This window comes from Mesocricetus auratus, unplaced genomic scaffold (genome assembly GCF_017639785.1).
Source record: "Mesocricetus auratus isolate SY011 unplaced genomic scaffold, BCM_Maur_2.0 Super-Scaffold_100033, whole genome shotgun sequence".
NCBI lineage: Eukaryota > Metazoa > Chordata > Mammalia > Rodentia > Cricetidae > Mesocricetus > Mesocricetus auratus.
In genome coordinates this window covers 1,966,630-2,022,178 of record NW_024429213.1, presented here as the reverse complement: position 1 = coordinate 2,022,178, position 55,549 = coordinate 1,966,630, and the positions used below count along the sequence as shown (strand labels likewise).

Here is a 55,549-nt window from a genome sequence, read left to right as displayed (position 1 = left end):
GGCGGATCTCTGTGAGTTCCAGACCAGCCTGGTCTACAGAGTGAGTTCCAGGACAGGTTCCAAAGCTACACAGAGAAACCCTGTCTCGAAAAACCAAAAATAATAATAATAATGAATTCCAAATCCTGCTTCAATTACTGTATATGCCTTACAGCTGTATATGCAACATACATTATATCCTTAATGTATCCCACTAGTAAAAGTGAAAAACTCAGTCACATTCATAGTTTCAGTTGCCACATGTTCTGGTCTTCAAATTCACATCTCCAGTGTAGATTCACTCTGAATTTCATAGTCTTCAACCCTTTTTCTTCTTTTACAAATATTTGTTTACACTAGACTTTGTTTTGTTTTATTTTGTTTTGACTCAGCATTTCTCTGTGTAACCGTCCTGGCTGTCCTGAAACTCACTTTGTAGAACAGGCTGGCTTGTAAAGCACAGAGATCCACCTGCATCTGCCCCCTAAGTGCTGGGATTAAAGGTGTGTATTTTTTAGGCCTCCTCACTGACACTCACATTCAGGGGGCGTTGATCAGTCCCATGCTGGATTCCCAGGCTGATGCCTGGGATTCAAGAGTTAACCTTTGTCTGGTCAGCTGTTTCTGGGGGTTAAACCAGCCAGTCTTAACACCTTTGGTCATCAGTCCTCCCTCTCTGTTACTGGCTTTCTTGAGTTCAGCTCAGTACTTAACCAAGGGAGTCTGCCTCTTCTTCGATTAGCCACTAAATGAAGTTTCTGTTTCCCAGACTCTCTGGCCATGGGATTGTAGGCTGGCACTCCCCAGATCTATGTCTAAAATCCATATATGAGAGAGAACATGCCATGTTTCTCTTTTTGTGACTGGGTTACCTCACTCAGGATGGTTTCTTCTAGTGTCATCCATTTGCCTGCAAATCTCAGGATTCCATTGTTTTTTTCTGCTGAATAGTATTCCATTGTGTAAATGTACCACATTTTCTCTATCCACTCTTCGGTTGAGGGACATCTAGGTTGCTTCCAAGTTCTGGCTATTACAAATACTGCTGCTATGAACATAGTGGAACAGACATCTTTGTTGTATGAATGGGCATCTTTTGGATATATGCCTAAGAGTGGAGTTGCTGGGTCTTGTGGTAGGTTTATTCTCATTTTCCTGAGGAATCTCCATACTGATTTCCAAAGTGGCTGAACCAGTTGGCACTCCCACCAGCAATGGAGGAGTGTCCCCCTTTCACCACATCCTCTCCAGCCCATCCCGAGTATACACACAGACTTTGGACTCCCATCCAACAATGTGAGGTGCACTCTCACCCTGAACTCTTGGGGAAGGGTCTAGGCCCTGCCCTATATGAAATGACAGACTATGGACACCCCCATGGAGGGCCTCACCCTCCCTGGGGAAATGAGGGGATAATGGGGGGGTTTGGGGGAGGGCATGGGAGGAGGGGAGGGAAAGGGAGAGGGACCTGGAACTGACTTGTGAAGCAACCTTGTTTCTTATCTAAATTTAAACTGAAAAATAAATTTTAAAAAAAGGTGTGTATTTTTGAAATTAGATCCCATGTAACCCAGCATAGTCTAGAACTCTATGTCACTGAGGATGGCCTTGAATTCCTGATCCTTCTGTCCATCTCCCAAGAGATTGTATGCAGTCACCTGACTGGTTTTGAGTCACGAAGTAGCTCAGACTGGAACTCAATGGTATAGCTAACCTAGTACTCCCGGCAATCCTCCCATCGTAGCCTCCAGAGTCTTGATACCAGTGTGAATCACCATGCCTTGTCTCAACTCTTCTCTAGAGCAACATCACTCCCTGGGTGTCTAATAGGCATCTTAAATGTAATGTAGGCAAAACCAAGCTCATCATCTTGCTCCATGTCTGCTTCTTGTGGAGTATTTCCTGTGCCTGTGGATGGCAATTCCATCCTTCCAGCTACACAGGCCAGAAACTTGATGGGTCAACAATGGCTTTATTTTTCATACCTCAAATCTGTTTGATCTCTTAGCAAATCTAGCATGTTTAAGATTGAAATCAGAGCCAGGCGTTGGTGGCGCACGCCTTTAATCCCAGCACTCGGGAGGCGGAGGCAGGCGGATCTCTGTGAGTTCGAGGCCAGCCTGGTCTACAAGAGCTATTTCCAGGACAGCCTCCAAAGCCACAGAGAAAGCCTGTCTCGAAAAAGCAAGAAAGAAAAGATTGAATGGGACCCAAGTGCTCTGCTTCTACTTCACTGGCTTTGGCTGCTCTTCTTGGATTCTTGACTGTTGACTTCCAGTGCTTTTCCTTCCCCAATTCCCGCTAGAAATGTTCTTTCCACACACCCAGACTGGTTTGTTTTTTTTTAAGATTTATTTATTATGTACACAGTGTTCTGTGTAGGCCAAAAGAGGGCACCAGGGGGCTGGAGAGATGGCTCAGCGGTTAAGAGCACTGACTGTTCTTCCAGAGGTCCTGAGTTCAATTCCCAGCAACCACATGGTGGCTCACAACCACCTTGAATGAGATCTGGTGCCCTCTACTTGCATGCTGAAGATTGTATACATAATAAATAAATAAAATATTTAAAAAAAGAGGGCACCAGATCTCATTACAGATGGTTGTGAGCCACCATGTGGTTGCTGGGAATTGAAATCAGGACCCCTGGAAGGGCAGTCAGTGCTCTTAACCTCTGAGCCATCTCTCCAGGCCTCCCAGACTATTTTTTAACGGGGCTGGGGTGTGACTCACTTGTTAGAGTACTTGCCTAGCATGTCAAAGGCCCTGGGTTCCCTCCCCAACACTGCAATAAAAGAAAATGTTTTCACTAGTGATTCCTGTGATTAAAATCCTGTTACAACTGGGTTTGGTAGCTCATACCTATAATCCCAGCATTTGGGAGGGGGGACTAGGAGGATTACTGAAAATTCCAGGTCAGCTCCAGCTATGTAAATGTGTTCCCAGGCCATCCTGACCTTCAGTAAGATGCTGTCCCCAAAAATTAAATCCTAGCCAGGCACAGTGACACATCTTTAATCCCAGCACTAGGGAGACAGAGGCAGGTGGAACTCTGTGAGTTCAAGGCCAGTCTGGTCAACTGAGAGAGTTCTAGGACAGCCAAGACAGTTACACGGAAAAACCTGTCTTGAAAAACCAAAAAAACATCCTGTTACAGCTCAAATTTTATTCGTGTCAGGTACATGTATATGTGCAAGCATGCAGATCTGTGTGTGCATGTATGGAAGCTGACATCTGTCACTTTCCACTTTATTTTTAAACTATTATGATTATTATTGGAGTGTCTGTGTGTGTTTGTGTGTATGTGTGTGACTTATGAAGTCAGCAGATAACTTTGTGAAATTGGTTCTCTCCCAATGTTATGTGAACTCCAAGGATCAAACTCAGATTATCAGCTTTGCACAGAAAGCACATTTACCTGATGAACCATCTCACCTGCTTCACCTTATTATTTTATTTTTTTTTGGTTTTTCAAGACAGGGTTTCTCTTTGTAGCCTTGGCTTGTCCTGGAACTCACTCTGTAGACCAGGCTGGCCTTGAACTCACAGAGATGCACCTGCCTCTGCCACCCAAGTGCTGGAATTAAAGGTGAGTGCCATCACCGCTAAGCCTTGGATTGTTTCTTGTTCTAAGAGCTAATCACACAGGTGTGGCTAATTTGTAAAAAGAAAATGAGCCTTATATACATTTTTCTCTATGGGCATTTAATGTCTTTAATTTTACTGAGCCAGGATAGTGTCACATACCTGTAATCCCAGTACATGGGAGGCTGAGTCAAAAAAAAAAACCCCACAGAACTCAAGGTCAGCCTGAGCTCACTGTGTACAGTGAGAACCAGCCTTGAAAAACAGTTTTGGCGGGGCAGGAGAGATGGTTCAGGGGTTAAAAGCACAGGCTATTCATCCAGAGGACCCAGGTTTGAGTCCCAGCACCCACATGGAGGCTCACAACCATGTGTAAGCCCTGTTTCAGGGGATCACATCTTCCCTTGTCTTGGGGCACTAGGCCAGCAGGTGATGCACATTCATACATGTGGGCCAAACATCCAAAAGCATAAAAAAGTTTAAAAAGTTTATTGGCAAACATTGTACTTTGATCACCAGGGCAAGGAGAGTGCTTTTTCCCATAATGAATATAGAATGCTTTTTGATTTGACATTTTTACTTGTTATTGACATACATTCATCGTATATAGTGTTGAGTTATATATAGACAGTTTCTTTCAAGCAACGTCATGTACGTTGACCATATTCTTCCTCCTCTTCCCCATGAAATCAGTATGGTAGATCATGGGACAAGAACAAAATGTTTAGTGTCAGCCTGACAGATAGTCACCTGGAACTTGCCGTTCCATGCCTTTTTATTGCTAGAGTCAGATGAAGTACTTCTTCATAGGTAAAGACATGGAAGGTATAGTAGATGCTAGTGTTTTCTATACTGCTTTATATATAATAAACAGCATATGTATACTGTTTCATGTGTACAGATATATACTGTTTTATATGTGTATGCATTATATAAATTCATATATATATGAATTTGTGGGGGGTCACATGTTTGTGGGTGTGCATGTGTGTTAACCTCGGGCCTTTACCAACTTTACCAATTGAGGTGTATGTTTTCCCAGCCCTATATGTAAACTTTAAGTCAGTGGTGACCCAAAGCAGGCCAGCTGTGTGACTGAGTTACAATGAACTGCAATGAAAGTGGTCTTTGCAGCCAAAATAGAAGGGGCTCGAGCACGGACGTCAGGATTTAGTTGAAGTGTAGTCTCTAGGGTTTAGGATGCAATTCACATATAGCTAGAATGAAAATTTCTCAAGGGCTGAGAGCTTGAAGTAGAACTTGGGAGAACAGAAGCATTTATTCTTGATCTATAAGTCAGAAGGACATGAATAGATGGAAGTCATCTACAGAAGAGGTAACATGCCCTAGGACAGCCTCCTAAACAATACAGAGAAACCCTGTCTCGAAAAACCAAAAAAAAAAAAAAAAAAAAAAAAAAGAGGTAACAGCAGGCTGGAGAGATGGCTCAGCAGTTAAGAGCAGTGGCTGCTCTTTCAGAGGTTCTGAGTTCAATTCCCAGCAACCACATGGTGGCTCACAACCATCCATAATGAGATCTGGTGCCCTCTTCTGACCTGCAGGGATACATACATACAGAACACTGTATACACAATAAATAAATATTTTAGAAAACACAGCGAAAAAAAGAGGTAATATGCCTTTTTTTTCCTTTTTTTTTTTCTCTTTTTTTTTTTTTGGTTTTGGTTTTTCGAGACAGGGTTTCTCTGTGGCTTTGGAGGCTGTCCTGGAACTCACTCTGTAGACCAGGCTGGCCTCGAACTCACAGAGATCCTCCTGCCTCTGCCTCCCGAGTGCTGGGATTAAAGGCGTGCGCCACCAACGCCCGCCCAACATACCAAATTTTTAAATCCCCAAAAGAATTCATTCCTGGGGGTGCTGTAATACCAGATTCATGCATGGAGTGGACAGCTATTCCATCTGTTAGGATTCAGGCATTATTCTGGCCTGCCCCCTCACCTGGCACGAGGCACTCAGGCATGGCTGCTATGTCACCATGTAGTCTGTTCAAAGGTGCAAAAGGCCCCTTTAAGGAACAAGCTCCTCCCATTCCTGTAGCTCCTCCCATTCTCATGCGCTGCTCCTCCCATTCCTATTGTTCCCACTGCTCCTCTGGAGAGGCAGACAGAAGTTTACACACGCAGGCGCGCACGCTCGCACACACGCAGGCACGCACGCTCGCACACACGCAGGCACGCACGCTCGCACACACGCAGGCACGCACGCATGCACACACGCACGCACGCATGCTCGCACACACGCACGCACGCTCGCACACACGCACGCTCGCACACCCCCTCTCTCCCTCTATGTCTCTCACCTCTGTTTCTCCCCTCTGTCTCTGTGTCTCTCTTTGTCTCTCTCTCCTGTGTCTCTGTGTCTCTCCCCTCTGTCTCTCTGTGTCTCTCTGTGTCTGTCTCTCTCCTCTGTCTCTCTGTGTCTCTCTCCTCTGTCTCTCTGTGTCTCTCTCCTCTGTCTCTCTGTGTCTCTCCCCTCTGTCTCTGTGTCTCTGTGAGTCTGTCTCTCTCTCTCCCCATCTCTGTGTCTCTCTGTGTCTGCCTCTCTCTGTCTCTCTCTCTCTCTCCCCCTCTCTGTGTCTCTCTGTGTCTGCCTCTCTCTCTCCCCGTCTCTGTGTCTCTCCCCGTCTCTGTGTCTCTCCTCTCTGTCTCTCTGTGTCTGTCTGTCTCTCTCTCCTCTGTCTCTCTGTGTCTCTCCCCTCTGTCTCTGTGTCTCTCTGAGTCTGTCTCTCTCTCTCTCTCACGGTCTCTCTCTTCTCTGTCTCTCTCTGTCTCTCTGTGTCTGCCTCTCTCTGTCTCTCTCTCTCCCCGTCTCTGTGTCTCTCCCCTCTGTCTCTCTGTCTGTCTCTCCCCCCCCCCCCGTCTCTGTGTCTCTCCCCTCTGTCTCTGTGTCTCTTTGTGTCTGCCTCTCTCTCTCCCCCCGTCTCTGTGTCTCTCCCCTCTGTCTCTCTGTCTGTCTCTCCCTCCCCCCCGTCTCTGTGTCTCTCCCCTCTGTCTCTGTGTCTCTTTGTGTCTGCCTCTCTCTCTCTCTCTCTAACCCCTCTGTCTCTCCTCTGTCTCTCTGTGTCTCTCCCCTCTGTCTCTGTCTCTGTCTCTCTCTCCTCTGTCTCTCTGTGTCTCTCCCCTCTGTCTCTCTGTGTCTGTCTGTCTGTCTGTCTGTCTCTCTCTCTCCTCTGTCTCTGTGTCTGTCTCTCTCTCCTCTGTCTCTCTGTGTCTCTCTGTGTCTGTCTCTCCCCCTCTGTGTCTCTCCCCTCTGTCTCTGTGTCTGCCTCTCTCTCTCTCTCCCCGTCTCTGTGTCTCTCCCCTCTGTCTCTGTGTCTGCCTCTCTCTCTCTCCCCGTCTCTGTGTCTCTCCCCTCTGTCTCTGTGTCTGTCTCTCTCTCCTCTGTCTCTCTGTGTCTCTCTCTCCTGTCTCTGTGTCTGTCTCTCTCTCTCCTGTCTCTGTGTCTGTCTCTCTCTCTCTCTCTCTCTCTCTCTCTCTCTCTCCTCTTTCTGTGTCTGTCTCTCTCTCCCCCCTCTGTGTTTCTTTCTCTCTCCCTTCCCTCCCCTTCCCCCCAGTAAAACTTCCCATGTGAGCTCTGTCTGCATGGGGTATATGGGGTATTTGTCCCTCACCCACAGTGGAGTTTCCCACCAAGGTCCCTCTTGCACGGCCCCTGCCCTGAGGCATGCTGGACCTTCAACCGCATCCCTTTTCCAACTAAAGCATCACTGGGTCTCGTTTTCACCTCCCTTGTGGGAACTGTGTCTTGTCCAGACTGTTGCTGACAGGCACTCCACATCCCGATATTTCACGGTGTTGTAATTTTTTAAAAGTGGCATGAGATGGCAGGAGGGTCTCTGTGAGTTCGAGACCAGCCTGGTCTACAAGAGCTAGTTCCAGGACAGCCTCCAAAGCCACACAGAAACCCTGTCCAAAAAAAAAAAAAAAAAAAGAAGCGGCATGAGAGAAAAAGGTGCCATGCTGTTTCACTTCACTGTCCAGGCTCTGTGAAACATCAGGCACTGCCCGGACCTGGCAAAATTCTGTTCGAGGTGGATCCAAATCGACTCCCTGGGCTTAAAGCACCTGATCCTTTCCCATCACCCAGACATATTTGATAGCGCTGTGGTCAACAGCTGGTAGTCCTGCACCAATAGGTGATTAGGAATGGTCAGTGGGTTTCCAAAAACACGTCCAATGAGAGCAAGGAGGTATAAACGATGACACAGTTCTCATGAGTGAGGCAGAGAAGTAAGACCCAAGGGTCTGCAATTCCTAGCGTCCCAGGAATTCAGAGAGGGTCCATTTCCAGACAGGCACAGGCTGCCCAGTGAGTCATCATCACGCACAGGGTGGGTGCCAAGGCTCTGAACCCAAAAGAGCAGCGGTTACCTGGTGCCTGGGCTTAATGAGGCCCTAAGAGGAAAACCATATTTCCTCACTCTTAGGAAATAGCCAGAGGTGGGGAAGGGGAAGTGGCTCACAGATCGTGTCAGTTTTGGATGGAGGGACCCAACGATCCAGAGGAGCCAGGCTGTCATAAGTGGACCAGGTTCTAGGATCCTGGCGTGCCTCAAACTGCCTGCGGGCAGGAGGAAGCGCCAGGAGAGCCTTGCCTGGTCAGGGGACCAATGTCGTCATTTTATTTTATTTTTTTAAATATTTGTTTATTTATTGTGTATACAGCCTTCTGCCTACAGGCAAGCAGAGGGTACAGGTCTCATTCAAGGTGGTTGTAAGCCACCATGTGGTTGCTGGGAATTGAACTCAGGACGTCTGGAAGAACAGTCAGTGCTCTTAACCGCTGAGCCATCTCTCCAGCCCCCAATGTCGTAATTTTAAAAAAAGCAAGCAACATGAGAGAAAAAACATAATGCCACAGAGCACACGTGGACGGTCTTTTTTAATTAGGGGAAAGGGAGCAGGAAAGGGAGGAAACCAGCCTCTGTGGACAGGAGCAGCAGAAAAGAAAAGAAAAGAAAGGCAGGGTGGAGAGGAGACAGGAGACAGATAGGCAGAGAAGCAGAGAGAGAGGGAGAGGGAGAAAGAGGGGGAACAGCAGAGAGAGGGAGAGAAAGAAAGAGAAGGTGGGCAGGGCCCATTTAAAAGGGAACATAGTGAACAGGCACAGGTGGTGCTCTTAGTGGCTGCAGCTGAGGGTGTATCCTGTCAGCACCCCAAGGGCAGGCCAGTACAGATGCCTGAATACTAACACCATGTCCTTGTTACAAGAAATTAATTTAATACATTTTCCTCAGATAAAGGTCATGTCAGATAGTAAACTGGTTAAGAATACATACAGAACTTCATCTTAGCCATCTATTATGACATCTTGTGCCCTTTTCTGGCCTGTGGGGATATATGCAGACAGAACACTGTACATAATAATTTAATAAATGTTAAAAATATAGTCTCTGTTGCAAAAATAATGCTTTGGTAAGGAGTGATAGCTATGCTTATCTGGGTATCAAGATAAGTGTGTAGGATACAGTTAGAAACTATATCTGGGTGGCGGCGGTGGCGCATGCCTTTAGTCCCAGCACTTGGGAGGCAGAGGCATGCGGTTGTCTGTGAGTTTGAGGCCAGCCTCCAAAACCATGGAGAAACCCTGTCTCGAAAAAAAAATTATAGTGAGTCCACAATTGGTAGTCAAGGGTTCTCTCCTAAAGCCTATGACCTCTCCGGTCACAGGTAGCTGGCTAGGTTTACAGTACCAGGCACAGAATTCCTCCCACTAAGTGGGCCTTACCCCCAATTAGATACTTATTAATTTAGTTATTCCCAAAATAGAAGTGTCGCTATTGTACCACTGGGGTTATTTTGCCAGGTTGGTCATTATGGTTCATAGACTCATAGCTGGGTAGGATTATTCATTATTTTCTTCTTTATTAGCCTGCATAGCACCTTCTGATACTGTGAAACCTAGTCATCCAAGAGAAAACTTCTAGGTCAGTGTTTCTCAACCTAAGGGTTTCGACCCCTCTGGGGGGGTCAAACAAACCTTTTACAGGGGTCTCATATCAGATACTCTGAATATCATATATTTATATTACTATTAATAACTGTAGCAAAATTATAGTTATGGTGTAGCAGCAAAAATAATTTTATGGTTGGGGGTCAGCATAACATGAGGAACTGTGTTAAAGGGTAGCAGCATTAGGAAGGTTCAAAACCACTGCTCTAGGTCAATTTCACTGCTCAGTTGTTCCAACTCTGTGTCCAAAGTATGTGGTGTCTTTAGTAACGGGGTCTTACTTTCAAATTCCCAAAGGGCAATGGCAATAGCTTACATTTTGGGGATTCTGTTGGACCCCCCAATGAAAAACTGGAAGAGATAGCCTCCAAAACAATACAGAGAAACCCTGTCTCGAAAAACCAAAAAAAAAAAAAAAAAAAAAAAAAAAAAAAAAAAAGAAAAACTGGAAGAGAGGTTTCCCTTGCCTGGCATTTGGGGGGTTTTGTTTGCTAATCTATGACTCTTGAAGAAGGGGGGATCATCACTTCTTATGGCCTACCTTCATTACAATATGTAAAGGTATGTATGTATATGGACATATCACACACGCACACACATATTAAGTAAGTTTATGAAACAGTATGTTTCCCTATGACTTTTTCAAGCCCCTTAGTATTAATGTCCACGTTTCTTCCCTGACTTTTTAGAGGACTTGTTTCTTACTAAACCTGTAACTCACCTATTAGCTAGTCTGGCTGACCAGTGAGCTTCAGGTATCCGGTTTCTACCTCCCAATACTGTAATTCTAGGCCTAAGCCCAGTTTTTAATATGTGTGCTCAAGATCTGATCAAACTCAAGTTTGAGCAGTTAGCACTTTCCCCACTGAGCTATCTACCCAGTCCCTTCTCATGAATCTTAAATGCTAAACATATCAATCTGGTTTACAAAACCCTGGCTGATCTGTCCCCAAGCTTCATCTTCTAATGCCCCTACTTCCACCTCTCCAACTCTGCAAACCATTTTGTTCTTCCTCACATGTGCTAATCAAGTCTTTTTGTTCCCAATGTTCCCTCTACACATCTTTCCTCTGTTCCTATGCAAGAGATAATTAAGGGAAAGACCTTGGGAGGAACGTTCTTGACTTCTGCAAGGATAGCATCTCTGTTGTGTTCCCAAACTCTGCACTGAATAGGTGCCCAGTAAATGTTTCAGATGAGCAAATGTAAGGTCATTGGCAATATTTGAAAGACTGAATCTTAGGTAATAGAAGCATTTTATGGTATCTTTGCTCACACACAACCATTCGGTGGAAAACTGCAACCTATCCTACGAAATTCAAATTCCTGTGGTCTATTTTTCTCCTTAGAACTTAGCAATTATCATATACAGTGGTGTATGCACAGAAAACATCCCTATTATCCAGCATTTTGATTTTAGTACTTAATTGATCTCATTTTTATTATTATTCTGAAGTGCCAAGGATCAAATCCAGGGTTTGCACATTCTACACAAGCATTTCACCACCAAGTACACCCCATATAGTCTATTATTTTTGGTGTAGTTTTACTGTGTTTTGATGCACAAATACCGGTGTTATACTTGTCCACATTTATATATACAGTTTGTAGCCTAGGGGTCCTGAGCTAAACCATATAGCTTAGGTGTGCCTAAGGACACAGTTCTTACAAACTATCACTATTGTTAAGGGATATATGATTATATATACAATAGTTACTTACATGATGTGTATACAATATATAGTCAGTTATACTGTTATATAATATACGCAGCACATTAAATATAAGATACAGCCGGGCGTTGGTGGCGCACGCCTTTAATCCCAGCACTTGGGAGGCAGAGGCAGGCAGATTTCTGTGAGTTCGAGGCCAGCCTGGCCTACCGAACGAGTTCCAGGACAGCCTCCAAAACAATACAAAGAAACCCTGTCTCGAAAAACCAAAAAAAATTAATATGAGATACATTAGATTCAAACAGATGTAAAGCATTTACATATTAACATTTGCAGCTGGGCATGGTGGTGCACGCCTGTAAGTAATCCCAGTACTTGGGGGGACCATGAGTCCAAGATCAGGCTGGGTTGTATAGCAAGTTCCAAGCCAGTCTAAATTGCATAAGGAGATCCTGTTAAAAACATGCACACACATATATGTTGGTACATGGTAATTTATGTAGTTACGGGCTACTTATTATAATGCACAGGTATATATGAGGCTATTGTTTGTTATTATTTGTTATGTTTACTGGTTGTTTCTCACGATAGAATGCTGTTCTATGAGGGCAAGGAAGTCCCAGCACCTGGCCCACATCTTGAGCTGCACAAACAAACGGAAAAAAAAAATGAATGAACGCTTTTGGCCACCAGAGTCTCAGCCTTCCCGTGCTTAGGTTGGATGTATCTTTTCATCTGGAGGCACTATCATGTTCCGTTCTCTTTCCCTACCCTCACAGAGTACACAGTCCTAGGAAATAAATCCAGGCTTACATTATCCCATCTTTTAGGGGCTGATGCCCACCACGTGCACCAGGCATTAGCGGGACAGGACTACCACTCCCAGCATGCATCGCGCATTGGGGTCGTACCACAACCTGTAGGGGATACATGGCCTGAAACCGGTGCCAGAGGCGCAGAGGCTGAGAGAAACGCCCCTTTGTTCAGGCACCTATGGTACACCCCAGACCCGGCCCTCTAAGGCCCCGCGCTTCCGAGCTCCGCGCAAACTCTAGTTCTTTTTGCACGACGGAGGTGGTTCGCTCTTCCGTTGCCCTGTGGCTTCAGCTTATCTCCAGAAGGAAGGCGAGGCTTCCGCCCAGCACTGGGGGTGAGCGGGAGCACATTGCCCCCAGGCCCCTGGACAGTATTTGGAAGAGGGTGCTTCTCCAATCCCAACTTCGAGGATTTCCCAGTGGGCATATTTGGAGGTTGTGGGGCCCGGGTGGCATTCAGAAGGTGTCTGCTTCTGAGGCGACCCTTAGGAGGCGGTGCTTGGGGACTCGGATGGCATTTAGGAGTCTGTTTTATGGGGTAGTTCTTACTCAGATTTACACCCCTTGGAAGCAGGGCATAGGGGGCGCTTGGGGGAGGTTCGGGATCTGTGTGAGTACTCTGTCGGTGGGCAGGATTTTCGGGCTTTCCAAGGAGAGAAGTTTGAAGTTACTAAAGTCCAGGCGGGAGTTGGGGAGGGCTTGTCTTAGGACTGGACCGGGTGACAGTGGGAACATTCAGCACCAACGTGGCATTGTGGTATCATTGGCCTTTGTGACCTCTGACTAGGTAAATGCACGGCTGGTTACCCCTGGGCTGAGACCCGGACACATCAGGGGCCCAGACGCCGGGAGAGGAGCCTCTCAGCTGAGGCTGGGGAAGACTCTGTCTGCCGGCTTCTTCCGAGCGGACATAGAGCCACCCGGCCACCGAGCGGTCCTTTGGTTGCCGCTTTATCATTTATGAGGGGTGGGGCTGTGGTGCGAACCCTCTTTCGCACCTGGTCCACTGGAAGTGTCAGCTTATGAATTACTCTCTAGGGGGCGGATCAGCGTGCGGAAGGGGCGTGTTGACGGGGTATCCCGAAGTCTGCCTCACAATCTAGAGTTTATTGATAATCCATACAATAATCTGTTAAGGTGAGTAGCGCCCCAAGGGTATTGTTTTTTTTTTAAAGCTTTTCGACCAGTGTTTTGCATAATTTATGAGGGGCGTGACCTATCCAGCTGCGGATCTGCAGTTAGCTTTCCCTCACAAGGTCCAGGATTTAAACCTGGCTTCTATGAGAGATGATGCTGCGGGTATTATTCATGCCTTATGTCTCAGTAATTCTAGATTACTAACCGAGACTCTGAATTGAAATCCCATCCATCTTTACCTTTGTGGATCTTTGGCAAGTCTTTTCAGGAGTCCAAGAAGCGGGTATTCGGGACAATAATAGTTTACACCCATTTAGTTAGTTTTATTAACCCATTTTATCTTCACAACTTCTCAGAAGTAGGTTTCATCCTACTTCATAGATGAGAAATCAGAGACACAGTGTGGACAGGTAAGTAATTTGTCCTAAAGTTGCACAGTGAGCGGCTGAACTAGGAATCAGATCTGATCTGTCTGGTTTCAGAGTTGGGTAATGCCCTTCCCAAGCCAATTTAATGGTACTATTTATTACTGATGGGCTCCGTGGTACTCATACCCTCCCTCCCTTCCTCTCTCCTCTCCCTCTGTGTCTCCTACTCCTCTCTTCAGGCTGTTACTGTGTTTCCCCCAAGTACTGTGGAATTACAAGGAGTAGTTGGAATGTTGAGTGAGGCAGAAGGATCTCTTAAATAAGGGTGCTTGAGACCAGTATGGACAACATAGCAAAACTCTGTCTCTCCTTTTCTTTTCCCCCCTTTCTCCTCTCCATTTTCCCTCCTCTCTGCCCTTTCCCCTCCTTGTCTCCCTCTTCTCTCTGGTCTCCCTCTCTTCCCTCTCCTTGTGTCTGTTTCTCTCTGTCTCTTTCTCCGGGGTCTGTTTCCCCAGACTTGCCTTAGCCTGCCAAGTACTATGGAATTACAGGAGTTGTGCTAGCACACCCTAGCAAGACCCTGTCTTTTTTTTTTTTTTTTTTTTTTTTTTTTTTTTTTGGTTTTTCGAGACAGGGTTTCTGTGTATTGTTTTGGAGGCTGTCTTGGAACTAGCTCTTGTAGACCAGGCTGGTCTTGAACTCACAGAGATCCACCTGCCTCTGCCTTCCGAGTGCTGGGATTAAAGGTGTGCGCCACCACCGCCCGGCGACCCTGTCCTTTTGAGAGAACAATGTGCCAGGCACTGTTTTTTTCATTGAAATTCAACCACAAGGTAAGTTCTTGTTCTTAATTCCCATTTTCTGGATCTGAAAACATTCAAGTTGATAATTTTTGTAATTGCTGGATATGTCCTCACACATAAGTAATTTTAGATTAATTGAAATATGCTTTCATATTTGCTTTGGTTACATATATTTGAAAATTGTTACAATGCCTATGGCAGCACTGCTCTAAAATCCTTTCCTTATCCATTTTCATAACACACATTCTATAAATCTGGGGTGGATGAATTTTTTGAGGTACGGATTGGTATGGTTTTTTGTTTGTTTTTTTTATGGTACTATGGCTTGAACCCAGGGTGTTGGGGAAGTGTTTCATCCATAGCTTACTTCTCCAACCCAAGGTGGATTGGTTCTATTACTGTCATTGCCTATCAAAGGCATATAGTGAGTCTGGATTTAGTTACTGTCATTGCCTATCAAAGGCATATAGTGAATCTGGATTTAGTTGGGACAAGATAATTCCCTAAATGGTCAGGGATGAGGAACCAGGACTGTGCTCCCCTCTGGCTTCGCAGGATTACCCCTTATGACATGTTCCTTGACTGTTGTCTCATAATCTCTGCTTGCTGGACAGGGCCTGCTTGGCTGGGAGGCTGCCCACAAGCTCCATGGGATTTGCTCTTTTTTGAGATAGCATTTCATGGTAAGCAGGATGTCTTCAAACTAATGATCCTCCTGCTTCCATCCCTCTTAGTGCCAGGATTACAGGCATGTGCCGCTACGTATGTACTGCCTGGGAGCAACCTTTCTTTTGCCCTCCTCACACCCACCCACCCTATACAGGGTCTCTCTATAGCCCTGGCTGTCCTGGAACTTGCTCTGTAGGCCAACTGACCTCAAAGTCAGAAATGCACCCGCCTCTGCCTCCCGATTGTTGTGATTAAAGGCGTGCACCACCATCCTGGGTGCAACGTTCTTCCCTTGACCTCTCTGTTTCCAAGTTGAGTTGTTGATGCAGCAGCATTCAGTATTCAGGAGCCAAGGGAGCGCATTTTCTCTGCAGTAGCCCCATTTATTGCTTACTGGGTATTAGATAAAGCAATAAGGCAGGCCTCCCTCTTTTGTTCCGTCCCACTGAGCTTCATGCATTATTCATGAGAAAGATGTAGCTTTGGTCTCCTTGATTCCCGGCAGCAGAAAGATCGTTCATTATTCATGAGTGTAGGCGATGATTGCCACGCTTTAACATCTACTTTCTAGTTACCTGGTCGTAGTAAACCCATCACCTTACTTCATAATTCACCATCAGGAAGAATGGCCTTGAGGTTCTTTCTTGGTTTCTTTTGACAGCTTAGCTTCAATAATTCTTTATTCATAGTCCTTGGGGCCTGGCCTCTCGCTCTACCTGTTTTTCTAGTTACTGCCTCCAGAGCCACTTGGTGGAGCTGTTCTCCTTCTAAAAGGAGAAGTCCGAAACTGGACCGGGAAACTACATGATTCATGAGTAGGCGTGGCCATCTTGCATCCGGGCTTCTTGGGGGTGGGGCTCAAGGTTTTGTTCCGGCCTCGGGCTTTGCCGCCGCCATCTTGTGTCGGCTGCTGAGGTGAAAGAGGCGTCGGGGAAGACTTCAACCACTGCAGTCGGGGGAGGAGAAGGCAGCGGTGATTCTAGCTGGCCCAGGCGGCAGGGAGGAGGAGGAGAAAGGAGGGTGGCGGCCGAGCTTGACTTCGGCTCCTTGAGGAGTTGGCGGCGGCGCGACCCGGGGAACCGGCATTGGTAATAGCTTTTCTCGGCACCTGGCTCGAAGCAAGGGCTCTGGGAGGTATGGGAGGGTCCCTGCTGGCTCTCTGCCAGCCCGCTGTCTGGGCGCGCTACGGTGTCGTGAGTATCAGGAACCACTAGAAACCGGGTGTGGGGGGTGTGGAAATCCTGAGGCGGAGTAGGTCATTTAAGTCTGGGACCACCCTATTCCCTTGGGCTCTGATATCTGACCTTGACATCAGACCCCCCCCCATCTCTGCTTCTGGAAATTTCTGCCTCAGTATCTATGACGAGATATCTCTATTCCGTCTTGAGCCTTGCGTTCCTGTCAAAACTCCCCACAGTCTCCCACAAAGGCTCAGAAATTCAACATTGCTCTTTGTAAAAGCCGTCCATACTTGTGTGCTATTGAAGACCTGCCCTGAAATCTCCCTCGAGGCTCCTCTTAGCCCTTCAGTATTTGCTCTCAGGGGCCAGACTTCAGGAAGGGTCCGCGTGGCCTTCATTTCCGAAAGAAGAGCCTTGTCTACCATTTTCATGCGGAATTTCCCCCTCCCCCCAGGATACTATCTGCCCTTAGAGCTGCCATCTGGATTAGACCCGGTGAAAAGCTATCTGCCTGCCTTCCTGTGGGAGACTTGTTCCTACATTTGAGGTCTCCCAAAACCACCTTGACATAGCATCCTCCTTTGTGGATACCTGGCATTCTTAGTCACAGACATTTTAGCATCAGCCCTTAGAGGTTCCTTTGATTTTTAGAATCTGCCCTTAGAGACTTTCCCTGTTTTTAGGGATCCCCTTTTTACACTCCCATTGTTCTTAGGCTGTCCCCTCAGTAGGCCTCATCTTTTTCCCCATCAGCCATACTTAACCTCCAGTATCTTTCCTCTAGAGACTCTCAGATGACTAGACACTAGGGAGGACCTGTTTAGACACAATCCTCCATTAGTAATCTGCCATCATCTACTCTCAGACCCTGTTGATTTTTAACCCCATCTGCCAGATTGTCTCCTCCTAGACCCAACTTCTCCTTCAAAAGCAGAACAGAGTTGTAGTGTCTCTCTCTCTCTCTCTTTCTCTCTCTTTCTCTCTCTCTCTCTCTCTCTCTCTCTCTCTCTCTCTCTCTCTCTCCCCCTCCCCTCTCTCCCCTCCCTCCCTCCCCCTCTCTTCTCTCTTCCCCCCCTCCCCCCCTGGTTTTTTTTTTCTTTGAGACAGGGTTTCTCTGGCTTTGGAGGCTGTCCTGGAACTAGCTCTTGTAGACCAGACTGGTCTTGAACTCACAGAGATCCGCCTGCCACTGCCTTCCAAGTGCTGGGATTAAAAGCGTGCGCCACCAACGCCTGGTTGTAGTTGCTTTTATTATAGATCCCTTAATCTAACAACATGCCTCAGAATCTACCCTCAGTGTTTTAAAGGTTCCTAGTGTCTTCAGAGTCTCAGCATTTATTTTTGCCTTCACTGAACCCCACTATCACTGTCATATACCCCTTTTTCCAACAGGCCAACTTAACCTCCACCTGAGTAGAAAGCTTCAATATCTATTTAATGAGCTGTGGAGTCTGAGAATTGGTTAGAGAAACCTAACTCCACTTGGAGATCTAGCCAGTATTTGCCTGATAATCCTTATTTTTAAAATTATTATTTTGATTTGTTTTTGTTTTTTCTTCAAGACAGTGTTTCTCTATTGCCTTGGAGCCTGTCCTGGAACTCACTCTATATAGACCAGGCTGGCTTCGAACTCACAGAGATCCACCTGCCTCTGCCTCCCGAGTGCTGGGATTAAAGGCGTGTGCCACCAACACCCCCAAAATTATTATTTTGAGACAGGGTCTTACTATGTAGCTTTGGCTGGCCTGAAATATATAGATATGTAGACCAGGCTGGCCTCAAACTTTAGAGCCCAGCCTGCCTCTGCCTCACTAGTGCTGGGATTAAAGGTATATACCACCATGTTCAGCACTTCGTAACCTTTTTAAGCCTTGAGCTATCTGAAGCTCATCTTCCCTTCTCCACCCTATCAGAGCAGCTATGGTGCCTGTTACAAACAACCACACAAGGCCTTTGTTGCTCTGTTAGAAATCCCTCTTCAGAAGTGTGCTCTCAGAGACCTTTCCTAGCCTCTTGGCCTTTAATCTCACAGCTTCCTGGCACTCTAGTGTCAGCATCAGAGACATTTCCCCATTATTTTTGTAAGGGTTTCTGTCACTAGAATCTGAGACTCACTCAACCCCAGCATCTTCCTGCAGTAGTCTCTGCTTTTGCATTCTCCTACCTCTTTCTAAAGACAAAATTTAAGTCTTCCTTAGACTTTGCCCAATGCCCCAAACACTTGTAAGGCCCAGCTATGGTCTCCTTTGAGTCTCTCTTCCTAGCTCCTTCAGAGTTCCTTGAGCTCAGTCATTTCCTGATGCCTTTCTCAGTTAACACCTCCCAGGAAGCCTGAGGGGCCCCAGCACCCTCCCTAGTACTGTAGCTTCTTTGAGTTAGTCAGCTGTGCCTCCTAAGTCAGAGTTCCCCTGCTCAGCCTTTCTCTGTTTTGGGAATAGACTATCCTCAGGCTTCAGCCATCAGTTTAGAGACCCCCAAGTAAGTTTCAAAATACTTTAATTTTAGCTTTGTCAAGCAAGTTATGGAAGATACATTTCAACAGAGAAGGCTGTTGAGGGAGAGAGGATGTAGATTTGAGGGTTTTTTGTTTTGTTTTTGGATGGGGAATCTTTAGCTCTTAACCAGGGGTCTCTGCTCCAGATTCCTCCAGCTTGCCTTGATACAGGGGTTCTTTCTCCAAAACCTGGCAATTGAAATCTCCCTTTTAATTTTCTTTTTTGAAACAGGGTCTCACTGTGCAGCTCAGGCTGTCCTCAAACTTTCTGTCTCTGCCTCATAAGCAGTGGCATTGCAGGCATGTACTGCCACACCTGGCTTCGAAGTCCATTTTTAAACAGTCATCCCAACCCTACTTAGACTCTTGTTGCCAGCACTATGGGTGGAGAGGTAAAAGGTCTGGTAAAGAGTTCTGTAGCCCTGGATCTTGTCTGATGTAGAGAGTGGAGAAAGAATATGCCCTGCACAAACCAACTAATGACAATGCAAGGGAGATAACTAAGTAATGGAGGCCCTGTGGATGCCTGGGGAGGAGCTTATGTCCTCAGGTCCCTGCATCAGGAGGACAGTTCCTATTCTTCCTGGTTTTGGAGGAAATGGGTTTAGAGGACATGACATCTCTTTGCCAAGTCGGTACCAGTAAATGGAAAGTAGGAGTCTTTGTCTACCTCCTAATTTACCAAGTCTCTTTCTACCCAAGTTGGATCTAAGAATTCCCAGCAATTTCAAAAGGCAGACTTTGGCCCTAGGCAGCCACCTATCTCCCCTCTTCTCCCTTTCTTTACCTCTCATTTCTCAGTACTCTGGGCTGGACCCAGAGCCAATACTGACATTACTCACCTAAGATAGTCACACAAACTGCTACCAGCTTCATGACACTGGGCAAGTGACTTCCAGGGCAAGTGAGTGGAGCTCTCTAAGCTTTCACTTTCTCTTTTTTTCTTTGTGTGTTTTTTTTTTTTTTTTGGTTTTTTCGAGACAGGGTTTCTCTGTGGCTTTGGAGGCTGTCCTGGAACTCGCTTGGCAGTCCAGGCTGGTCTCGAACTCACAGAGATCCCTCTGCCTCTGCCTCCCGAGTGCTGGGATTAAAGGCGTGCGCCACCAATGCCCGGCTAAGCTTTCACTTTCTATTTATGGTAGGAGCATAGGGTTATATAGTTGACAGGCATTGTTAGAATTAGACAAAGTCCTTTAGTCTTGTGTCTGATGGTGTTCATTGTGTTCATATTAGAATGTGACAATGCCAAGAGGAATCTTAGGTATGTTGGTGGTATTGAGGGTCAGAAAAGGCTTCAGAGTGACAGCAGTTGTGTGACCAGAAGATGGGGTATAAGCAAAGCAAATGATTCTGAGTTTGTCTTCTATTTATGAGCATCATAATTCACCTTCATTAGACTTTACTTCCAACAGCAGGCTATATTGTTGGGTTTTTTCCTCCCCTCTGGGATCTAGTGTGTCACGTGATCATGTGAGCTCAGGTTTTCTCATTTGTTCAACAGGGACCTTAAACCCTGCCTTGCAGGGACAGAACAATTGAGAGCATGAAACTTGCTAACTCTGAAAAGTGGCTTGGACTTCAGAGTCTTTGGATCTGGTCTGATCCCAGTTCCACCACTCAGAGTAGGAACTTTGGTCAGGTCACCAAACATCCCTGAATGAAGTTTTCCCTTACATGTGAGCTGGGGTAAATAGTAGTAGTGTAATTCCCACAGGGTTGCCCTGAGGACAGACAGCAACAAGGCTCATACAGTGCTTAGTGTAGCCTCTGACACAAAGAGGTCTCCTACTAAATCTCATTTATCATTACTACTAACCTGTTAAAGGACTTCACATGCAGAAGAGAATTTAAAAGTGTTCATTTTCTCTTTTTCTGCAGCCTGTTTTATTGGCCTGGGTTGTTTTCTACTGCTAAAACTGGGAGAAGGGCAGGGCTTTAAACTCTGCCCTGACACCGCCCCCCTGGGGGCCTGTGATCTGTATCTTTTTTCAACTCAGCTACACCATGGAGCCATTGTACAGAGTGAGGGAACAGCTCCACATGATACCTATAAGGGGGTCAAGATTTAAAAAACCTGAGTATTTACTAAGTCTGCATCTGTTCTCCGATCTTCCCAGAATGGTATTTCTTTTATTCCAAGGATTGTAGTCTTTCCCATATGTTGTGCTAGGGAGAGACAGTGACTTAGCAGTCAGCTGTGTGGATTTGTAGTTAAACTCCCTGGTTCAAATCTTGGGCCTGTCAGCAGTGAGAACCTGGGCAAGCCACTTCATCTCTCTGTGCCAGTTTCTTTTCTAAAGTAGATTTGCTAATACTTAAGTCTTCTTGCACTCTTACCAGTAATAAGCAGGAAAATAATTCAAGGCAGAACTACATGTTGAGACCTTGCATTTAAACAAACAAAAAATATAAGAAAAAATGTCCCCGTGTATCCTAGGCTCACCTCTGGCCTGCCTTTTTTCCTCTAGATGTCCAGCTCGCCGCTGTCCAAGAAACGTCGCGTGTCCGGGCCTGATCCAAAGCCGGGTTCTAACTGCTCCCCTACCCAGTCTGTGCTGTCCGAAGTGCCCTCAGTACCAACGAACGTGAGTCTCTTCCTCATGGAGACTGGCTTACATGATGGTGGCACGGGAGTCTTTTATACCACTTTCCATTTGCTCCACAGCCACTCATGCATGTTGTCTTGAACCTGTTCTTGCTCTCCATCCCCAGGGAATGGCGAAGAACGGCAGTGAAGCAGACATAGACGAAGGTCTTTACTCCCGGCAGCTGTAAGTTGGGCTGAAGACTGCCTGAAATGGGAAGGGGTACTAAAATAATTGCATCAGGTGGGCTGGACTGTGACCTGGAGTCTCTTCTAACTTGACAGGTATGTTTTGGGCCATGAGGCAATGAAAAGGCTCCAGACATCCAGCGTCCTTGTCTCAGGCTTGAGGGGCTTAGGTGTGGAAATCGCTAAGAACATCATCCTTGGTGGGGTCAAGGCTGTTACCCTACATGACCAAGGCACTGCCCAGTGGGCTGATCTCTCCTCTCAGGTACCTCTTCCCAACATTCTTTGCTCTGCATCAGCCTCTGTGTGCCATAGCCATCTCACTTCTTCTCTTTTTGTCATCCCCCTCTTGCAGTTTTACCTTCGAGAGGAGGACATTGGTAAAAATCGAGCTGAGGTATCTCAACCCCGGCTTGCTGAACTCAACAACTATGTGCCTGTCACTGCCTACACTGGCCCTCTTGTTGAAGACTTCCTTAGTGGCTTCCAGGTACTTGACCACTGCTCAACCTCCTGCTTGATTTTCTTGGAACTCATTTTTTTTTTGGTACTGTTCACTAATTAAAGAGCTGTCTGGGGTATCAGGCATCATTCTGGAGAGCAAAGAGGATGCAGGCAAGATGGGACCCTGGGCATGCCTTTTAGGGGAAAGTTGTGTATACAATATAGTAGTTATGAACAGACTGAAGGCAAACTGTCTTGCTAGGTCTAGCTCTTCTAGTATAACTTTAGGCAGGTCACATAGATCCTGGGCTTTACTCTTTCCATTTTCAGAATATGAATGGCAGCAGTACTGACTTCATGGGGTTCCTATGAGGGTTAAGCATGAAGAATAGCAACTTGGACATAGGGAAGGTAGCATAGGCATTTACTAGTTTAAAAAGTCTAGGCTGTGAGAACTGAAAGTCTGCCCTATGAGGCTAAAGTCCCCAAGGACCAAGGTACTACAGCAACAACAATCTGACACAGTTTTGGGAGCTCATTCTGGTGGGCAGAGATGGATGTTCCTGGAGAAGATGGAGAGTAGTTTCAAAAATGGTGGTGGAGTGGGCAGCATCTTGAGAACCACTAACAGATAGGTGTGGTATGAGTGAGCTCAGACTTTGGCTGGAGACAGTTTTGACCTGTCTGTGTCTCATGGCATGACAGGGTTGTAGGCAGTTAGCAAACAAGTGAGTCGGCTGTTCTGCAGTCTGTGCCCAGTACATTCTACCTTTCCCAACATGCTCCAGGCCTTTGTTTTCTCCTTTCTGTATTTTCTCTCACTGAATCTGATCCTCAAGTCTTTATGAGAGAGGCCTGGAGGATCAGGAGGACCTGGACAGTTCTGTCTTCAGAACTGCCTAAACCATCCCACCACTGCCGTTGTTCTTTCTCCCTTCCCCTTCCCCTTAGTTCTGGGCTCTGTTTCTCCACAGGTGGTGGTTCTTACCAATAGCCCCCTGGAAGACCAGCTGCGAGTGGGTGAATTTTGTCATAGCCGTGGCATCAAGCTAGTGGTGGCAGATACACGAGGCTTATTTGGGTGAGTGCTCCTTTGCCATGTCTCTCCCCACAACCTTTCCTAGGCCAAGACCCTCATCTCTCTTCTGCCACTCATGTTTTTTTATTCTGTGTGCTCACCTCTCCCTGTGAGATATTAGTGCTGTTATATCCTCACTGTGATATGCCAAGTTTCCTCAGCAAATATCTAGTGCACCTTGAAGGATGCCTGGGGACTTGTGTGGGCCTCAGGCATCAGTCCTCTTACCACTCTTTTCAGGCAACTTTTCTGTGACTTTGGAGAGGAAATGGTCCTTACAGATTCCAATGGGGAACAACCACTCAGTGCTATGGTTTCAATGGTCACCAAGGTAAGGAGGCCAGCCCCAGGGGTCCTGGCAGACAGATGGCAGTCCTCTTTCTCTGTCTACTTTTATACCTTGACTTGCCTCTGAGACTCACTCCTTTTTAATCAGGACAATCCCGGTGTGGTTACCTGCCTTGATGAGGCCCGACATGGCTTTGAGAGTGGTGACTTCGTCTCATTCTCGGAAGTACAGGGCATGATCCAACTCAATGGATGTCAGCCCATAGAGATCAAAGTGCTGGGTGAGCAGCTGGGGCTATGGGGGCATCTTAAGGGAACTGGCTAGGAGATTAAGGGGAAGAGTCCCAGAGTTCAGAGTGAAGGGAGCCATATTCTGGGTACCTGAAGTGGTTCAGGGAATCTGGGATCCCACTGGTGCTGATGGGCATCAGGGAGAAGGGCCAATTATGTTTGAATTGTTAATAGGAGCATGGGCTCCTGGGATCGGAGTTGAGGTGAAGGAGCCGCCTATATTTTGCACTGGGCAGATCAGAAGATCTGTTTATGTCTACGCAGGTTTGGGCAAGAACAGCCTACAAACTTGGGGCCAAAGGATACAGGGTCTCATGGGCTGTGAACTGGCTTTGGGGCAGGGAGGTGGTTTTTCATCTCCTAATGGGGCCTGGGGTTGAAAGATAGTACCCGTGATCTGCCCTAAGTCAAGCATGTTTTTTTTCCTTGTCTCTGAGTTTTGTCGACTTTTTAGAAGGTTATGTAAAACTGATTGCCTCCCTACTACCCACTCTAGGTCCTTACACCTTTAGTATCTGTGACACCTCCAATTTCTCTGACTACATCCGTGGAGGCATCGTCAGTCAGGTCAAAGTACCTAAAAAGATTAGCTTTGTGAGTATTGGGGACAGTGAGTGGTCCTTGGTGGATGGTTCTAGACTATTGGTTCTCGATTTTCTTAATGCTACAATCCTTTAATATAGTTCCTTATGTTGCAGTGACCCCCAAACATAGAATTGTTTCGTTGCTACTTGATACTGTAATTTTGCTAGTGTTATAAATTGCAATGTAGGTATTTTTGGAGCTAGAGGTTTACCAAGAGGGGGTCATGACCCACAGGTTGAGAACCACTGTTCTAGATCATTGTTAAATTCTCTGTCTTTTTCACTTTTAGAAATCCTTGCCAGCATCACTGGCAGAGCCTGACTTTGTGATGACTGACTTTGCCAAGTTTTCTCGCCCTGGCCAACTGCACATTGGCTTCCAAGCTCTGCACCAATTCTGTGCTCAGCATAACCGTCCACCACGACCACGAAATGAGGTTGGTATGTGGGCCAGCAGCCAGCCAGGATAGAAATCCCTGGTGTTAAAGGTCCACCATTCTTCTGCCTGTCCACTGTCCATGCCCTGACAGTAGCCTGAGAGAGCCTTACTTGTTTCCTTTGCCCTACCAGGAAGATGCAACGGAACTGGTGGCCCTAGCTCAGGCGGTGAATGCTCGGTCCCCATCTGCAGTGCAACAGGACAACTTGGATGAAGACCTTATACGGAAGCTATCTTATGTTGCTGCTGGGGACCTGGCACCCATAAATGCTTTCATTGGGGGCCTTGCTGCCCAGGAAGTCATGAAGGTGAGCTGGGTGGGGATTAACTTGCCTCCTTTACTTGCTATCCAAATGTGTCAGGGTTTGATTAACACTGATTACCTCTTTCCTTCTTCACTAGGCCTGCTCTGGGAAGTTTATGCCCATCATGCAGTGGTTGTACTTTGATGCTCTTGAATGTCTCCCAGAAGACAAAGAGGCTCTTACAGAGGATAAGTGCCTCCCGGTATGTGAATGGGCTGGTAGGAAGGCATTATTGGGGGTGTTTCTGTGGAAGCGTCTCTGACTCTCCTTACTTCATATTCCTCAGCGTCAGAACCGTTATGATGGGCAGGTAGCTGTATTTGGCTCAGACCTTCAAGAGAAACTGGGCAAGCAAAAGTACTTCCTGGTGAGTGATCTCATTGGACACCTAGCATGTTCACTTCCCTTGGTCTCTGGCCACCCTCTCTGGGGTTTTCTTCTATATTCTGAAGGGGAGGGTCTTTTTTACAACCCTGGAACTAAACATGTGGCACTAGACCTTTTTGCTCAATCTTATTGCCTCTAGCAGGCATGAGGAATAATGGGTGGCTTTGTATTTATTCACTTGCTTTACCCTGTATCTCTTCTTGGCTGTTTCTTAGGTGGGTGCAGGGGCCATTGGCTGTGAATTGCTCAAGAACTTTGCCATGATTGGGCTAGGCTGTGGAGAGGGTGGAGAGGTCGTTGTCACAGACATGGACACCATTGAGAAATCAAATCTGAACCGACAGTTTCTTTTCCGGCCTTGGGACGTCACGGTGAGATAGATGGGAGTAGGGGATGGAACTTTGACGTCTCACTTTCCTCCTGTCTTTTTCTTGTCCCTGGTATTTCTAGCAGAGATCTACTTGTCTTTCCTTTTGCCCTTGCCCTCTGTTTCTGTCATTCATTCAGCAAGCATTAAGTAGCCCTATCTTGTCATCTCTCTTCTGAGCAACCATCAAGTCAGTTTCTTTTTTATTTTATTTTATTTTCTGTCAGTACTGGGGATTGAGTCTAGAGCTTTACACATGCTAGGTAGCTAGCTAAAGACTACCACTGAGCTATAACTCCTGCCCTTTCATTTCTCTTACTTTTTCCTTGATTTTTTTTTAAGATTTATTTATTGCCAGGTGTGGTGTGGTACATCTTTAATCCTAGCACTCAGGAGGCAGAGGCTGGCAGATCTTTTGAGTTCTAGGATAGCTGGAACTATACAGTGAGACCCTATCGCAAAAAAAACAGCAACAGAAATTATTTTTTTATATGTATGTGTGAGTACCTGCATGCATGTATGTATGTCTACCATGTGTGTGCCTAGTACCTGAAGAGACTCGAAGAATGGATTGGATCCTTTAGAACTGTAATTCTGGGGTCATAAGAGGTTGTGTGAGCACTGGAAACCAAAACTGAGTCCTTTGGAAGACCAACAAGTGTTCTTAACCACCGAGTCATCACTCTAGCCCTTATTGATGTTGCTCTGGGACAGTGTGTTGGGGGTTCCCAAAAATATCCCCAAACTCAATGACTGCCTAGGAGAACTACTGGCTGATTTATTGCTGAAAAAGAACCCAGTATAATCAACAAGGGAAGAAAGGCTCATGGAATGAAATCAGCAGTGAGTATCTAAGAGTTATCTCCCAGTGGAGTTGCAGAAGATGAACTTCATTTCCCCAGTAACGAATATGACAATAGTCCTGAAAAGTTTCTAGCCAGGGAAGCCTGCTCATCTGTACCCAGGGCTTTTCCTATACCTAGGGCTTTTCCTTGGATCTGGTTGTGTATCAGAGTTCTTGACTCTAGAGGGAAAGAAAGTGTTTAACATAAACCACACTGTTTACACAAACAGTTCAGGCACACTGATCCATTATTATTAGGTGAGGGAGCAATGGGAACTTTCCCTAAAATCCAAGGTCCTAGACTCCAGACATCCTTCTGACGGATGGCATAGTCAGCCAGGTGAGTCTTCTGCAATTTGAAACTGAGGTGCCAGAAGTCTGTGTGACCTTCTATAAAGTATCACTAATCAGTGTTCCTGTTCATTAACTTATTTACTGAATAGTTACTTTAGGAGTTATTGCTCTAGATACTTGAGGTACAGTAAAGAATACAATAAGGCGGGTGGCTCATAACTTTCATCTCAGCACTTGAGAGGCAGATAGATCTCTTGAGTTCAAGGCCAACCTGGGTGACAAAATGAGTTCCAGGACAACCAGGTCTACACAGAAACCCTGTCTCAAAAAAAACAAAAAGAATAAAGATGCTAGTGGAGGAAGGTAAATAGTTAAGGACAGATATATAATTGATATTATATAGGTACAGCCGGGCCCACCCATGCACTCGGGAGGCAGGCAGATATCTTGGGTTAGAGGCCAGTTGGTCTACAAAATGAGTTCAATGACCGTGTCTACGTAGAACCTGTTTCAAGACCGTAACAAAACAATAAAGATATATAACAGTGAGATACGGAGTCAATGTTGGTACTTTGCAAAGTGTGAAGGAGCAAGTTGGGAGGTTAGTTTCCAGATTTCATTAGTTCCTGAAGGAAGGCCTCATTTCTGCAAAGCTGTGGTGGGTGTGGGAGACTAGAGTGTCTTCTAGTAGATGTGCCCAAGACCCAGATAACACCCCATAAAGCTATGTTCCACTTTTGAGAGGTTCTGGGAACCAGTTCAGTTTACTCTAAGTGGGAATGAGAGCCAGGGAAAAGTTCAAAGCAGAGGAGGGATGTGCCCTGGCTGGTTTGTAACACTTAACGCTTATTTATTATCTAACATCTGGTTATATTTGAGGAAATCTCCAACCTGCAGTGCTGCTTCCTAAAAGAACAATAGGTATCAGATAAGTAAACAAATAAGTGGCTACTCTGATGTCTACAATGCATGCTTGTCTTCTGCTTTCTTTTCTATCCCACTGCCATATCCTTCTCAGACCTGACCATGTGGCAGTGTTGTAGAATATCGTGCTAAACCAGGGAGCCTCCTAAACTCAGGCGGGTTCCTCTAACATTGGATGAATGTTCAGTGAATCCACTAATGACTGAGTCCCCCATTCCCCCCTCAACTCTCATCTCCTAACTTCACAGAAGTTAAAGTCTGACACAGCCGCTGCAGCTGTGCGCCAGATGAACCCTTACATCCAGGTGACAAGCCACCAGAATCGTGTAGGTCCTGACACGGAGCGCATCTATGATGATGATTTTTTCCAAAACTTGGACGGTGTGGCCAATGCTCTGGACAATGTAGATGCCCGTAAGTTTCAAGTCTGGTTCCTTCCTGTTCTTTCCCAGTGTGCCTTTCCTTGTCTCCTGGCTCTCTCATTATTGTCCCCCCCATCACACAGGCATGTACATGGATCGCCGCTGTGTGTACTATCGCAAGCCATTGCTGGAGTCTGGCACACTGGGCACAAAGGGCAACGTGCAGGTGGTGATCCCCTTCCTGACAGAATCGTATAGCTCTAGCCAGGATCCACCAGAGAAATCCATCCCCATCTGCACCCTGAAAAACTTTCCCAATGCCATCGAACACACTCTGCAGGTAAAGTGTGGTGCTTAGGGGGAAGGGAAGGATATCCACTAGGCCCTTGGCTTTTGGGTGTCACAGGCTTAAGACATGTTTTCTTACACCATTTTGCTTTCCACCAGGCAGTTTGCACTTTTTTCTTCTCTTTTTTGGGGGGGAGGGTTGATTTTGATGGTGGTAGTTTACACTTCTGAAATGACTAATTCTTCTTGTAATTCCTACTTTTGACTTTTTCCAGTATATAGACAGGGAAAACCCATTGCCTTTGCTAGGCATGGTGGTTCACCAGTACTTGAGAGACTAAGGCAAGAGGATTGCTGTGAGATCAAGGCTACCTTGAATTATAAAGAAAGACCTTATCTCAGAATACAAAAACAAAAGAATGATGAATACTGAAGTATCATTCCTTACCTAGGTTTAACAATGGCTTGCCATATTTTCTTAGATTGATGTGAGTGTGGTAGTAACCTTTTAATATCAGCACTGAGGTGACAGAGGCAGCTGGATTTTTTGACTTCTGTTCATTAGATGTCACATTCTAACAATTTAGAGGTAACTCAACAGTTAAGAACAGTGGCTGCTCTTCCAAAGGATTGAAGATCAGCTTCCAGCATCTACATGGTAGTTTGCAATAGTGTTAACTCCAGTTTCAAGGAGTCTGATGCCCTCGATGGGTATTAAATGCATGTGGTGCCTTAACATGCAGACAGAACACCCATACACACACATAAATTTAAAATTGGGGCTGTAGAGATGGCTTAGTGGTTACGAGCACTTGCTACTCTTACAGAGGAGCCAGGTTCAGTTTCCACTACCTACATGGCAGCTCTAACTCGTGAGTTCAAGGCCATCCTGTCTACAGAGCAAGTTCCAGGACAGTCAGGGCTGTTAAACACAGAGAAACCCTGTTTCAAAAAACAACAAAAGCACTATCTAACCAAAACATTTGCCTCTTTGTTTGAGACAGCGTCTTATGTATTCCAGACTTAGCCAATACACGTTTTTCATAGTATACGTGTACAGGTCTTGATGGGTTGTTTTCCCAGAACAATTTCACTGACTTGAATTGAGACACCAGAAATGAAGGAGTCGGGCCTGGCTGGCATTGGAGCACGCCTTTAGTCCCAGCACTCGGGAGGCAGAGGCAAGCGGATCTCTGTGAGTTTGAGACCAGCCTGGTCTACAGGAGCTAGTTCCAGGACAACCTCCAAAGCCACAGAGAAACTCTGCCTTGAAACAACCCCCCCCCTCCAAAAGAAATGGAGGAGGGGAAAGTTGGGAGCTTGTCTTTCCCAAATAGATGTGTATTTCCTACTTGGGTTATCTATGATGACTCTTGCTTGCCCATGGAAACCTGTTTTGTCCATCATTCCATAAAATCCATTTGTTCTGTCTGCAGTGGGCCCGGGATGAATTTGAAGGCCTTTTCAAGCAGCCAGCTGAAAATGTCAATCAGTACCTCACGTAAGTAACTTGCATACCCCATTCTCCTTCCTGCCACCCAGAAACATTCTATGCTTTTTTCAGTTGTCACCCTCTGCATTAAGTACACTTTTCAAAGGACTCTAAATGTTCAAGTCTCATGCTGTGGAGGAATCAAGAAGAGTTTTCTGTGGAGAATGTGGGATTGCCCTAGAGACTACTTCCGGGGTGGGGCATTGCATAATCTTGCCCCTTGGTCATTGACTTCCTAATAGAGACCCCAAATTTGTGGAACGAACCTTGCGGCTGGCGGGTACCCAGCCATTGGAGGTGCTGGAGGCTGTGCAGCGCAGCCTGGTGCTGCAACGACCACAGACTTGGGGCGACTGCGTTACCTGGGCCTGCCACCACTGGCACACCCAGTACTGTAACAACATCCGGCAACTGTTGCACAACTTTCCTCCTGACCAGGTAATGTTCACTCGTGTCCATTTGGCAGCATGCACTCACTGTCTTGCAAGCAGTTTGCTGCAGACTCTTCAAGTGATTCCTCCTAGTTATTAGTTCAGATGTGGCTAGTGTCCAAGGCAAGAGATGTCAGAAGAATAACATTTTTGTTCAAGGAATGTCCAATAAATGACCTCATTCCTTGGAGCAAGATAATTTCTCTTGCTGTTCCCCTTCCCTGTGGTGTAGGCTGAGTCTGACCTGAGTTTTATCAGGGCTATAGTGGACTTGTTCAAATCCCAGGTCTCTCTGAACTTGGCGAGTCACTTCTCTGTTCCTTTCTTTAGTTTGAAGGAGGAACAGTTGTGTTTCACTGGTATTTATTAATACTAAGTACATGCCTCGTGGTCCAGTCTGCTAAAGGGGTTTGTGAAGAAAGTATCTCAGAATTAGTGGTGGTTTTCTCAGCCAGGAGCTTGCAGTGTGGATCTTAGATGATTAACTCCAGCCCCTTCAAGGACCCAGCCAAGGATCGTGAGTTAGGGCGCATCCAGAGCCAGTCAGGATTATCAGAGAGGCCTTCATTTCAAGATCTGCTTCTTGAAACTCTCTTTGTTTTAGCTCACCAGCTCAGGGGCCCCATTCTGGTCTGGACCCAAACGCTGTCCACATCCACTTACTTTCGATGTTAACAATGTAAGTCTCCTTGTTGGGTTTTCCTGGGATCAGGTGGGAAGGAGGTGGTAACTTCCCATCCAAGGGCAAATGTGTTAACCCTACTGTACCCTGCCTTCCCCTAGACACTGCATCTGGATTATGTGATGGCTGCTGCCAACCTTTTTGCCCAGACCTATGGGTTGACTGGCTCTCAGGACCGAGCTGCTGTGGCCTCACTTCTGCAGTCTGTGCAAGTTCCAGAGTTCACCCCCAAGTCTGGTGTCAAGATCCATGTTTCTGACCAGGAGTTGCAGAGTGCCAGTGCCTCTGTTGGTGAGGGTGTTTGGCTGTTTGGTCAGAAGTACCTGTCCCTAGTTTCCCCATTAGTCCTCTTCTAGTAGCTCTGTGTCCTCACCTTCTTTTGCCCCTTCCCTCCCTCCCTCCCTCCCTCCCTCCCTCTCTCTCTCTCACTCCAGCAGCCAGGAAAACAAACTTTGTTCTTGCTTGGTGTGCATTTGCCATAGTTTTATTCTTTCCTCTGCCTCTCCTTGATCTCATCTAGGAGGTGGTATGATCCCCAGCAGGAGTCTCCTGATTCCTGCCTACTTTGTCTCCTTCCAGATGTCCCATCTCTCCCCATTCATGCATCCCTCCCATCCTGTTTCTCTGTATGTCTTAACCCTAATAATTGCCCATCATAATTTAGTCTCCCTGCCTTCCCTTTTGGATATTTGTAATGTGTTTATAGTTCTGTAGACCACCCTCACCTTCCACCCCCCCATATTGACTTTTCCTTTTCTCCATCTTCTTTCTGAAATACTGGCTTTCATGTTCTTCTCTGTGTATTTCCTTTAGTCTTTTCTTCTACCGCCTCCACAGGTTTCCTGACTTTCTTCTCATTTCCTCCTCCCTATCTCATCCTCCATCTTACCTGTTTTCATATATTCTCCACCTTCCCCTCAGATCCTTCCTATCCTTGCTTTGTATACTTCCCTATATTACCACCATGTCTTCTGTGTCTCTCTATATATAATATCTCCCCAGGCTGACCACCCCTTCTATCTGATCACTCTACCTCGCCTCCACTTTGTTCTACTGTCTTTGTTTCTGCTCCTAGTATCTCTCCAGATCTTGATAGCCTCTGCTCCTGCCCTTTTCAGGTTTTCTCTCTGTTCTTTGCCTTTCTCCTCTGCCCCTTCAGTCAGTCTAGGATCTCTCTCTCTCTCTCTCTCTCTCTCTCTCTCTCTCTCTCTCTCTCTCTCTCTGTCTCTCTGTCTCTGTCTCTCTCTCTCTCTGTCTCTGTCTCTGTCTCTCTCTCACTCTCTGTCTCTCTCTTTCTCCAGATTTTCTATCTAACTGAATTCCTACTCCCTGCATCTAAAGGGCTGGTTTTTTCTTTCTGTGCAGATGACAGCCGTCTTGAGGAGCTCAAAGCTACATTGCCCAGCCCAGACAAGTTACCGGGATTTAAGATGTACCCCATTGATTTTGAGAAGGTGCTTGGAAGGGGCCCTAAATAGGACAGTTGGGGTGAGCTAAGCATAGACGGGGTTGTAAAGAATGGGGATCTAGGAATATGGAACCAGTCCAAGCCTTTATGGTGATCAGATCATGGGCTGCCACATAACTTCTGATCTGGGAGAGACCAGCAGGTAAATTGCATTGGAAGATACTTGTATCCCAGGAGGCCAGGAAAACTTTTCATCTGATCTACTCCTCTTATTCAGGATGATGACAGCAACTTCCACATGGATTTCATTGTGGCTGCATCCAATCTTCGGGCTGAAAACTATGATATTTCTCCAGCGGACCGGCACAAGGTAAGGGAATTCTAAGCCTGATGTTCTACCATTTCCAGGCTTGAGTTCCTTTTATGTATGCCCTTCTGTAGACCCTCAGCCTCTTAAAACATATAACTAAAATCTTCCTTGGTCTGTTTCGCAGAGCAAGCTGATTGCAGGAAAGATCATCCCAGCCATTGCCACCACCACAGCTGCTGTTGTTGGCCTTGTGTGTCTGGAACTGTACAAGGTGGTTCAGGGACACCAACAGCTTGACTCGTACAAAAATGGTTTCCTGAACTTGGCCCTGCCCTTCTTTGGGTTTTCTGAACCTCTTGCTGCACCTCGTCACCAGGTAGGTGCCTACATCAGAAGATGGGACTTGTAGTGGAGTGTATCTCAGTACAACTGGCTTTGGTTTGCATTAGACCTGGTCACTAGGTCAGAGTTCCTACTGAAATATACCTGCATGTGTTTTGTAAGAATACTAAGGTGCAAAGTATGTGTGGCATGTTGAAGGAATAAAAGTCAGTAGATAAGAGTGATTGAGAAGATAAGAAGTAGAAGTGAGAGTAAGATTCTCTTCTTGTGGCATACAACCTTGTCATTCAATTGTAAAGGTTCAGTGCTTACTCATGGGAGCCATGAGGGGTCAGAGAGGGCAGAGGGCTGGAATTTCTGGAATGGCCTACATCCTGTTCTTTTCTTGCATTGCAGTACTATAATCAAGAATGGACATTGTGGGATCGCTTTGAAGTACAAGGGCTTCAGCCTAATGGCGAGGAGATGACCCTCAAACAGTTCCTCGATTACTTTAAGGTAAGGCCTTTTCTCCCTCTCATCCCACCTGGAGGAAGGGCTGTATAAATGATTTTTTGACCTTCCCACCATCATAACACTGCTCCTTCTCCCTCCTGCTCTCTCCAGACAGAGCACAAATTAGAGATCACCATGCTGTCCCAGGGTGTATCCATGCTCTATTCTTTTTTCATGCCAGCTGCTAAGCTCAAGGAACGGTTGGATCAGCCGTGAGTAGTCCATTTTTCAGGCAGGCTGGGAAGGGCCCTCCCTGTGTTCCTTTGTTGGGTGGGGAGCTTGGAGCTCTTCCCCTTTTACCCATCACCTCTCCTCCCTCCCTTCTTCTCTTGCTTTGTCTTCTTGGCCCTCTGTCCTTACCCTCATCCCTTTCCCTAGGATGACAGAGATTGTTAGTCGTGTATCAAAGAGGAAGCTGGGCCGCCACGTACGGGCACTGGTGCTTGAGTTGTGCTGCAACGACGAGAGTGGCGAGGACGTCGAGGTCCCCTATGTACGATACACCATTCGCTGATCTCTGTGCATTCTCCTAAGCACCAGTCCCTCCCCAGATTCCTTCCAGTGCTGGTTCCCATTTGGCTTCTGACAATTGTCCATCTAGCCAAGTCTGGTATTCTGTTACCACCCAGCAACCCCAGACCCTCTCACCACTGCTTTGTACCTTGTTTGGAACTTAAATCCCAATAAAAAAGATAACAACCTAGATATAGTCATCCTGGCTGTCTCCAGGGAAGGAAGGAGCATCCTGGCGTTGTCTGGTTCAAATAGTAGCCCAATAGGCTACCCCAGCTATAGGTTTCCTGGGCAGAGAATAATGAGAATTGATATCTCTTATCTACTCTATATAACAGACATGGAGGTACCAGTGAAGTTACATAAATAGGTACCCAGGTCCGGTCTGTCTGATTTGAGCTAGGTTCAAACCCTGTGTTCTCCATGTCCTAGCTACCTCCGTCCACTATGCACACACTTCAAAGTGATAAGGTTGCAAGGGCCGAGTTAGCATACTTTGGACATTCCATCCTTTGGGCAAATCCCTTCTCCATTGTGTAGCAGTCAGACCCTGAGCTGTCCTTTACAGTCATAGTTCACCACAGAACCAGGAATGCCTCTACTGGTATATCAAGTCCATGCTGAAGAGTCTAGGGAACATAGACATCATGAGGCACACTGCAGTTTTTATGAACATACTTGGCTAAGGACATCTGGAGGAAGAATGAGCTCTTTTCTGTTGCAGTCTGCTCATATGTGCCTCTTAAAGGTGCTTGGAGGTAGCCAGGCGGTGGTGGCGCACGCCTTTAATCCCAGCACTCAGGAGGCAGAGGCAGGCGGATCTCTGTGAGTTCGAGGCCAGGCTGGACCGACAGCCTCGAAAACAATACAGAGAAGCCCTGTCTCGAAAAACCAAAAAAAAAAAAGGGTGCTTGGAGGTGACCAGGTCTACCTTCTGGAGAAAAGCTGATTAGGGGGCCAAGTAGTCTCATCAACAGCCCCATCAAGCACAGAACTGCTGTGCTCCTTCCTTGTCTTAGCTGAGGGTTCCAAACAGTTGAAAACGACAACCTGGCAGGCCATCTCCATGGTGAATTTTTTCCTGCATTGATTTCTGTTTCCAACCTAGCCAGAAATCAGTTTGTCCTATTTAGAAGTAGAACCCCTCTCTACTGAAGTAGAATAGTTCATCCTGTTCACAAACTTGACCTAATTTCCATCACAGCCTGTCCCCACATCTACCTCCTGAGTCAGCTCCTGGCCCTAGGCACTGTGTGTTCTCGCCTACCTCTCTGTACATACTTTTTTTTCTTGTCCAGATGTATGGGGGTAACCTCATCCTTCTGTATAGTTCCTTTTTAGTCCGCTAGTATGCTACTTTGGATGACAGAGGCACTTTATCTCTGGTGTCTCATGGTGGTACTAGCTGTTGAGAATGAGCAGAAAAGTGTGGTGGTCCACTCCCCCCACCCCCCACCCCCCCACCCCTGCAGGGCACTTTACTGCTGTTACTTATTCAGAAGACCACCAGACAAGCACTGCATATACTTTTTTGTTTTTTCGAGACAGGGTTTCTCTATGGCTTTGGAGGCTGTCCTGGAACTAGCTCTTGTAGACCAGACTGGTCTCGCGCTCACAGAGATCCACCTGCCTCTGCCTCTGGAGTGCTGGGATTAAAGGCGTGTGCCACCACCTCCTGGCGCATATGCAATTCTTTGAACTGGTTTTCTACTGTCTCAGTTCCTTCATGGGCATCCTTAATACTTTGTTCTCTACCTCTTTCCATATAACTAATTTTCTGGACATTTTGGTCTCTTCACCACCACTGCTCCTCAATTCTTTGTCCATCAATACCAGCTTCTGAAACCATGGTCCATGCCTATAATCCCATCACTCTGGAGGTGAATCAGAAGTTCAAGGCCAGCCTGGGTAACACGATACCAAAAAAAAATTAGGACAGTTACCCCACAAATCCTGACTATATCTTAGATCACTACCGTGCATAGCATATCACTGCTTTGTGTATATACCATTACAGAACCAGACTGATAGGAAACAGGGCTCAGCAAGCCAGGGTTGTGTCACTATTGGGCCCCCCTGTACCTAGCAGACCCAAGAGATAGAACAAGAGATAGTGCCTCTTGTGTTGGAACTATTTGCCATCCAATTACTCAACCATTATAGGTATTTGAGACATAGCAGATAAAACATGTCCTTTTTTTCTCAATATATATATTTTTTTGTTTTTTTCGAGACAGGGTTTCTCTGTGGCTTTGGAGGCTGTCCTGGAACTCGCTTGGTAGTCCAGGCTGGTCTCGAACTCACAGAGATGCACCTGCCTCTGCCTCCCGAGCGCTGGGATTAAAGGCGTGCACCACCAACGCCCGGCTTCTCAATATATTTTTATTTAAATAGAAACATGCTTGTTTCACATGTTGATCCCAGCTGCCTCTCCCAACCCTGCTCCCTTGCTCCTCTACCAGTCCCCCAACACCTCCCCCCCCCCAGCTCTCCCTCTCTCTTTTTTTTTTTTGGTTTTTAGAGACAGGGTTTCTCTGTATTGTTTTGGAGGCTGTTCTGAAGCTTGCTCTGTAGACCAGGCTGGCCTCGAACTCACAGAGATCCGCCTGCCTCTGCCTCCCGAGTGCTGGGATTAAAGGCATGCGCCACCTGGCCAATCTCTGTCTTAAGGCTTATACAACTTAATAAACACTATAAGTTAAAGTTGAAGGGCTGGAGAGATGCTCAGCAATTAGCAGCAATGGCTGCTCTTCCAGAGGACCTGGGTTTGGCTTTTAGCACCAGCATGCCTAATCACAACTGTAACTATGGTTCCAGGGGATCCAATGCCCTCTTCTGGTCTAGACACCAGGCACACACATGGTACACAGACATACCTGCAGGCAAAACACCTATATACAATCATTTTTAAAAAGCTAGTCTTAACATGGGCTAGGGCTGTAGCTATTGCTTGCCTGGAGTTCAGTCCTCAGTTCTGCATAAAGCTGGGTGTGGTGGTACACACCGGAAATTCCAAGCAGTGTCGAGATAGTTTGGGCCAACCTGGCCTACATGAGATCTTGTTTGAAACCTAGTTGGACTGGTAAGATGGCTCGTCAGGTAATCAAACTTGACAACCTGAGTTCAATCCTCAAGACCCACGCACGTGGTAGAAGGAAAGAGTCGAGTTCTGCGCGTTGTCTTGACCTTCGCTTACATGCCAAGACACAAGTGCATCCACACACAAATGAATATAGTCCATTCATTTAATGGGGGGATGCCATAGTGTACATGTGAAGGTCTCTCCATCATGTGGGTCCCAGGGATGGAATTCGGGTAATTACGTTTGGCAGCAGGTTCAGGCTAGAAAGTTGGCTTGGTGGTTAAGAGCATTGGCTGCTCTTCGAGAGGACCTGGGTTCAATTCCCAGCACACACATGGCAGCTCACAACTGTCTATAACTCCAGTTCCAGGGAATCTGATGCCCTAACACAGGCAAATGTGCACATAAAATAAAAAAAGCAAAATTTAAAAAGTTTGGCAGCAGGGCCGGGCGTTGGTGGCTCACACTTTTAATCCCAGCACTCGGGAGGCAGAGGCAGGCGGATTTCTGTGAGTTCGAGGCCAGCCTGGTCTACAAAGTGAGTTCCAGGACAGCCTCCAAAGCCACAGAGAAACCCTGTCTCGAAAAACCAAAAAAAGAAAGAAAAAAAAAGTTTGGCAGCAGGTATCTTTACCTACTGAGACATCCTCTCAGCCTTAGTTTTTCCTTTTTATTTTTATGTTTTTTGAGACAGTGTCTCCAAGTTAGCTCTGACTCTCCTGGAACTAGCTATGTAGGCCAGGTTAGCCTCAAATTCACAGAGACCCACCTGCCTCTGCATCTTGAGTGCTGGGATTAAAGGGGTGTACCACCATGCCTGGCCTCAAGTTTTTTTTCTTAATGTGTCCCATGTGTTTTAGAGTATGCCATGTGGACGTATGAGGAAACTAAAAGGGATCCTCACTATGCAACATTATGATGGGCTGAGGTTCTTCTTAGCTTCGTCTAGTTTTTTGTTTATTTGGTTTTTTTGGAGGGGGGCAGGGTTTCTTTGTGTAGCCTTGACTGACCTAGAACTAACTATAGATTAGGCTGGTCTTGAACACATAGAGATCCTCCTGCCTCTGCCTCTGGAGTGCCACCATGTCTGGCTAGTTTCATACTGTTTATACTATTGGTCAAAGAATAACTCTAGGGAATCACGGTCTGATGAGAAAAGCAGTCAAAATGTAAAATGAGACATTCGTATCCATTTGTGTTTATTTGCTTCATGGATTTACCAAGAATGACATTCTCTGGATCTGGAGATACAGGCAGTTGTGAACCACTTGATGAGGGTGCTGACAACCAAACTCAGGTCTTCTGGATGAGCAGCAAGTGCTTGTAACCACTGAGCCATTTCTCCAGCCCCAGTCCCATTAATTTATTTTTAATTGTTTAAAATTTGATTAATGAGCTGGGCATTGTGGTGCAAATGGGCTGGAGATGGTGTTCAGTTGGCAGAGTGCAAAGAAAACCAGGTGTGGTAGCATATGCCTGTAATCCCAGCTTTTGGATGGTGGAAGCTGGAAGACTCCAGACTTCAAGGTCATTCTTGACTACGTAGTGAATCCATGGTCAACTTGGGCTACAAACGACTCTGAAAACAAAACAGTAACAAAGTGTTGATCGAGACTTGGTATTAGCTCAGCAGTGTAGTACAAACAAGGTTGGGAATGAATTTTAACGTTGCAAAAAAAAAACCCACAAACGTCTAAAATTTTAAAACCACACGTTTGAAAGGCATAGTGCCAAGTGGGGATCTGGAATAACAGGATTGCAACAGGAAGAAACGAGGAGTGTGGACATGGGGCAAAAGTATTCTAGGCAAAGAGTACAGCAAGTAAGTTCCAGAGGCTCAACTGTGCCTGCTATATTCAAGAACAACTAGGTTTGTTCCTGTTGTGAGAGGAAGGGTAGGAGATTAAGTCAGTTAAGTGACAGAAATGATGTCTATCCTAGCAGTAAGGAGTTTAATGGCTGAGGAAGCTCTTGCCAATAATAACCTTGCTTGAAAATCCTAACTGGAGTGGGGCGTTGGTGGTGCACGCCTTTAACCCCCCCAAAAAAATCCTAACTGGGAAGGGAGGAGGAAAGGCAGAAAGGTCCACCAAGGGAAGCCCAGCAGAGGCAAGGAAGTTCCTGTGTCCAGTGTAAGGAAGTCTCAGAAGGCCTGCGGAAATGTTTGGGATAGATATGGGGAATCATATGACGTTCTAGGGAAAGGAATGAGAGGTTAAGTATGTGCCTGACAATGTTGGCCGTGTAACAGCCTAGTTAAGTACATAAGACTGTCAGTGGCAGGCAAGATGAGGTAATTGAAAGGTGTCAAGAACCCCAGTTAGGGGAGCATGTAAGCGAATGTTAGGGTGAGGAGGCCAGAAGCTCCACCCAAGCCAAAGTTCCAAACACTGTTTGGAATCTGTCCCTCTTAAAGGTCCGCCTTTCCTCTCAGCCTAGGTTCCACCACACCAAGAAGCTACAGAGCATAGGAAAGGTTAAGGGAGGGACCCATCTGATTGAGTGCTCTTTGAACCAATTATATTACGGGATATTCAGAGACATTCTGAGAGGCGCTGAGAACAAAAAGGCGAGCTCGAAAGCCAATAAAAACCGTGCAAAGGAGGAGGCAAGCCGAGGGAAAAGTGATATCACGCCTCTTCAGTTTTGCCACGCCCTTCATTCTTGCTAGGCCTCACCACAGGGAGCGAGTCCTATTGGCTGAGCGACAGATTTCAAAGGGCGGGGCTACATACGTTTCACAGTGGGGAAATGAGCTAGAGGCGGAGGGAGGGTTGCAGGGCGGGGCCAGATTGTCCTATCTACGGTGGGAAAGGCCAATGGTAATCCAGGACACCTCGCTTAGAAAGTCATCTCAAGCCTTTACATTCTTGTTTCCCGAGGCGCCACAAAGGATTAGAACTGCTTGGCTCACCTGTTCTTTTCCTCCTTGCAAAAGTCCCGTTTGCCACCATGGGGATGTACCAAGTGAGACTGTAGGGGAAGCAAGAGTGAAGTGGTACGCTGGGCTACTGGCTGCTCCTCACCTCGATGCTATTAAAATTCTGGCAAGGTCAAAACTGAGTATTAACCCACATCTACATCCCCCTGGCGCCGTTCCGGGGCCAACGCCACATTCCCTGGTGGGCACGCAATGGCCGCACCCCCTTCCGCAGCAGACAGGTCTTTAGGTCCAAGCAGTCCGAGGTGAGTCTCCTCCTTCCTCCTTTCCAGCGCGTGCGTGCGCATGCGCGGAGCGCGGCGCGCGCGGCTGTTGGGCCGCTGGCTGTGGGGCCCTGGGATCCGCTGCGTCTCCGCGAGCAGTCCGCTTTGAGCCGCGAGCCGCCGTGAACACCCGGATTCCAGCGGGCACTTGCGAGCACGGGGGCAGCGGCCAAGCTCATGGCCGGCTGAGCGGGACGCCGCCTCCGCCTCAGCCGCCGCCGCCGCCGCCGCCTCTTCCTCCTCAGCCGGCGGCGGCCCGGGCCCAGCAGCCATGGCCGAAGACTACTGGGACGGGCGCCTGCGGCGAACTGGAGGAAAAGGAGGTCGTGCGGCCTCACCCCGGGCCGCCGCCCCAGGCGCCGCCGCGCCGGCCCCGCGGCTCTGAGGTTACTCGCGCGCCCCCTCCGGTGAGCGTGCCCTCGATACTTAGGGTGGGGGCTGCTTTTTCTTGAACCAACCCAAAACTAGGCGGTGCTAGGACGAGAGTTAGGGGGTTCTGGGCTGCTTGGCTGTCAGGTGCCCCCTCCCCTTCGAGTTTCCCAGAATGCACCGGGGGGTCATTGGGGCCTCCCTGACCTTGGCCCCGCCCTGGGCTCCTGTCCTGGGAGCTGAGGATGGGAAATGGTGTGGATGCTAAGGAGGCGAAGGGTGATTAAAGGACTAGAGTTATGGGAATGGATTGCTAAATAGTGGTGAAAGACCCAAGGTTGCAGAGGGGATAGTAAAAAGCCTTAAGGACTGTGTAAGACTTCAGGCCCAGTGGGTGCTTATGGAAAGGGGTTGCAGGGCTACGAGAAACATGGAGATGTATACAGGAGGATTGCTTGTAAGGGCAGTTCCAGAACATGCAAGTGGAGGGTAGGGTTGCAGAGAAGCCTAGTGTAAATGGAGAAACGGTGGTAGAAGTACCAGAAAGTGTGCCAATAGATTCAGGGTTCCGAGGCCCAGTATGTGGTGATGAGGGTCAGGGTCGTGTTAATACTGTGTTTGTCCACGGGTTAGGGGTGGCAGCTTTTCTGGATCTAGGAGTGCTCATGGACATAGTAGAAGGATTCAAATGTTGAGTGTGGCCTGATGAGGGAGGATCATGGCGGGAAGGGTCTATAGATATTGTAATAAAGATCTAGGTAGTGTGGAGTCTAGTATACGCACGCAGAACTGTTGAAGTACCTGAGGGTGATGGGGCAGGATGGTGGGAGGCCTGTCCTACTGGGTACCAGAAGTGTGCATACATGTGTATGGGAGGGTGGCCGTAAATGAAGTATAAAGAGCGAGACTCAAGGTGAAGTGAGGAAACAGAGAATGTGAGCTTCCAGAAAGGGTGGGGTGATGCTCTATATGAAGTTCTAGAGTAGTGGCTCAATCTGTGGATCACGACCCCTTTGGGGGTCACATCAGATAGCTTGCGTATCAGATATTTGCATTATGATCCACAACAGTCTCAGAATTACAGCTATGAAGTAGCAACAAAAATAATTTGAGGTTGAGGGTCACAACAATAGGAAGGTTGAGAACCGCTGTGGTTCTAAACCACAGACACTTAAATGTATGCTGTTGGGGGCAAAGAGCGTGAAGTAAAATATGCTGATGAACATCAGAACACTAAATACTATGTTCTTCCTGTCCATGGGCCACTGAAGTGGGTTGATTCAGGGAGTGCTACAGGGATAAAGTTTGGGGGATGGGAATCTAGTGTGTAGTGGAGGGAATAGAGCTATGAAGGAAGTCAGTTGTGAACCAAAGGGTTAATAGTGGGAGTGGGGCTGAAGCAGAGGGAATAGGGAGTAGGTAATGGTGTAAGTGTGCCAAAGCGAAGTGTAGCCATGAAGAACTCGTGTATGTTAATGGGGGCCACGGTTGGGTAGAGAAGCTGTGTGTACTCATGAGGGTCAGTCTGATACAGAACAGTGTGTTTGTCCCTGGAGAATAGGGCTTCAAGGGGTGCTAATAGGGAGTCAGGACTGGGTGAGGCGTCGAGATAGAGTGAAAGGACAGTGTAGTGCAAGCTCAGGACAGAGTGTGTGTTGTTAATGGTGGTCATGACTGTGACGGTAAGGGTAAGAGACGGTGGCGCACGCCTTTAGTCCCAGCACTCAGGAGGCAGAGGCAGGCAGATCTCTGTGAGTTCGAGGCCAGCCTGGTCTACAGAGTGAGTTCGAGGCCAGCCTCCATAATCACAGAGAAACCTTGTCTCGAAAAACCAATAAAAGAATGTACATACTGCTTTTCTAGAAGACCTGAGTTCAGATCCCAGCATGCACATGAAGAGGCTCACAACTGTGAAGGGGCCTGAGTGTGAACAAAACTGGTCAGGAATTGTACAAGGTTCACTATGTACTAATGTGGCTCAGAGCATTGTGACGGTCCAGGGAATGCTAATTTGGGTCAGCTGTGGAACACCTTGAGTGCATGTTAATGAGAATCAGAATCCAGAGGGGACACTGTTACTGGGGTAGGGCAGTGCTACAGAGAAGCTAACAAGCACCTAGACTAGAAAGGGACTGAAAATGTGGTGGTGACAGGAGTTGCTTAAACAGAGTTTTGAGTGCTGAAGGGAGTGATAGGTAACAAGAGAAATTTCGAGTGTTAGGAGGAGTGAAGATGTAGTGAGGACCTTCTTGAGGGTCTAGTTTCTGCTTATAGAGGTTAGGCCAGAATGACAACTGTATGCTCAGTGCTTGGAGTTGGTGTGAGTGCCCTTGGTATGAGAGTAGCCTGGGGGTGGGCAAGTGTGTCTTGGGGGGATTTTCAAGAGTAACAAATACCATATAGTTGTGGAATTCTACCTCCTGATTGTTGCTTCTTCACTTACTCTGAAGCTTAGGCTTCAGAGTTTAAATATGGCATTTAAGTTTTGCTGCTCGCAGAGGCAGGCAGATCTCTGTGAGTTCGAGGCCAGCCTGGTCTACAGAGCTAGCTCCAGGACAGCCTCCAAAGCCACAGAGAAACCCTGTCTGGAAAAACCAAAAAAAAAAAGTTTTGCTGCTCAGAAATGTTTAAGTGTATCTGTTTCTAGGAGTTTGCCCCCCTCAAAGTGTTGTAAAATACTCTGTCTTCTTAAAATCCCCCAAAAGATGAATTTTGGAAAATGTCCAATCATTGAGGGTTCCAGTTAGAGGTCATACATTAATCCATAGCTCCCTCTCTGTCCATTTTCCTACTCCCTTCCCTTATTCCTGTCACCACATACAAAATTACTATTTTGGTATGGTTTTGTTTTTGTTTTTTTTTCTAGATGTATTGTTTTGGAGGCTATCCTGGAGCTCGCTCTGTAGACCAGGCTGACCTCGAACCCATAGCGATCCGCCTGCCTCTGCCTCCCGAGTGCTGGGATTAAAGGCGTGCGCCACCAATGCCAGGCTGAGTATGAATGTCATGTGGAGACAAAAGGAAGTCTTCTGAGCTGGCCACTTTCTATACCTTAGATCCAGTGTTCAGCCTCCAAGGTCAGGATTTTATGGTATCATTCTGGGTTCTTTATGGGTGGATCTTGCTCATATCTATCTGAGGTTTCTTCTGCTAGGCCGACTCTGTCCCCTTGTAGAGGTGTTAGGCAGAAGTGAGAGTGGGAACTGTTGGGGTAAGCACTTTGTTTCAAGGTAACAAATGAACCATTTCTCTTCTTGAATTGGTCCCTGGCCTTACCCTCAACCTCCTATCTAGCTCTACTTCCTTTGGGCCCTGGGCCATCTCAAGTCCTGCTGTGAGTACAGATGGTTCCTGAGCCAGGTCTTTCCCCCTCCTTGCTGGCCCAGAGCCCAGGAGGAAGCAAAAGAATGCCTACCTAAACCTTTTGGAGACCCTATTCCCTCCAGCAGCCCATCTAGGTCATCTTCCTGTCAATTCTAGCATCCCTGGGTGTCTTCTTTTTTTTTTTTTGGTTTTTTTTTGTTTTTGTTTTTTCGAGACAGGGTTTCTCTGTGGTTTTGGAGGCTGTCCTGGAACTCACTTTGTAGACCAGGCTGGCCTCGAACTCACAGAGATCCGCCTGCCTCTGCCTCCCGAGTGCTGGGATTAAAGGCGTGCGCCACCACCGCCCGGCTCCCTGGGTGTCTTCTTTGGGGTAGTCTGTACGTATCTGGGACTTACCTCAATAAACGTTGGTCCTAGGCTCTCAGCCTTTTGACTTACTGCTTCTGTATGTAGCTGTTGAGCTTCTACTCAGTGTCAGTCACTATTCCAGGTTCTTAGGATGTAGCTGTGGGCCTCAACATATAGAAATTACCCCCCAGTGGAACAGATCTTCTAGTTGCAGCCATGAGAACACAGACAGTGAAAAGAAAAGAAACCAATAAATAGATGGTATTATTTCTAAGGTGGTGATGAGAACTAGGGGACACATTGGCAAGGCAAGGGAGCTCAAGATGGCTGAGACTTTAAATAAGGTAACTTATGGAAACCTCATGAAAAAGGTGATATTTGTACAATGGGCTGGAGAGGATGGGGAGTGAGATGTTTTACAGTCTGTGAAACAACCAGTGTACAGATCCTGAGGTAGAAACTGTTGGGTGTGGTGCAGAACAGCAACTAGAAATGATCAAGGAAGAGGTAAGGCCAGAGAAGTGATAGAGTGAATGAGGTATGTAAGACATAAGGGCCACAGTCAGGACTGTAGGTTTATTTGAGATGATAAGGAAGCTGTGGTATATTCTCTAGGAGAAAAGAAATATGACTTGGCTTTGTAAAAACTTGGGTTTGGACCCTGTGGATCCTAACCCTCTTGAGCCAGTTTAGCAGCTCAGGATAGCTGGTGTGTGCTGAGACATAACCCCCCCAACGCCATCCAATGGTTGGGCCTCAGCAGCCCTCCCCCCATCTGGATAGAGAAGTGGGGTGGTCCATTAATCACCATGACAGTAGTTGCTGGGGGTGGTGAGCGGGTCCCTGTGAACCACGGGGAGCATTCTGCCCAGCAGCTGGGGGCAATGTGGGGCTGGTGCCAGCGAAACATGCCATTCTGTGGACGCACCCAGGACCTTGTCACTTGTCCTTCAGTTGTAACTGAACCCCTTGTCCCAACTGTGAATGCGTCTGTCACTGCTGCTGATCCTGAAGATAGCTGTTGTGGTGTCCTGTGCTCCCACATTGAGACTGTCATCCTAGAGACCAAAAATCTATTGAACGGTCCCTTGCCCTCAGCCAGCCACCCAAGTCTTATTACCCAGGTAGACTACTTAGGGGTGGACTAACAATGACAAAGGGCCATGCCAGGCCCTTTGGATGGGTCTGTAGTTGTTGAAGCACTGACATAGTCTAGGTAGTTGTGGTCTTTCAGGGGCCTGTGATGATCAGGCAGATGCTAATGTGGTCCCCATTTCTATTCATATCCCCTGTTCAGGTTGCCATGGATCGGATGAAGAAGATCAAACGGCAACTGTCAATGACACTCCGAGGGGGCAGAGGCATAGATAAGACCAATGGTGCCCCTGAACAGATAGGCCTGGATGAGAGTGGTGGTGGTGGTGGCAGTGACCTTGGAGAGGCCCCAACCCGTGTTGTCCCTGGGGAGCTTCGCTCTGGGCGGGGCCCACTCAGCTCTGCACCAGGTGGGTCCACTTTGATCATACCCTCTCCCTGCCCCAGCTCCCAGATACTGCTTTCCGGTGCATTCCTTAGACTCTTGTTTTCATCTTCATTTTTTTCATTTTCTCCCCCCTCCATGTCATCCGTTTCTAACACTCTGTCTATACCTCCTTTCTTAACTCTATATCCAGGCCCCAGGGGAAGAATGGCACCTCACCTGTTACAGCTGCTTCAAGGCTCTCTCTGCCTTTTTCTTGCACTCTGGTGGCCCTGTCAAGTCTCAATGGGTGTGCCTTTCCCTGGTCTGCCTTCTCAGGGCTCTTGACAATGCCTGTTAACCACTAGCCTTCCGACCCACGGGCAACTACCATCTCAGCTCATCTCTGATGGAGTAGTCTACAAGATGACCATGCCCCCTCCATATCTATCCTGGGCCCACCTGGATTTCCTAGTCTCCTCTAGAGGCCATGTACACGCATGGATATGATAAAGGATTGTATTGTATTGGGGGCAGGAGGGAGTGTTCTTGACTCCAATGGCCTGGCCTTTCCCTCTCCCCACCACCAGAGATTGTGCATGAGGACATGAAGATGGGGTCTGATGGGGAGAGTGACCAGGCTTCAGCCACATCCTCAGATGAGGTGCAGTCTCCAGTGAGAGTACGCATGCGCAACCACCCACCACGCAAGATCTCCACTGAGGTGCTTCCTGTCCCGCTGATGGAAGAGTTGGAGAATGGGGTTGTATTTGGGGAGGTAGAGCTTATGATCATGCTTCTCATTCATCTTGACTGCTAGGACATCAACAAACGCCTGTCGCTACCAGCTGACATCCGGCTGCCTGAGGGCTACCTTGAGAAGCTGACCCTCAATAGCCCCATCTTTGACAAGCCTCTTAGCCGGCGCCTCCGCCGTGTCAGCCTGGTAAGCATCTCTTTTTGTCTCCCATCTATCCACTCTGTCAGTGCCCTTCTCCAGCCCTGCTTCAATGTATCTCCTTTACCCCCCAGTCTGAGATTGGCTTTGGAAAACTGGAGACCTACATCAAGCTGGATAAGCTGGGTGAGGTGAGACAGTGAAAAGGACCATGGTGAGGATAGGGTCAGTATGAACTGCACACAATCTCACTGCATCTTTGCTGTTTTACTTTGTCACACTCCAGGGTACCTATGCCACTGTCTACAAAGGGAAAAGCAAGCTCACAGACAACCTTGTGGCACTCAAGGAGATCAGACTGGAACACGAAGAAGGGGCACCTTGCACTGCTATCCGGGAAGGTACAGACTCCATCCTAGACATTCTTGACTCCATGGCGCACACACACTCGATGGTGAATGAAGACAGAGACTAGGGTTTTTTGAACCTTCTCTCTTCACCTGTGCACCATTGTGGCTTTCATGAGAATGCCCACTATCTATATACCCAGGAATAATCAAGGTAACTAGGCATCTAAGTGGATCAAAGAAGAAGATGAATTAATTGCAAATTATGGTGTTTGCTTTCATTCTTCAAGCACTCCTCAGAATGTTCAGAAAAATCACACAGAAAATGAGTACAAATTCCAGCCCGTATGCTTAGATTTGGACAAGGGCCCTTTCCAGAAAGCAAAAGCAGATTGTGAAAATATAGTGTCACATGAAGTTAGGGTTGTAGTCCCACACTCTTGCTTGATACTCGCCAAAGCCTTGTTTTCTGCATGTGGACCATTGAGACATACCTACTTCTTAGTGTGTCGTAAAGCAGAGCTAGATGCTCTGATTACCCTAAACTGCACAGGGAAAGAAGGAAACCTCTAAGCTCATATCTGTCTAGTCCTTATCTTTCTTTTGCGGATGGAGCTCTCACACTTGATCTATTCTGTTCCATCCTTTCTACAGTGTCCCTGCTCAAGGACCTCAAGCATGCCAACATTGTCACACTACATGACATTATCCACACGGAGAAGTCCCTCACCCTTGTCTTTGAATACTTGGTAAGGTTAGATAGCAATAGGCCCCAGGGAGGTGGGGAAATGGCCAGGAGCCATAGTATGTGACTCTTGTTACTGTACTACCTCTTTTGTCCTCAGGACAAGGACTTGAAGCAGTACCTGGATGACTGTGGGAATGTTATCAACATGCACAATGTGAAAGTGGGTGTGGGACAAAGCAGGGCTAGGAGGGGGCCCCCACTTATCCACTCATATACAAGTCTCCCAGAAATGGCCTTTTCCTGGGAGCTCTTGGAGGGCATTGGGAGCCTGTCATCTTTTGTGTGATAAGACATGTCTGTTTGGGAGGGAGCAGTGCCTGCCTGCTGCCGGGGGGATGGGCTAGTGGATATCTTTTGACTTCTGCCTGCCATTCCTGGGTCTGCAGCTGTTCCTGTTCCAGTTGCTCCGTGGCCTGGCCTACTGCCACAGGCAGAAGGTGCTACACCGAGACCTCAAGCCCCAGAATCTACTCATCAACGAGAGGGGAGAGCTCAAACTGGCTGACTTTGGTACCACCAGCATCCCCTTTCTTCCCACTGTCTCCTCAGCCTTATTCTCCAAGCGACTCACTCCCTATGACCACCCAGCCTCAATCCCCTTCAGTCTTTCCAGACTTTGATTATGGCTGGCATTCTTTGTCCCAGTTAGTTGTACTCTATTCCAAGCTCTGCCCGCAGCCTCCTCATTCCAGCTGCTCCCTTTTCTTTGCCTCCCAGGCCTGGCTCGTGCCAAGTCAATCCCTACTAAAACATACTCCAATGAAGTGGTGACACTGTGGTACCGGCCCCCTGACATCTTACTTGGATCCACAGACTACTCTACCCAAATTGACATGTGGTGAGGAGAGGTGGAAGTGTGGAAGGGAGTGACTGCCCAGCCAATTGTCCCTTACTCATGGTGCCTTTCCTGCCCAGGGGTGTGGGCTGCATCTTCTATGAGATGGCCACAGGCCGGCCCCTCTTCCCGGGTTCCACAGTGGAAGAACAGCTGCACTTCATCTTCCGCATTTTGGGTGAGGAGGAAGTTTGTGTCTAAGGAGCTGTGGGGATATGCAGGGAGGACCTGAGATGTTTGGGGTAACTTGCCTTCTGTACTAGGAACCCCAACTGAGGAGACATGGCCAGGCATCCTATCCAATGAAGAGTTTAGAACATACAACTACCCCAAGTACCGAGCTGAGGCCCTTCTGAGCCATGCACCCCGGTGAGGCTGATGGGTAGATGGGCATTAGGGGCTAAGGGTGTCTGAACTCAAGGTAAAGTGCATCCCCTTATCTTTGTGTTAGACTTGATAGCGACGGAGCTGACCTCCTCACCAAGCTGCTGCAGGTGAGAACATCTTTGGAGGCCAGCCCTAATGGGTGGGGTTCCATGTGTAGGAAATGGGACCTTCCCCAGGGGCAGACTCTGAGGAGGACATATCAAGAGACCTATGTGTTGAAAATGCCAATATACCAATACACTCTCTTTTGTGTCCAATTCAGTTTGAGGGTCGCAATCGAATCTCTGCTGAGGATGCCATGAAACACCCATTCTTCCTCAGCCTAGGGGAGCGAATCCACAAACTTCCTGACAGTGAGTGGATGTGGGGAATGGGTGTCTTAACTTGGGGCTGTGGGGAGCAGAACCACTGGAGTGTAGGGTGCTACGTTGTGCCATCTCTAAGGAGGGAACATCCTCATGAACATATAGCAGGTTGTATCTATTAGGAAGAAATTTTGTTTCCATCTTGTTTTTATGAAAATTCTCATATGGTATATAGATGTAATATCCAAAGAAAGTGTGCACCACAGTTTTTGCAAACTAAACAACCATGTAACTTTCAGACAGTTCAAAACCAGTGGGAGAAGTTCCCCCTAAAACTTCCTTAATGCTGTCTTTGGCATCCCAGGCCCCTTCCTGGAATAATAGAACTAGTTGGGGACTTTGGATCTGGGGTATTCTTTTGAGGCAAGGTTGTACTAGGTAGCCCTCGTTTGTGGTTATGTGGCTTTTTTTTGTTTGTTTGTTTTTTGTTTTTCGAGGCAAGGTTTCTCTGTGGCTTTGTTTATAAAGATTTTTAAAAACCTCATTTTGGTGGGCTGTTGTCTGGGGGGAGAGGAAGGACAGTCTTAACCTATTCACTGTGTTGCCTGAGCTAGTCTGGAACTTGTGACAATCTTCCTATCTCAGACTTCTAAGAACTGAGATTACAGGCATGAGCCACTCACTGTGCCTGGTTTAAAAATCTCAGTCCATGGGAGGCAGGAATGTGGATTTCTGTAAGTTCAAGGCCAGTGAGTTCCAGCAGAGCAAGGGTTATAAAGAACATGTCTCAAACAAAATGAAAGTTCATTACACAAAAAAACCCTCTTCACCTTTCCTATCTACCCACTGAATTAATAATTAAATTTCAAAGCACTACCTTTTATGTAGATTTGCAGGTAAGATTTATGTTAGCATTATCATACTTGATTAACTGACTACTTTTTTTGTCTCTTGCAGTGGTCCAGTAGTAGTCCCATCTTCTGGATGTTAGATAGGCAGTTAGATAGAAGAAAAGCTTCTCAAAGAAGGGTCAACTTGTTCTAATCTACACAGTGGGGCCATGTGGGGTTTTGTTCTAGGTAGACTAACGGGTCATCCCCCACTTAAATGTCTCTTCATCCACAGCTACTTCCATATTTGCACTAAAGGAGGTACAGCTACAAAAGGAGGCCAGTGTTCGGTCTTCTTCTATGCCTGACTCAGGTAAGTGTGGCACTCCCCTCTTCTTGCTCCACCAAACCTACCTGCTTGCCCACTAACAGCCATTCACTCTGCTTTCCCCTGCAGGCAGGCCAGCTTTTCGTGTGGTGGATACCGAGTTCTAAACCAAGTTCTAAGCCACAGACCAAGGCCCCAGCAGGCAGCAGCTGGAGGGATGCCATACCCCTCACGGGGCAGCCCCTATCTGCAGTCCTCCCTGCTTGTTGCCTGCCTACCTGCCTGAGCCACACTTTCCTACCAACTTGTCCCCTGCCACCTGCCTAAACACCCAACCACTGGCCTGTCAACTCAACCATTGGCCTGTCTGCTGGGTGCTAACAAAGCTCTCACCACTACTTTGCTTGATGTGTCTCTCTCTGTCTTGGTAGTTGCCGGCGGACAGAATGGCCATGCCATTCTCCCACACTAAGGCTAGGTCTTCCTCTCTTCATCACGCTCTCCCCCAGGACCATTACCCCATGGCCAGCCAGAGGGTTGGAGCTAGCCCTGGCCATGATTCTTGATTGACTTTGACTAGAAAGTGGTGATGCTTTGGGTCTGAGGCATCCTCTGCCTGCTGTCCCACCTGCCTCTGTATGGGCCTTTTTGTTAGTTTCTTTTATTGTTTTTTATTATTATTTTAAATGAGGTTCTCACTTTTTAATGCAATATCTCTGTATACAGACTGGTTGGGCCCTACTCTGAGTGTTGGCCCTCTTACAGTATTTTGTGCAATGAAGTCCCACCCCCAGCCTTTCAGAGACAGGGACCCAGACCCTATTCAGATCCTGACCATCACTAGACCCTGGGATTGGCTATGGGAAAGCATGCCTCAGCCATCTTCCTTCCCATCTAGTGTCCCCAGCTATAGGGGGACCTGAGAATTACCAGAGACTGGGAGATGGACATTTTGGGGGCCTCTTTTTCCCTTCAGTCCTGTACCTGGGGCCTCGTTCCTTCTCAGGGTCTCCCCAGCCCAGCTCTGCCTAGCCCTCCTGTCCTGTCCCACTCGGTGCTGTTGAGTAGGGGCTCTGCCAGGACTTGACCAGCTTAGTGAGGAGCCATATATAGTATATATATGTACACAAGCAGGGGGACGTGGGAGCTTGTGCCCAGTTATATCCCAATCCCTGGGAAGGTAAGGCAGGGCAAGGACAGTCTCCAGGATAGATGGTTTGCTCCCCTTCTTCCACCCTAAGCCTTGGGACCCTTAAATGGGGTGGGAGGGCAAGGGAGGGTGCCCTTCTAGTGGGGTTTGGGGGGATTGGGTTCCTGAATGCATCATAATCGCTGTATGAAATATTAAAAAAATCTAAAGTGAAAAGTCTGGTTGTAAGTCATCATAAAGGCAAGGGGGCTCAAGCTAGGGTGATTACTATCAACCTTGATGAATCCATACCTGGTCCCATCAACTAAAAGCATTGGGAAGAAGTCGTCTGGAAGTGTGGAACTGTGAACAAAACTTTGGAAGGATTGCACATAGAATGGTGGGATGATGTGAAGCAGTAGGGCAAGCTTAATGGGAATCAATAAGTGAGCATAGAGGAGTTAGGTTCATCTAGCAGTATGATGAAGCCTCAGGGAATGGAGCCAGGACGTATATAATAAAGTTTGAAGAAAGTTGGAAGGCCCAGTAGATCCAGAGTAGTATGAGGCAGAAAGGTGCGGTATGACTGTATATATCCGAGTGACTCTATGAAGAGGCCAGTTGGAGAGAGAATGAAAGGTGTAGGATTTTGTTGTTGTTGGTTTTGTTTTGTTTTGGGTTTTTGAGATAGGGTTTCTCTGTATTGCTTTGGAACCTGTCCTGGAACTCGCTCTGTAAACCATGCTAGTCTCAACTCAGAGATTCGCCTGCCTCTGCTTTCTGAATGCCAGGATTAAAGGCGTGCACCGTCACTTACTGGCCTGAAAGGAGTAGTTTTTGACCACTGGTTATATAAAGGAATCCTTTAATAGACTTAGAAAAGTTCAAGAGTGAGGTCACATTGCTGGAAGTTTGGATGACTAGTTCCTGGAAATTCTGAAGGTCATCTGTGCGGTGAAGTTTGCAACAGCTTGTGCTTTGGAGATGGTTCAGTTGGTAATGTGCTTGCTATTATGCATGCTTGAAAGCCTGAATTCAGACTGCCAGCACTCATGATTAAAACGATGTGTGTAATGGGCACTTGTAATCTCAGTACTGGGATGAAGACAGCAGGATCCCTGGAGCTTGCTGTCTAAAGGACTGGTGAATCTAGTGGTGGCGCATGCCTTTAATCCCAGCACTTGGGAGGCAGGAGCAGGTGGATCTCTCAGTTTGAGGCAGCCTGGTCTACATAGTGAGTTCCAGGACAGCCAGAACTGTTTCACAGAGAAACCCTGTCTTAAAAAACTATACACACACACACACACACACACACACACACACACACACACACACACACACACACACACACCGGTAAACCCCAGGTAAGAGACCCTGTCTCACAAAATAAGGTGGAGAGCAATTGAGGATTATACCCTATGTTGACTTCTGGCTCCCACATCTTTGCTGACACAGCCAAGACTTAACTTCAAGAGAGAATAGGGCCTTATTTTCCTCTGTCCTTGAATACCTGCATCTGGACAGTGGTAGCACATGCCTTTAAATCCAGAATTCAGGAGGCAGATCTCTAAGTTTGGGACTAGCCTGGTCTATAGAGGGAGTTTCAGGACAGCTAGGGCTACAGAGAGAAACCCTGTCTCAAAAAAATAAAAAACAGTAGGACACATTCCCATTTCTATCAGTTTTGTAATAGGATGTTGACAGATTCCTCAGCAGACTTTGTGTACCCATTCTTGGAATTGGTATGAGACGAGATTGGCCTCTGGAAGGCGAAGAAACCAGCTCTAGGGATGGAGAGGAGCAGATTCAGAGAGGCAATGAAAGGAGTCAATTCAGATGGGGTTAAAGATCTATCTATTTGTGCCAAACTCCATTTCAATACTATGTTCTTTGGGGCTGGGGAGCAAGTTAAAGGAGTTCACTCTTTCTCCTTCAGGGCTCATGCAATGAAGTGAGCTCATCTGTGTCAGTTTGGATTAGAGGATAGAATCACAGTGACAGACACCTCACCATCACCATCCCTATAGAAGCTGATTGAAAATAAGAGGTAAATTAGATCATGTCAGAGTGAGGAAGCTTGAACTGTGCAAGCAGACCTGTATGTACATGATATAGAAAGGCAAATCTTCAAGTGTGTTCTTGCCTGTGTGTACTATTTGTTATTATTATTATTTGGTTCTTCGAGACAGGGTTTCTCTGTATTATTTTGGAGGTTGTCCTGGAACTCGCTCTGTAGACCAGGCTGGCCTCGAACTCACAGAGATCCGCCTGCCTCTGCCTCGCGAGTGCTGTACTATTTGTTAATAGTGAAGGCAATCACGAAACCAGCCCCAAATTAGAAGGACAGGCAATAGAAAGGTGGAGAGGTATGGAGAATTAAAGTCATTAACAACCAGTACGGCTGAGAGCTCTAATAGAGAAGGGTAACAGCCTTCTCAACCAGAGACTACCTCCCCATTAAGGGACATCTGGTAATGTCTTGGAGGTACACAGCTTTTGTTGCTCTGAGAGTTGCCACCACTTTCTGGAAGTAGAGGTCAGGGCATGGATTAATTTCCTGCAGTGTTTCCCACAATAGAGAAATTAAAATAGTGTTGAAGTTAAAAGTCTGGCACAGAGCCTGTCATACTTGTAACCGTGTACTTCTAGCATTTGATAAGGCTAAGGCAGAAGAATCACCATGAGTTCAAAGCCAACCTGAGCTTCATATTCAGAATTGAGACCCTATTTCAGACAAACATCAAAAGAAACCCTGGCACATTCAATGGCTCTTAAATGTTTGACTTCTGATTTCCTTTATATAAGATTGAGGACACCCAAAGAACTATAGTTTATTCTAAAGTACCCTCTGGGTAATTTCACTATATATGTGTGAAAACGAGAGTGAGGATAATGCAGAAATAGTTTTGACTTTGTGAAACCCCCAAGAGGGATTCTTTAGCTGCTAGCCTGTGACCACAGTTTGAGGATGTTTGGTGTTTAAGGTTACAGCTCTGCAACTAGGTCTGCATTGCCACAGCACATCCTAGCTGAGAACAAATGCTTTGACATTTCTGGATCTCAACTTCCCCTACTGTTAATCATGGGCCAAAAAAATACAGTACCTGCCACCCAAGGCATATATTTAAGTTCAAGTCACTTAAACTGGGCAGAGTGGCTATTTGTTATGCCTCCAACAAACACATGTCTTAGGGCTGACTTCATCAGAATTTTCTGGTGAGTAACTAGTTCAGAAAGCTGAGTGTTGAACAGTATGCTTGCAGTCCACACTTAGGAGGCTTAGGCAGTTGGATCAAGGAAAATCAGATGCCAGCCTGAGCGCCACAGAGTTAGAGGCAATTCGGGGCAGGTTAGCAAAGGTCCTGTCTCAAAGACAGACACACACACCTCTTTCCAGCTGTGAAGCTCTTAGGTGGTATACTTTTTGTATTTGAGTTTAAAAAGAAATACGGCCAGGCAGTGGTGGCACAGGCCTTTGATCTCAGCACTCGGCAGGAGGATCTCTGAGTTCGAGGCTACCCTGGTCTAGAGAGCAAGTTCCAGGACAGCCAGGGATGTACAGAGAAAGCCTATCTCAAAAAGAAAAATCAAAAACAAGAAACGCAACTATTTTACTTTATGTGTATGGTTCCCCTGTATGCATGTATGAGCACTTGTGCATTCCCGCTGATCCCCTGGAACTGGTGTTTTGGATGGTTGTGATCCATGTGGGTACTGGTAATTGACGACTCCCCATCTTTTGGAAGAACAACAAGTGCCCTTAACTGCTGAGCCATCTCTCCAGTCTTTACATTTGGTTTTAATGAACAAGAAGTGTAGTGCAATGAAAGGTAATTCTGGTTGGACTAACAAAAATAGTGCTTTCACGGTAGAGGGCTGCAGTCCTCAACAGAGCAAGAGGCAGGAAGACTTGCTATAAGCTCTCTTTGTAAGGCCCAAAA

The 55,549-nt window shown here is 46.9% G+C and overlaps 2 protein-coding genes and 1 long non-coding RNA gene across 8 annotated transcripts; 2 read left to right on the top strand and 1 right to left on the bottom strand.

The window, feature by feature from the left end:
• The first annotated feature begins 12,229 nt into the window (after positions 1–12,229).
• Uba1 (ubiquitin like modifier activating enzyme 1) lies at positions 12,230–34,205 on the top strand. Of its 3 annotated transcripts, XM_013124983.3 has the most exons (27): positions 12,230–12,357; positions 13,061–13,159; positions 21,143–21,259; positions 21,387–21,445; positions 21,544–21,712; positions 21,803–21,937; positions 22,866–22,972; positions 23,210–23,300; positions 23,406–23,538; positions 24,045–24,142; positions 24,423–24,569; positions 24,703–24,879; positions 24,974–25,078; positions 25,163–25,243; positions 25,479–25,634; positions 27,941–28,106; positions 28,198–28,394; positions 29,779–29,843; positions 30,077–30,272; positions 30,870–30,944; positions 31,049–31,238; positions 32,313–32,401; positions 32,633–32,725; positions 32,850–33,041; positions 33,404–33,505; positions 33,614–33,714; positions 33,881–34,205. In XM_013124983.3, exons 3-27 carry the CDS (start codon positions 21,143–21,145, stop codon positions 34,014–34,016), a joined length of 3,177 nt encoding a protein of 1,058 aa, XP_012980437.1. In that variant the 5' UTR covers positions 12,230–12,357; positions 13,061–13,159; the 3' UTR covers positions 34,017–34,205. The 3 variants fall into 3 exon arrangements, with proteins under 3 accessions (XP_012980437.1, XP_005085777.1, XP_005085776.1); XM_005085720.4 differs by lacking the exon at positions 13,061–13,159 and having other exon boundaries at positions 12,333–12,357; XM_005085719.3 differs by lacking the exons at positions 12,230–12,357; positions 13,061–13,159 and adding an exon at positions 15,882–16,087.
• Positions 34,206–38,279: 4,074 nt separating this feature from the next.
• On the bottom strand, positions 38,280–40,150 carry LOC121135210. Its single transcript, XR_005872427.1, has 2 exons — positions 40,012–40,150; positions 38,280–38,676 (listed from the first exon to the last, which is right to left on the bottom strand). It is a non-coding gene; the product is annotated as an uncharacterized LOC121135210 (long non-coding RNA).
• Cdk16 (cyclin dependent kinase 16) lies at positions 40,149–50,877 on the top strand. 4 transcript variants are annotated; one of them, XM_040733649.1, is made up of 16 exons: positions 40,149–40,283; positions 45,640–45,847; positions 46,392–46,525; positions 46,622–46,747; positions 46,834–46,890; positions 46,986–47,100; positions 47,701–47,795; positions 47,892–47,954; positions 48,181–48,304; positions 48,512–48,632; positions 48,710–48,807; positions 48,893–48,998; positions 49,081–49,123; positions 49,279–49,369; positions 50,447–50,524; positions 50,609–50,877. In XM_040733649.1, exons 2-16 carry the CDS (start codon positions 45,646–45,648, stop codon positions 50,644–50,646), a joined length of 1,491 nt encoding a protein of 496 aa, XP_040589583.1. In that variant the 5' UTR covers positions 40,149–40,283; positions 45,640–45,645; the 3' UTR covers positions 50,647–50,877. The 4 variants fall into 4 exon arrangements, with proteins under 4 accessions (XP_040589583.1, XP_040589584.1, XP_040589582.1 ...); XM_040733650.1 differs by lacking the exon at positions 40,149–40,283 and adding an exon at positions 40,363–40,708; XM_040733648.1 differs by lacking the exon at positions 40,149–40,283 and adding an exon at positions 45,236–45,466 and having other exon boundaries at positions 49,090–49,123.
• Positions 50,878–55,549: the final 4,672 nt, after the last annotated feature.

What these genes read in the sequence shown, in the direction of transcription:
- Uba1 (XM_013124983.3), top strand. Translation starts at nt 21,143, where the DNA reads ATGTCCAGCTCGCCGCTGTCCAAGAAACGTCGCGTGTCCGGGCCTGAT. An exon ending in TCTGGACAATGTAGATGCCC is followed by an intron (nt 28,107 to 28,197) that starts GTAAGTTTCAAG and finishes CCCATCACACAG; the next exon opens with GCATGTACATGGATCGCCGC. An exon ending in AGTTCCTCGATTACTTTAAG is followed by an intron (nt 33,506 to 33,613) that starts GTAAGGCCTTTT and finishes TGCTCTCTCCAG; the next exon opens with ACAGAGCACAAATTAGAGAT.
- Cdk16 (XM_040733647.1), top strand. Translation starts at nt 45,251, where the DNA reads ATGCCATTCTGTGGACGCACCCAGGACCTTGTCACTTGTCCTTCAGTT. An exon ending in CCCACTCAGCTCTGCACCAG is followed by an intron (nt 45,848 to 46,391) that starts GTGGGTCCACTT and finishes CCCCACCACCAG; the next exon opens with AGATTGTGCATGAGGACATG. An exon ending in CTTCATCTTCCGCATTTTGG is followed by an intron (nt 48,808 to 48,892) that starts GTGAGGAGGAAG and finishes CTTCTGTACTAG; the next exon opens with GAACCCCAACTGAGGAGACA.